The 61,602-nt window shown below is 53.4% G+C and overlaps 1 protein-coding gene across 12 annotated transcripts; it reads right to left on the bottom strand.

Moving 5' to 3' along the window:
- Nucleotides 1-12,317: 12,317 nt before the first annotated feature.
- FCHO1 (FCH and mu domain containing endocytic adaptor 1) lies at nt 12,318-53,610 on the bottom strand. Of its 12 annotated transcripts, none has more exons than XM_034944486.4 (29): nt 53,496-53,598; nt 46,816-46,965; nt 46,523-46,689; nt 46,090-46,163; nt 38,414-38,505; nt 36,838-36,912; nt 34,501-34,642; nt 30,377-30,529; nt 30,059-30,163; nt 28,403-28,501; nt 28,217-28,313; nt 26,670-26,714; nt 26,475-26,559; nt 25,870-25,894; nt 25,437-25,494; nt 24,790-24,968; nt 24,680-24,704; nt 24,265-24,316; nt 22,735-22,826; nt 22,079-22,354; nt 19,517-19,629; nt 19,321-19,408; nt 19,040-19,148; nt 17,703-17,858; nt 16,647-16,779; nt 15,954-16,153; nt 14,247-14,302; nt 13,040-13,204; nt 12,318-12,602 (listed from the first exon to the last, which is right to left on the bottom strand). In XM_034944486.4, the coding sequence occupies exons 4-29, from the start codon at nt 46,114-46,116 to the stop codon at nt 12,580-12,582; spliced, it is 2,670 nt and encodes an 889-aa protein (XP_034800377.2). In that variant the 5' UTR covers nt 46,117-46,163; nt 46,523-46,689; nt 46,816-46,965; nt 53,496-53,598; the 3' UTR covers nt 12,318-12,579. The 12 variants fall into 12 exon arrangements, with proteins under 12 accessions (XP_034800377.2, XP_034800376.2, XP_054960397.2 ...); XM_034944485.3 differs by having other exon boundaries at nt 46,921-46,965; XM_055104422.2 differs by having other exon boundaries at nt 46,090-46,159; nt 46,596-46,689; nt 46,921-46,965.
- Between the last annotated feature and the right edge of the window lie 7,992 nt (nt 53,611-61,602).

The following is a 61,602-nucleotide window of genomic DNA, read 5'->3' as shown; positions in this document are numbered from 1 at the left end:
GGAGGTTGCACCCTCCTGGGTTCAAGTGATTCTCCTGCCTCAGCCTCCTGAGTAGCAGGGATTACAGGCATGTACCACCACACCCGGCTAATTTTTGTATTTTTAGTAGAGACAGAGTTTCACCATGTTGGCCAGGCTGGTCTCAAACTCCTAATCTCAGGTGATCCACCCACCTCAGCCTCCCAAAGTGCTGGGATTACAGGCATGAGCCACCTCGCCCAGCCTAATAGTATCATGAGGAATATTAACAAGCCACAAACAGTCTTCAGATACCAAATATTCATGGTCACTGAATATTCATGCTTCAATGCACAGGTGATACTAAGTATTAATGACTCATTGAAAATTAATGACCACTAAATATGCAGAAGGGTTGTCTGCTCAGCAGAATCGTAGGCATTGGCAGCTGCACCCTGGCCCCATGTCCTCTGCCACTCCCAGGGGGCAGTCAAGGCTGGGCCCTTGCCCCAGGTGCAAGTGGCTCCAGGCACCTCTGTCGCCCTCAGCCCTGTTTTTTTGGTTTTATTCTGGAGACAGAGTCTCGCTCGCTGTGTCCCCCAGGCTGAAGTGCAGTGGTGTGATCTTGGCTCACTGCAACTTCCGCCTCCTGGTTTCAAGCAATCCTCCTGCCTCAGCCCCCCAGGTAGCCGAGATTACAAGTGTGCGCCACCACACCCAGCTAATTTTTGTATATTTAGTAGAGACGGGGTTTCACCACGTTGGCCAGGCTGGTCTCAAACTCCTGACCTCAAGTGATCTGCCCGCCTCGGCCTCCCAAAGTTCTGGGATTACAGGAGTGAGCCACTGCGCCCAGTCTCAACCCTGTTCTTGTCACTGTCTGCAAGAGATGTGGGGCATGTGAAAGTCATCAAGGACCCTGCTGGCACCACCTGGGGCTAGATCTGCCCCCCTCACTCCCAGGACTATTTGGAGACCACAGGTGATGGGGAGTGGCACAGGGGGTGGGGGATGTCCTGACTGACACTGACTCAGAGGTCTCCATAGCATTAAGGTAATTCTCCCTGTGAAACTCCCACTTTCCAGATGAGGAAACTGAGGCCCAGATAGGGCTACTTCTGGATGGCTCTTCAGGGACTCCCAGGCCTGGATACCCCTAACCAGCCTGGTCACTGGCTCTCAGTCTCTGCCTTGCCTGCAGCTGGGAGGACTGGTCTGTGAGCTGATGCCTTTGAAGCAGCCATGGGGACCCCCGACAGCCGTTGAGGAAGGGCCTTCTGACCCAGCTACTGACCTTCCATGGGACCTGGGCCAAGTAGCTGGGGCCACCCAGACCTTAGCATCCTCCTCTGCAAAGCTGGGATGGTCAGCTGGGCTCGGTGGCTCACACCTGTAATCCCAGCACTTTGGGAGGCAGAGGCGGGCGAATCATGAGGTCAGGAGTTCGAGACCAGCCTGGCCAACATGGTGAAACCCCATTTCTACTAAAAATACAAAAAATTAGCTAGGTATAGTGGAGGGCGCCTGTAATCCCAGCTACTCAGGAGCCTGAGGCAGGAGAATCGCTTGAACCCAGGAGGCGGAGGTTGCAGTGAGCCGAGATTGTGCCACTGCACTCCAGCCCGGGTAAATGAGACTCCATCTCAAAAAAAAAAAAAAAAAAAAAAAAAGCTGGAATGGTGGCAGAACCACCAACTGACTATCAGCATTGTTGTGGCCGCTGTTTCTCCAATTCTCACCCATCCTAAATTGGGATTTGGATGGAGGTGTGGAACATTCTGAGGCCGCCAAAAGGCAAGGCAAGAGGTGGAGGGTGAGAGAAGCTTCTGGAAGAATCCTGTTTGACTACATACGGATTTGAGTCCTGGGAAAGGCTAGAGGGTCAAGTGGTAGCTCCAAGCAGTGGCCTTTTCTCCAAGTGGCACATATGTGAAGCACCAACAATGAAATTTTTTTTTCTTTTCTTGAGACAGGATCTTGCTCTGTCACCCAGGCTGGAGTGGTGCAGTGGCACGATCATAGCTCACTGCAGCCTCCAACTCCAGGGCTCAACTGATCCTCTTGCCTCAGCCTCCTGAGTAGCTGGGACCACAGGCATGCATCACCACCCCTGGCTAATTTCATTTTTGTAGAGATGGGTCTCGCTATGTTGCCCAGGCTGGTCTCCAACTCCTGGGCTCAAGTGATCCTCCCACCTCAGCCTCCCAAAGTGCAGGGATTACAGTTGTGAGCCACTGCACCCAGCCACAATTAGATTTTTTTTTTTTTTTTTTGAGACAGAGTCGCACTCTGTTGCCCAGACTGGAGTGTAGTGGTGCTATCTTGGCTCACTGCAACCTCTGCCTCCAGGGTTCAAGTGATTCTCCTGTCTCAGCCTCCAGAGAAGCTGGGATTACAGGTGTGCGTTACCATGCCCAGCTAATTTTTGTATTTTTAGTAGAGATGGGGTTTCACCACGTCACCTAGGCTGGTCTCAAACTCCTGACCTCAGGTGATCCGCCCGCCTCGGTCTCCCAAAGTGCTGGGAATACAGGTGTTAGCCACCACGCCCAGCCACAATGAGATTTAATAGCAGCTGCCACCACCCTTATCACCTGCAGAGTTGTGACTGCTCTGAGCAAGTGCTGAGCACCTAGCGTATGCCACATCTGGGTCTAGGTTCCGAGGACACAGCCAAGATGATGGAGAGAAACACTCGTGTGCCCAGGACGCTGATACACCACTAACAGGGGACAGAGAAGTGGCAAACAGGACAATTTTCCAGAGGAGTGCAACCTCTAGGGGTGAAGAAACTCCAGGGTGGAAGTTGGGGACGCTTACAGGAGAGGGTGTGAGCCCCTGGCCTGTGGAGGAACCCGAGGAGTCTCACTGAGCCTTCCAGAGGGGAGCCTAGGGTCCAGGTGGACGATCTGTGCAGAGAGGGCGCAACTCTGTCCAAGGTCACACAGCCGACTGAGGCCAGGGCGGGTTGGTGGGATTTGAACCCTGATCTGCCAGCCCCTGTGGGTGGTTCCTCACCAGTTCTTACCAGTTTGGGTTTCCCAGTAATGATAGGCTGGTCCCTTTTTACAAGGAGCAGGAGTTGCTTTTGCAAACAGAAGGGGAAGAAAAGAAGAAGAAATAGCCCAGTAAATCCTTTAAGTTCACAATGGCCGGACCCTGCTTTAGTGAAACCATGTGTACTAGTGAGTTCTCTGTCAATATATACTCAATATCTGCACCAGGGAGTGCCTGGGTATTGAAAAAGGGGTGGGGTTGGGCACGGTGACACATGCACTTTAGACCTTGGTGTCCCGGGTTTCTAGGTCCCGAGGCTGTGACATGGATGACTAATTGTATGTCATCCATGCCAGCCCTACCCCATTGCAGGAACTGCCTGGGGCACCTATGTGAGACTGGAAAGGGGCCCCTGCATAACACCAGCCCTGGCCCAGCGGAGTCTCAAAGGGCATCTTTGGGCTCACTCCATAGATGGGGAAACAGGCTGGGAAGCCAGGCCGTGCATCGCAGTTCAACCTCAGACCCTTCCCACAATCCAGGAGTGATGGGGGAACTGAGGTCTCCTGGGCCCCTCCTCTGGGGACTTCCTGGACCCCCACACCTTCAGGCTGGTCAGAGCTCTTCTCCAAGTCTTGTACTTAGAGCTCAGAAATATTCATGATATTATTTCTGTGTGCAAAGATACATGTTATAAATGAGAACATAATGAGCTGCATAATTAGGACTAGGATCAATATGCCAGGTCCTGTGTGCAGCCTGGCCACCGTCTGTCCATCTAAACTCTATATCTGTGCTGAGAAGTAGGGCTGCATTAGCTCCATTTTTATGGATAGGAAAATTGAGGCACAGAGAGGCCTAGAAATCCACCTAAGAAAGGTTGGGTGGGAGCCTAGTTCCTGTCTTTAACTCCCAGCTGATGAGATTTCCTTTAGTTTGCCACGTTGGTAGTGACCTCACCATCATGAGGAGCAATCAAGGCAAGCCAGATTCCCACCAGGAAGAGGGTCCACAATAGGCATCCTCCCTGGCTCATGGGGTTGGGGGAGTGAGCAAATTCCTGCTTGCTCTGGGCCTCAGAGGCTGGTGGCAGGAGGAAATGTCACTCAGTGAGCCCTTACTTGCTCCTCCTGGGCTGACCTGGCTTGTCTGGATTCCTGAACTCTGGCCTGGAACAGAGAAGCACCAAGGCCCCCTTTTGGTTCTCCCACACCCAGAGCACCTGCCAGGAACTGCCACACCCTAGGGGTGAGAGTGAGGGAGGGTGTCCAGGCTGGACTGAACAAACACCCAACTGCTCACCTAGGCCATGTGGGGGCCCAGCTGCCTGACCTGGGGGCCACACCTCTTCCTCCTGACACCAGCCCTGCCTGGTGTCACCTTGAGAACAGGCCAGTGGGAGGAAGTGATGGCCCCCAGGGCTGGCCCCAGACCTAGACAGCCAGGTGGCTTCCCCTGGGCCCTGAATCCCAGATCTGGACTGCAGGAGTCCCTGGCCCAAGTTGAGGGGGGACCTCAGTTTCCTCTTGAGAAGTGTCCATTTAAAAAAATCAGAGCTGGGCATGGTGGCTCATGCCTGAAATCCCAGCACTTTCGGATGCCAAGGCAGGAGGATTGCTTGGGCCCAGGAGTTTGAGACCAGCCTGGACAACATAGTGAGACCCCGTCTCCACACACACAAAAATTTTAAAATTAGCTGCCTGTAGTGTGCACCTGTAGTCCCAGCTACTCGGGAGGCTGAGGTGGGAGGATCACTTGAGCCCAGGAGGTTGAGGCTGCAGTGAGTACAGTGCATGGAGCCACTGTACTCCAGCCTGGGTGACAAAGTGAGACCCCCACCTCTACAAATAAAACAAACAAACAAAAAGTTTAAATCTGACCCAGAGGAAAAGATGGTCAGGATTCTTGGAACAGGAATGAATCTGAACAGTGGCTACAGACATAATTAATATAATTATGATGACAGCTGACTGTCCCTGGGCACCCACTGAGTGGCCACAGCTCTGATCCACTCAACTCATCCTCGCCAAGGTCCCATGCCATGAGACCCCCCCTTAACACACAGGGAAACTGAGGCTTAGAGACCTAACGCCAGTCACGCAAGGGCCCCCAGTGGCCAGCAGTACACCTCATCACAAAAATTTCCTTTGACTAAAGGCTTCGGGCATCCTCATCCCAGCTGGTTCATTGTTCCACCTCACGGAGGGGAAACTGAGGCCGGTTCAGAGACCAACAGCAATGTGTCCATGCCACGCAGCCAGGGCCCCTGGAATGCCGCCCAGCCACCTGGCAGGGCCTGCAGCACCAGAACCGCAGGGAGAGACTGGGGGTCACCTGCAGTTCCCAAACCCAACCGGGGACCTCAGCGCTGGCTTGCCCAGATACTCCCAACCAAGGGGCCAATAATCTCAACAACACAGGTAACAGTAACAGCCAAGGCTGACTAAGCGGCATCCGCCTCGGGGGTCTGATCCCGCCCAATCTGGGAGGGGCGCCGGGGTCCCGGGTCGCCAGCTGTGGGGGAGGCTTCCTCCCCGACCCAGGTCCGAGCTGGCCTTGGGAACGCCAGAGACAATTACGGATGGGTGAGGGCAACCGGGTTCTCGAGACTCGGGGCTCCCGAATGTTCCCACATCTGCAGGGTATGCGCGGTGGAGACCGGCAGGGGCTTCTCCAGAGCCCCAACTTCCTCACCCCCAAACCCCCACCACTGGGGTCCGCCAGATCCTCCGGGGGCTGCCGACACTCACCCCCAGACGACAGTCCCGCCTCTGCCCCTCTACCTGCTCCTCTCCGCTCGCGAGCCGAAGAAAGAGTTTTTACCTGAGCCAGAGCTCCCGCCCCTCTCCCGCTTCCTCCCTCCCACCCGGCCTCACGCCTTCCTGCCTCCCTCCGCCTTGGCCGCTTGCCAGTCCCCCTCTTCCCAGCTCGGCTGAGTTTCCTGGTGGCCCAGACGAAGTTCTCTGCCGGCTCCTCCCTCCCCGGCCATGCCTCTTCCCCTCTCTGGTCCCGGCTGCCACCTCTGCCATCCCGCTCTTGCCACCCTCGCCCCTCTCGGGGCTCACGACCCCACCCTGGGTCTGGCCCGCTGCTAGGGAATGAGCTCCCCGTGGCTGGAGATGAACAAGCAGCGCCTTGCGGGTTCCTGGCACAGAGCCCGGTCAGCGTTGGCCCACGTGTGTTCCGTGAAGAAATGATTGGATAAGGCCATGGCGATAAGGAGGGAGGGAGACAGGTTAAACCTTGCGGCACCTCTGCTCTCTGCGGGGAGTTCAAAGATTCCTGAAGCTGGGGTCGGCGCAGTGGCTCACACCTGTACTTCCAGAGGCCGAGGGGGGCGGATCGCTGGAACCCAGGAGTTTGAGACCAGCCTGGGCAACATAGTGAGATTCCATCTCTATATTTAAAATAATTCCAGGACCCGAAAACCTACGATGTGCCCCCAGACATCCAGATGCCACCTGCTGGCATTTGGAAGGGTTCTGGAAGTCAACAATCAGACAGATTTGTAGTCTTTTCTTTTTCTTTTTTTCTTGTTTTGAGAGACAGGATCTCGCTTTGTCACCCAGGCTAGAGTACAGTGGTGTGATCTCGGCTCGCTACAATGTCGACCTCCCCAGTTCAAGCAATCCTCCCACCTCAGCCTCCCGAGTAGCTGGGACTACAGGCACCTGCCAGCATGCCTGGCTAATTTTTGTCATTTTTCTAGATATGGGGTTTTGATATGTTGCCCAGGTTGGTCTTAACTGTGGGCCTCAAGTGACCTGCCTGCCTCAGATCCCCAAGGTGCTGGATTATAGATGTGAGCCACTGCACCTGGCCTCAGATTTGTAGATTTTTAGGGTTGGGGTTGGCTAGGATTCGAACCCTGCCCCGTGCTGCCTCTGAATCTCTAGGAGATTCTAGCCTGGACCCAGCGTTGGGAGCTCTGGGGTTGGGGAAGTCCAGGTGTGTGAGCTGGGCTATGGTTTCAGGAAACCCCTCCTTCCTCCTTCATCCCTGTTTCTTCCCGAGGAGGAAGTCGAGGTGTATACGTGGCCTGGCTGTGCCTCAGTTTCCTCACCTGTAAAATGTAAGAAATAGCTCCTGGGTCCTCTGGATGGGAGAGGTCTGGGGAGTGAACCCTCAGAGCAAATGCATGATTAAAACTATATGGAGGGCAATTACCGGAAATGTCATAGTGTCAAATGTGGCACTACTGGCCTCGGTTCCGGATGCACACACTTTCTTACTGTGGTACATCCTTGGACTTTGATTCAGAGTCTATGCTCACCCTGTTGGGTCCCTGGGTTCACCAAGTCATGGCCCCAGGAAGGGATTTGTCGGCCGGGAAGGAGCCGGAACCAAAAGTCCCATCCTGGGCGGGCGGGGTGGCTCACCCCTATAATCTCAGCATTTTGGAAGGCCGAGGTGTGCAGATCATGCCGGTAATCCCAGCACCTTCCAAAGGCCAAAGTGAGGGGATCACCTGAGGTCAGGACTTTGCGACCAGCCTGGCCAACATGACGAAACCCCGTCTCCACTAAAACGTACAAAAATTAGCTAGGCATACTGGCGGGTGCCTGTAATCCCACCTACTCGGGAGGCTGAGGCAGGAGAATCACTCGAACCCAGGAGGTGGAGGTTGCAGTGAGCAGAGATCATGCCACTGCACTCCAGTCTGGGAGATAGAGTGAGACTCCATCTCAAAAAAAAAACAAAAAACAAAAAAATTAGCCAGGTGTGGTGGCGGGCGCCTGTAATCCCAGCTACTCAGGAGGCTGAGGCAGGAGAATCGCTTGAACCTGGGAGGCACAGGTTGCAGTGAGCCAAGATCGCACCACTGCACTCCAGCCTGGGCGACAGAGTGAGACTCCATCTCAAAAAAAAAAAAAAAAAAAAAAAGTACCATCCTGTGACAGGGTCCCCGCCCATCCCCTCCTCCACCAGGTACTGGCCCTCCAGAATTCAGGCTGCTGGGAGGATGTGAGCTCTAGCCCTGCCCCACTCACCCAGGGAAACTGAACCCTCCCACCCTTTTCCCATGTGTAAGACATACAGACACCCTGAGCCCCCAGTCCTTTTAAACCGGGTGCTTCCGGGATTCACTGGACGCAATAGAGTGAATTCTGGTGCTGGAGGGCCCGGGTTGAAATCCAGACTAGAATGACCCTATGATCCTGCCATTGCCCTCGTAGGTATCTACCCAAAGGAGTTGAAAACAGGTGTTGAGACAAATGCTTGCATAGGGAAGTTCATAGCAGCATGATTCACAGTGTTCTTTTCAGCTGCTTGGGTGGTGATAACCCACCCAAGTGTCCAATGGATGAATGAATAAACAACATGTGGTCCGTCAGTGGAGTCTTGAGTCTTTTTTTTTTTTTTTTTTTTTTGAGACAGAGTCTCGCTCTGTCGCCCAGGCTGGAGTGCAGTGGCAGGATCTTGGCTCACTGCAACCTCCACCTCCCAGGTTCAAGCAACTCTCTTGTCTCAGCCTCCCGAGTAGCTGGGATTATAGGCACCTGCCACCACGCCCGGCTACTTTTTGTATTTTCAGTAGAGACGGGGGTTTCGCCATGTTGCCCAGGTTGGTCTTGAACCCCTGACCTCAAGCAATCCACCCGCCTCAGCCTCCCAAAGTGCTGGGGTTACAGGTGTGAGCCACTGTGCCCTGCCTGGAGTCTTTTTCAGCCATCAGAGACTGAAGTCCTGGCCAGTAGCTCACGCCTGTAATCCCAGCACTTTGGGAGGCTGAGGCAGTCAGATCACTTGAGGTCAAGAGTTCGAGACCAGCCTGGCCAACATGGCAAAATCCCTCTCTATTAAAAATACAAAAATTAGTTGGGCATGGTGGCGCATGCTTGTAATCCCAGCTACTCGGGGAGCTGAGGCAGGAGAACTGCTCAAATCCAGGAGGCAGAGGTTGCAGTGAGCTGAGATCATGTCACTGCACTCCAGCCTGGATGACAGAGCGAGACTCTGTCTCAAAAAAAAAAAAAAAAGAGAGAGAGATTGAAGTCCTGATAAAAGATTGAAGTCCTGATCCCTGCTACAACAGGGATGAAATAAAAAACACGATGCTGAGTGAAAGAAGCCAGACACAAAAGGCCACATGTCGTATGATTCCATTTATATGAAATGCCCAGAACAGGCAAATCCACAGAGACAGGAAGCTAATTAGTGGTTGCCAGGGGCTGTGGGAGGGGAAATGGGGCATGACTGCTGAAGGGGACGGGGTTTCCTTTCGGAGGGGATGAAAATGTGCACAAATTAGGTAAAGGGTGTGCTTGCACAATATTATGAATATACTGAAACTCACTGAATTGTTCATTTTAAAGTGGTTCATTTTTTGTTTTGTGAATTTCAGCTCAAAAGAAAATCCAATTAGGCCACTTATCAGCTGGGGGTGGCCTCTGACACGTGGCCCAGTTGATGGTGCTGTGCCAATGGATCACTCTGTACCACAGCTGAGGTTTTAAGGCCACCCGGGTGGAAGAGACCAGGGCATGTAAACTGCATAATGGCATCACGCCTGCCCAGGGTTGGCAGGTTTAACAGGTTCCGCGCCCTCTCTCTTGGAATTCACTCTTCTGAGATAGGTCACGTCACACCTGCTCTGGAAGGCTGGGCAGTTAGGAGGCCACACCTGGGAAAAGTGCCTTCTGCGCTTTTTTGTTTGCTTGTGTTTTGTTGTTGTTTTTGTTTGTTTAAGACGGAGTCTTGCTCTGTCACCAAGGCTGGAGTGCAGTGGTGCCATCTTGGCTCACTGAAACCTCTGCCTGCCGGGTTCAAGCAATTCTCTTGCCTCAGCCTCCCGAGTAGCTGAGATTACAGGCACCTGCCACCACGCCCAGCTAATTTTTGTTTTCTTAGTAGGGATGGGGTTTCACCATGTTGGCCAGGCTAGTCTCGAACTCCTGGCCTCAAGTGATCCACCGGCCTGGGCCTCCCAAAGTGCTGGGATTACAGGCGTGAGCCAATGCGCCCAGCCCTGTTTGGTTTCTTTTTTGAGATGGAGTCTCTGTCTCCCAGGCTGGAGTGCAGTGGCATGTTCTCAGCTCACTGCAACCTCCTCATCCTGGGCTCCAGAGATTCTCCTGCCTCAACCTCCCGAATAGCTGGGATTACAGGCGCCCACCACCACGCCTGGCTTATTTTTGTATTTTTAGTAGAGATGGGGTTTTATCATGTTGGCCAGGCTGGTCTCGAATTCCTGACCTCAAGTGATCCACCTGCCTTGGCCTCCCAGAGTGCTGGAATTACAGGCATGAGTCACCATGCCCAGATGCCTTCTTCATTTTAAAAGGTGCCCAGCCTCATTTGTGTCCCCAGGAAGGCAAATAAAAGCTACTAGGAGGTGCCATGTACCCGCCACTTATCAGACAGGGAAGAACCCATGCCTAGATTAGGCTACATTATGAGGAGGTGGTGGCAAACAGATTTTGATTTTGTCACCTCTATAAAGCTCAGCTCTGACACCCAGGGCCCCATGGATGTCTGACACCCAGTGGCCCCATGGATGCCACTACTCTCTGACACCCAGGGCCCCACTGGGCAGGTGTGGTCTCTGAATTTACAGCCTAGGTGCTAAGACCTGCAAGGGAGAAGACATGAAGGGCTGGGAAGTCCCTGGGCTGTTTGTAGCCAGACAGGGCAGGTGCTGCAGCCACCTCTGCCCCTATTTGATGCCCCAACTCCTATAATCATCCTTCCTTCCTACAGCTGACGTTTTTGTTGTTTTTGTTTTGTTTTGTTTTGATACAGGGTCTCACTCTGTCACCCAGACTGGAGTGCAGTGGTACAATCTGGGCTCATCACAACCTCGGCCTCCCAGGCTCAAGCGAGTCTCCTGCCTCAGCCTCCCAAGTAGCAGGGATTACACGTGCACACCACTACCGCCTGGCTAATTTTTGTATTTTTAGTGGAGACGGGGTTTCACCATGTTGGCCAGGCTGGTCTTGAACTCCTGACCTCAAATGATCCACCTGCCTCGGCCTCCCAAAGTGCTGGGATTATAGGCATGAGCCACCCTACCCGGCCTATTTAAGAGACAGTATCTCACTCTGTGGCTGCCCAGAGCCTTGGAGAGCACCAGTGTGATCTTAGCTCACTGTAGCCTCAACCTCCTGGGTTCAATTGATCCTCCTGCCTCAGCCTCCCAAGTAGCTGGGACCATAGGCGTGTGCCACCATGCTTGGTCAATTTTCCTATTTTTGTAGAAACAGGGGGTCTTGCTATGTTGCCCAGGCTGGTCTTGAACTCCTGCTCTCAAGTGATCCTCCTGCCTCGGCCTCCCAAAGTGTTGGGATTACAGGCGTGAGCCACGGTGCCCGACTCTCAGCCAATGTTAATTATGCACTTGCTTTGTGCCAAGAATGCTCCCTGAACCTCTCCCAACTACAGGATTCCTCCCATCTTACAGACAAGGAAACTGACACACAGCCAGAGGCACTCTCTCTTTGGAGGACAGGGTGGGATGATCAGAGACAGCGCACAGCAAGTCTCAGGCCAAATCCTGCCTCCTACTTCCTTCCTTTTGAGCTTCGTCCAGTCTGGGCTTGCTCCCTGGGGTCTGTACAGCCTCAAGGTCAGGAACACGGGCCCTGGTTCCCTGAATGTCCATCGGGACCCAAGACTGTCCACTGGGCTCGGACCTGCTCCCCACTGCAGTCTGCTGTTACTGCTTCTGTCCTGCCCTCCCCAGTGGGCCACTCTTGCACACCTGCACCAAGGTCCACCCTCCTCCTGGGGCTCCCAAAGCTGCCTGGTACTACTGGGGGTTTTGCCCTGTAGTTGGCACTCTTCTAAGTATGTGACCTCCCACAGATATCCAGTGAGGTGAGTTGCAGATGAGCTAACTGAGGCTCATGTCCCGTGCTCAAAGTCACACAGCCAGTAGCGGCCAAGCAGGCTCCTCACTCAGGCTTCCTATCTCCACTTCCTGGGTTCCAAGAACTTTGTCCTGCTCATAGCTCTCTCTCTGCTACATGGTATACAGTAGATACTCAATTAATATTTGTAGGTTGACTAATTGCTTCCTCATTGAACTGACAACCTTCCATCACTTTGCTTGGGATGCCCATTCCTATCTTGCAAACTCCTACTCATACCTCAAAACCTCATTTATAATGCCCCCTCCTTAGAAAGTCTTCCTGACTGCTTGGGAAGACTCCTGACACCCCTTTCTGGGCTTCTGTAGTCCTCCTCCCTCCCTATAGCCCACCTCTGAGCCCATGGGGCTGGGGTGTCTGTGTCGTTCTTTCTCTCCCAGAATGGCCCTGTACAGGTTGAGCGCAGTGCAGGGAGGGAGGTGCATTAGGTCTCTCGTATCCATCCACCTTCTCTTCCTCCCCTCTCTGGCAACGCAAAGGATACTTCCTGGAGCAGGAAAAGGTTTCCTTTTTTATTTTATTAGAAAATAAAGTGTTTATTCAAAGAACGTTAAAAGGCCAGGACCTGTGTGGGGTTGGCATGAGGCGGAGGAGCGAATCTCGGGCTCAGCCAGGCTGGGCATGGGGCTCCTCTCCGTGGAGTATGGGCCTCAGGGAGGCTGGGGTGGGAGGCCCCAGGGTCCGGCAGGAGGGCAGGGAGTGGTCAGCCGGCACCAGGGCGCAGTGTAGAGCTGGGGCAGCAGCATTTGCGGGTTCAGCAGCTCACCAGGTACATCCCTGTGGGGGCGCAGCTGTGAGGGGGAGGGGTGGGGAGGAGGGGTACGGGAGGGGTTCCCCGGCTCTGACCCTGGGATGCTTCAATCATCCTTGTCCTCTTCAAAACACCCCCGTAACTCATAGTCCCTGTTGCCACTGGGCCCCAGGAGCCCCCTGTTGGGGGCAGGAGAACAGGGTGGGGCTGGAGGAGGGGGTGGCAGGGGGAACTTCGGGCTCCCTGGCTGGGGTCCTTTCAAGGACGTCCTCCAGGGGCCAGCCCCAGATACACAGGGCCCTGACTCCTTGCCCACCTGTGCCCCCCATCTGGGGTCTCCTGGCCCCAACACCCACCTATCCTTCCCAAGGATCCCCACACCCCAATCCCTCCCCACACCCTGGGGCTTGCCCCCATAAGGTCCCGGCTCCTGAGGTCACCCAGCAGCAGGGTTGGGGAGTACCTGTAGCAAACCTCCTCTTCACCAGCGACATGCGGTAACCGCTGCCCACCAGTTCCAAGTCCACGCCCGACAGAGTGGTCCCCTCGCTGGTGAACTGTGCAGCCACGGGGCTGGGTGTGCTGGGCCCTGAGAGCGGCTCCCAGCTGGCAGAGAGGCGGCCAGAACCTGGGGAGACCTGCAGTCAGCTGCGCCCTGGCACCAGCCCCCGTCCCAGCTGTGAACCAGGCTCATCTTTGGCCCACACCTGAAGCCCTCTGTTCTGTGGCCTTTATGTGCCCCATCAGACCTCCCTTTGATCCCCTGCATCTGTCTCTCCTGGCATCACTGGGCTTTGTGTGGCTGACAAGGGAGTCCTGCCTCAGGGCCTTTGCACCTGCTGTGTCTGGCCATCTGGCCCTGGGACGCCCTCTCCTTCAGCTTTTTTTTTTTTTTAGAGACAGGGTCTGGCTCTGTTGCCCAGGCTGGAGTATAGTGGTGCAATCATAGGTCACTGCAGCCTCCAACTCCTGGGCTCAAGTGATCCTCCCACCTGGGCCTCCCAAAGCACTGGGATTACAGACCTATGCCACTGTCCTTGGCCCTCCTCCAGCTTTTTTTTTTTTTTTTTTTTTTGAGACAGAGTCTCGCTCTGTCACCCTGGCTGGAGTGCAGTGGCACGATCTCAGCTCACTACAACCTTCACCTACTGGGTTCAAGCGATTCTCCTGCCTCAGCCTCCCAGGTAGCTGGGATCACAGGTGCGTGCCACCACACCCTGCTAATTTTTATATTTTTAGTAGAGACAGGGTTTCACCATGATGGCCAGGTTGGTCTTGAACTCCTGACCTCAAGTGATCTACCCACCTCGGCCTCCCAAAGTGCTGGGATTACAGGCGTGAGCCACCACACCTGGCCTTGTTTGTTTGTTTGTTTGTTTTTGAGTCAGAGTCTGGCTCTATTGCCCAGGCTAGAGTGCAGTGGTACGATCACGAGTCACTGCAGCCTCCAACTGCTGGACTCAAGTGATCCTGCAGCCTGGGCCTCCCAAAGCACTGGGATTACAGACCTATGCCACCCAGCCCGGCCCTCCTCCAGCTTTTTAAAGACTTCCTCAATGCCCATACTTGCCCGCCCTCAGTATGTCCCCAATTCTTCCCCAACATAAATAAGTGCCTCCCACCTGACCCCAGTCCCTCCCACCCAGCCCACATGCACAACCACAGCTCACCGCCTGCCTCGGACACATCTGGAAGCCTCCAAGTGAGCCGCTTCTCCTCCAGGTTCCTGGCAGAGAAAGAATCTTAATCAGGGCTTCCCCAGAGAGGATGCTGAGAGCCCAGGGTCCCGCCTCAGCTGCCTCCTGGCTGTGTGACCCCAACAAACCTTCCCCCCCACTTCACCTCAATTTCCCCATCTGTGAAATGAGGGTGAGATATGGAACAGCCGTGGAGCCACACAGCCTTGCAACACTTGTGTGTGTGTGTGTGTGTGTGTGTGTTTGTTTTGTGTTTTTTTGTGTTTTTTTTTTGAGATGGTGTCTCCCTCTGTCGCCCAGGCTGGTGTGCATTGGTGCGATCTCTGCTCACTGCAGCCTATGCCTCCTGGGTTCAAGCGATTCTCCTCCCTCAGCCTCCTGAGTAGCTGGGATTACAGGCACCCGCCACCATTCCTGGCTAATTTTTGTAATTTAGTAGAGACGGGGTTTCACCATATTGGCCAGGCTGGTCTCGAACTGCTGACCTCAGGTGATCCACCTGCCTTGGCCTTCCAAAGTGTTGGGATTACAGACATAAACCACCATGCCCGGCTTCCTTGCAGCACTTTTAGATGACGCATTCTGTCCTATAAGTCTGGCTTCTTCACAACTGATTTTTTTTTTTTTTTAATTTTTGTTTTTTAAGAGACAGTTGTCACCCAGGGTAACTCCCTGAAGCCTCAACTCCTGGGCTCAAGTGATCCTTCTGTCTCAGCCTCCCGAGTAGCTGGGACTACAAGAGCACACTACCACGACTATTTTTTTTTTTTTTTTTGAGACAGAGTCTCACTCTGTCGCCCAGGCTGGAGTGCAGTGTCATGATCTCAGCTCACTGCAACCTCCACCTCCCGGGTTCACGCCATTCTCCCACCTCAGCCTCCCAAGTAGCTGGGACTACAGGCGCCCGCCACCACGCCCGGATAATTTTTTTGTATTTTTAGTAGAGACGGGGTTTCACCGTGTTAACCAGGATGGTCTCGATCTCCAGACCTCGTGATCTGTCCATCTCGGCCTCCCAAAGTGCTGGGATTGCAGGTGTGAGCCACCGCACCTGGCCTGACTACTTTTTAAAATATTTTTTTGTAAGGCTGGGTGCAGTGGTTCATGCCTATAATCGCAGTCCTTTGGGAGGCCGAGGCGGGTGGATCACCTGAGGTCAGGAGTTCGAGACAAGCCTGACCAACATGGTGAAACCTCATGTCTACTAAAAAAACACAAAAATCAGCTGGGTGTGGTAGCAGGCACCCGTAATCCCAGCTACCCAGGAGGCTGAGGCAGAGAAAATCGCTTGAACCCGGGAGGCGGAGATTGCAGTGAGCTGAGATCGTGTCACTGCACTCCAACCTGCACGACAGAGCAAGACTTCATCTCAAAATAAATAAATTAAATAAATAAATAAATAAAATATTTTTTGTAGAGATGAGATCTCACCATATTGCCCAGGCTGGTCTCAAACTCCTGGCCTTAAGTGATCCTCCCACCTCAGCCTCCCAAAGCACTGCAATTACAGGCATGAGCCACTGCACCTGGCACTCATAATATCACCCTTAGTGCTAAGCAGGGTGGGCTCACAGTTAACAGTCAGGCTGAGGGTGCACCCTTTAATTGTTGCATCAGGGAGAAGGTCTGGGGTTATGGGGGAAACTGCTGAGTTTTCCTTGGCCTCCCGCACGCCCTCACCAGGTGGCAGCCGGCTGCAGGCGGACGTTGGTCACAAGCTCCCCCACAGGCAGCAGGATCTGGACGTTCGTGAGTGGTGTGGGCACAGCCGTGGCACCGGGCCGGTAGCCGTACTCCACTGAGACCTGGGTGAGGGTGGCTCCACACTGCCAGTGGGCACTGAGCTGCAGAGGCACAGACTGGGGACCCGGGCGGGAGAACTAGAAAGAATGAGAATGAGAAAGAGAGAGGACACAGCTTGGGCCATCCTGTCTTGCCACACCATGCGCTACTCAACCACTTTGACCCTGCGATGCAGGCACCGCCCCAAGGGGGTCCAATCACAGGGAGATTTGATGGATGAGAGGCTGTATTACACCAGGTTTCCAGCAGGGGGCAGGAGAGCGCTTCATTCTAACAAAGTCTCCCAGGGAAGTTCAAGTGTAAGGTTCCGGGGCTGGGCTGCTTCTAGTTCATATAAACATACTATCTGCAACAGGGGATGCATGCTCTCCCACACTGCCTACTCCTCCACCGTTCATTCCCGACCCCCACTGCCTACTCCCTGCAGCTCATCGGCTCTCACAGATTGGATCTCTTGAGGTCAGGAATTCGAGACCAGCCTGGCCAACATGCAGGCACCTCCATGTCTGCTGCCGGCTCACCGTGTCCCCCACTCCACCACCTCCTCCCGGCCCCATGCGGGTGGCGCACCTGGTATCGCAGCAGCACCACGTTGTAGTAGGAGGCGGTGGGGTTCTGCTCTGCCTGGCGCTGCAGGGCTTCGGTCAGAGCTGCCATGTTGAGCCAGAAGTCTTTGGTCTCAGGGTCACTCTGGGAGGGGTCACTGCAGAGACCCGGACTGATCACCCCAATCCTCGGGACATGCCCTCCCAGGGCTCCCAGCATTCAATCTACCCCTTCCTAAAGATGCAATTTCCTGGCCCACCCTAGGCCCAGCAAAGCCCTACCTGGGTGGTTGTGGTGCGGGCAGTAAAGGAGGGATGTAAAACAAGGGTCAGAGAGGGCAAGTTACTTGCCCCACGCCACACAGCAAATCCCAGGAGGTGGCTGGGTGTGGTGGCTCATGCTTGTAATCCCAGCACTTTGGGAGGCTGAGACAGGTGGATCACCTGAGGTCAGGAGTTTAAGACCAGCTTGACCAACATGGTGAAACCCCATCTCTACTAAAAATACAAAAATCAGCCAGGCATGGTGGCACATGCCTGTAAACCCAGCTACTCAGGTGGCTGAGGCAAGAGAATCGCTTGAATCCAGAAGGCGGAGCTTGCAGTGAGCCGAGATCACGCCACTGCACTCCAGCCTGGGCAACAAGAGCAAAACTCCATCTCAAAAAAATAATAATTTAAAAAAATCAAGCCGGGTGTAGTAGCTCACGCCTGTAATCCTAGCACTTTGGGAGGCCAAGGCGGGCAGACTGCCTGAGCTCAGGAGTTCGAGACCAGCCTGGGCAACATGGTGAAACCCTGTCTCTACTAAAATACGAAAGAAATTAGCTGGGTGTAGTGGCACGTGCCTGTAATCCCAGCTACTTGGGAGGCTGAGGCAGGAGAATTGCTTGAACCCGGGAGGCGGAGTTGCAGTGAGCCGAGATGACGCCATTGCACTCCAGCCTGGGCGACAGAGCAAGACTCCGTCTCTACAAAAAAAAGAAAAAAAAAATCCCAGGAAGCAGAGAGGGAACTCAGAGTCCGGAAGCCTGATCCCCAGCAGCCTCCGAGGCCCTCTCCCACTGCCCCTCCATAATACCTGAACAGCAGATCGGCATTGGGCTGGAAGTGCTCAATAGGAGTTGTGTGTACAAGCCGGAAGCTGAGGACAGGTGGTGGTGGGGTCCCGCTGAACACACGCACGATGCCAGCAGGGAAGGTCATGGTCAGCTCCCCAGTTACTCGAGCCAGGCAGCTGGGGAGGATGAGGGGACTGGGTGTTGGCTTAGGGCTCTGCCTGGTGCCTCATCCTCTCCCTTCTCCTGGTTTCACTGGTGCCTGTGGCTCCCCAGACTCCTCGGATCTAGGAGGATGGCCCTGATGATCCCCCGTATCCTTTCCCCCAACCTCCTCTTTCGTTCCTGCCTGGACAGGAAGAATCCACCCTGGGCTGAAGGAGGCAGGAACATCTCCATCCCTAGTTCTCTTTTCTCCTAGGCCACCAGGAAGCTCAAATTAAAATGTTCAGTTTTTTAGCTATCCTTTGCTTGGGTTTTTGATCTGACACTCTCCTCTTGTTCATGGTTTGACTTTCAGATCTTTTCTGCTGAAGGCCACCCCAATATATATCCCTGCACTCCGCTTGTCCCTAACCCACGCCCTTACCCACTTACTGGGCCTAACTTCTAGTATTACTCCCTTCATCTCAACGCCCACGGCAGCCTTGGCGTCTACAGCAATGCATAGCCCTGCTTAAATGCTCTCCTATGGCTGGGCACGGTGGCTCATGTCTATAATCCCAGCACCTTGGGAGGTGGATTACTTGAGGCCAGGAGTTCAAGACCAGCCTGGCCAACATGGTGAAACCCCGTCTCTACTAAAAACACAAAATCAGCAGGGTGTGGTGGCATGTGCCTGTAATCCCAGAATTCACTCGAGAGGCTGAGGCAGGAGAATCTCTTGAACCCAGGAGGCAGAGGTGGCAGTGAGCTGAGATCACGCCACTACACTCCAGCCTGGGCAACAGAGTGAGACCCTGTCTCAAAACAAACAAACAAACAAACAAACAAAAAAGTACAATAATTTAGTCGGGTGCAGTGGCACGCATCTGTAGTTCCAGCTACTCGGGAGGCTGAGACAGGAGAATTGCTTGAACCCGGGAGGCAGAGGTTACAGTGAGCTGAGATTGTGAGATTGCACCACTGCACACTCCAGCCTGGGCAGCAAGAGCGAAACTCCGTCTCTAAAAAAAAAAAAAAGAAAAAAAAAAGGCCCTCCTATGGCTCCACTGCCCTCAGGACAGGGGCCTGGTCACTTGGCTCAGTGTTCAAGGCCCTTTCACCATAAGACAGACCATGAAGCACATCTGAAAGCTGTCCCTGCTGGACTCCCCCAACACAGACTTCCCACGGGCCCTGTCTGCCCATCACTGGGTACCTGGGGCTGTGGCCACGGAAGTAGGCGTGGACGTACTCCGTGAAGGCTGTGGCTATGGGCAGGGCATCCTGGGAGCCCAGGACCACGGGGCTCGGACCCCGGGAGACTCCTGGGGGTGGTGGGGAGGGAATGGGGAACAACGGATAGACAGCGTGAATATAGGCTCCAGGCTCGAGACTCCCCCCGCCCAACCACACCTCTGCCAACAGAGAAGCCACCCACCCAGACCAGAGAAGGTGACACTGAGGCCCAAAGCCAGGCCCAGGACCGCCCTCGCGTACCGTGTCCTGTCTGGGATAAGAAGCTGGGCCGTTCCAAGGCAGTGCTGGCGGCTGAAGAGCCCAGTGGGGAGGGGCTCAGGGAACGAGACTGGAAGGGAAAGAGACAGTCTTGGCTGTGAGTGCCCCAGGACCAGTGCCCAAAAGCGGACCCCAGAGGCGACCCCCAGTCCAGCTCCTGCCATGCCCCCTCACCTACCAGGTCCCCATTGCTACGTGTGAGAGGGCAGGACACCTTCCTAGAGCGAAGTCTCCTGGGTGGGGCTGCCAGGCCCTCCCTGGCTGTGGGGTCAGCAGGTGCAGGCATCAGGTCTAGGAGCGAGTACAAAGAGGCACTGCTGAGATGCTGCCCGGGGCCTCTGGGGCCTTCCCAGGGGCACAAACTCAGCCAAAATCTTAGGAGGTGGGCTTTTCTGCAGAGACCCCCAATGGGTCTGAAGTCCTGGTGTTGCAGAAAAGGTGCCAGACAGGACTGCAGATACTGTCCACACCCCCAACCCTCCCAGACACCAGAATGGAGGCCCAATAAGGAGTGAGCTCCCCATCACTGGGAGTATGCAAGCAAGCACTGAAGGCTTAAGACGCAGGCATGCTGTAAGGGGGATTCAGCAGAGGATTTTTAGCCAACATTCAGCCATTTTGTGACCTCTACCCTTTCCGAGAACGTGACTGCAGCCACCTACTGTGGTCTGTGTCTGAGTCTCATGCCTTTAACACCCAAGCTCCCCTCCCTCTCCTGCTTCCTCAGGGTCCTGGTTCTGTTCCATCTATGAACGTGCTCCCTTGCTTGCCCGCCTCCCCTCCCACCTACCTCCCCTCTCACCTGTACCCCAGGCTGTGCTCCCTGCTCTACCCCACTTTCTCAGCCTCAGCACTGCGGATATTTGGGGGCTGGACCATTCTCGGGGGTGGGGCCTGCCCTGTGCACTGTAGGGTGCTGAGCAGCAACCCAGGCCTCCACCCACTGAATGCCAGGAGCACCACTCCTGCCTGGTGGTGACAACCAAAAATGTCTCCAGACACTGACAATGTCCCCTGGGGGGGCAGAATTTGCAAGGTTGGATAAGAGCCTCTACTCAGGCCAGGTGCGGTGGCTCACGCCTGTAATCTCAACACTTTGGGAGGCCGAGGCAGGCAGATCACCTGAGGTCAGGAGTTCGAGACCAGCCTGTCCAACATGGTGAAACCCCATCTCTACTAAAAATACAAAAATTAGCCACGTGTGGCGGTACGCACCTGTAGTCCCAGCTACTTGGGAGGCTGAGGCAGAGAATTGTTTGAACCTGGGAGGCAGAGGTTGCAATGAGCCAAGATCACACCACTGCACTCCAGCCTGGGCAACAAGAGCAAAACTCCCTCTCAAAAAAAAAAAAAAAAAAAAAAGAGCTTCTTCTGCCCCCACTCTGTGGTCTCCACCCACTCAGCTCTCCCTTGAACGGGCTCCAGCCTGGCCCTTTCCTATGGAGGGTGCCAGGAGCCCTTGTTGACACTACTGGGGACCTCGGGTGGTCACAGCCCACAGTCCCTCTGACTCGGGGACTTCCCATTCTCCTCAGGCAGCCCCCAGGAGCCCATCCCGCCGCTCTCCCCCCATCTCCTGCTGTCCTCCTGTCTCCAACCCCTCTGGGCTCCCCGGCTGTCCTCTCCTCTGCTCTCCCTGGGCGGCTGCTCTTCCTGTTTTGATGACGTCTTCAAGGAGGGGGTGCTCTGACCTGACCTTCCCCACACTCAGGGTCCACTGTGCACCTGACACCTAAAGGCCCAGCCACGACGTCCCCCACCCCTCCCTGACTCCACCCCTTCCCCATCCTCCTCCCTCCCTTGTCTCCGCCCCTTCCCCATCCTCCTCCCTCCCTCGACTCCGCCCCTTCCCCATCCTCCTTCCTCCCTTGACTCCGCCCCTTCCCCATCCTCCTCCCTCCCTTGACTCCGCCCCTTTCCCATCCTCCTCCTTCCCTTGACTCCGCTCCTTCCCCATCCTCCTCCCTCCCTTGACTCTGCCCCTTCCCCATCCTCCTCCCCTTGACTCCGCTCCTTCCCCATCCTCCTCCTTCCCTTGACTCCGCTCCTTCCCCATCCTCCTCCCTCCCTTGACTCCGCCCCTTCCCCATCCTTACTCCTCCGAACTCTCCCCTGCAGCGATCTGTCCACCTGCTTCTCCCACTGCCACCCTTACCCCCATCGCCTACTTGCCTCCCTGGTTGCCTCCCCAGTCTCTGGTTTCTGCCGTCACTCCCGAAGCTGCCAGAGGGAGCCTGTGACCCCTGAGTCAGGTCCCGCCCCTCCCCTGCTCATGGCCCTCAGCGTTACTCAGGGTAACATTCACAAGCCCTCCCTGGGCCCATCAGGCCCTTCCTGGTCCCTGCCTTCTCTTCCTCCTCCTTCCGTCATCACCCCGTTCCAGCAGGCAGACCTCCTTGCTGTTCTTCAGACAGGCCTAGCGCGTTCCTGCCCCAGGACCTTTGCAGGGGCTGTGCCCTCTGCCCAGCACGCCTTTCCCCTCATGTCCACGTGGTTCTGTCCTCACCTCCCTCAAATCTCAGCTCAGATGTCTCTTCCTCAGGGAGAGCCCCCACCTGGCACCCGCTACCGCCTGCCTTGCTAAATGTCCATCTCATTGTTGTCCCTGCAACGGTGGGAGGTTCTGCCTGCCTGGTCCTGGCTGTGTCTCCAGCAGCCTGATCAGGCCCTACCCAAAGCAGGCGCTCAATCCCCCGCCCAGGGTTCCAGCAACTCTCAGGCCCAGGCCCGCTGGACTCACCTCCTCCGGCCAAGGCCTCCAGCCCCCAGGGGCCTGGAGACGAGGCGAGGGGCTGCGGCGAGTCTGGCAGAGGCGGTGCCCGGATACCCCTGGCCTCTGGGGGTGGCGCCCTACAGCTGGGCGGGCTCTGCGGGGTGCCTGGGCGGGGGACCCAGGAATGTGGGGAGGGGCCAGGTGCCGCGTGGGACGGAGAGTCCAGGCCGGAATCCTCCACGTTTTCGGGCGACGAGGAGGAGAAAGGGGAGGGGCTGGAGGTGAAGCCCAGGCTGCTAGAGCCTTGGGGAGGGAAGCGGGCGGTCAGCTCCGACCCTCGCCCACTCAGAGTCCCTGCCCATCCTCCTGCAGGCCACGGCCACGTCGAGGGAAGGTCAGGGGGGCCCCCATTCAAAGTCCTTGTGCACGCCCCCAAGGCTACGCCTTCTGGTGACTTCCCTCTCCACAAATGTCCGGCCCATCCACCCAGTCACCGCCCACTGGCCAAGGCCCCACCCTATCTATGGCCCCTCCCACGCGCACTCTGGCCCCGCCCACCCCTACACGGACTAGTCCTCCCTCCAGCCTGGCTTCCAGGGGACCTCATTGGCCTAACTTTGCAATGGCCCCACCCAACCTCCCTCCGGCCACACCCATGCCCTCCAATCCCTTATCCCCATCACCTGTAAAATCTTCGTGGTCAAAGGCTGACTCCAGGGGCGGCCCAAAGAGGTTCTTGGACAGCTGCTCCTCTGACTGCAATCTCTCTGCACAGCTAGAGAGGGTGAGGCCAAGAGGGCTGCTTCTATTTTTCCCAAGCCTCATCCCACCCTTTGCACATGCTGTTCCCAGTCTTTTTTTTTTTTTAGACGGAGTCTTGCTCTGTCGGCCAGGCTGCAGTGCAGTGGCACGATCTCAGCTTGCTGCAACCTCCCTTTCCTGCGTTCAAGCAATTCTCCTGCCTCAGCCTCCAGAGTAGCTGGGATTACAGGCACCTGCCACCATGCCCGGCTAATTTTTGTATTTTTAGCAGAGACGGGGTTTTACCATGCTGGCCAGGCTGATCCCAAACTCCTGACCTCAAGTGATCTGGCTGCTTTGGCCAGTGCTGGGATTACAGGTGTGAGCCACTGTGCGCAGCCTGTTCCCAGTCTGGAGTTCCATTTCCCCAGCTCTCTTCATAGTCACCTCCTAGCTCCTCTCTGGGGCTTAGCTGCAAGTCACCCCCTCAGGGAGGTTCCCAACCCCACCTCAAGGGAAGTCACCTCCTCCTGTCTTCGCGTCATCGGCTTTAGTTTCTTCGTAGCACTTAGAAGTATCGAATATGCTCTAACTTATTTGCTTTTTTTTTTTTTTTTTTTTGAGACGGAGTTTCCTCTTGCTGCCCAGGCTGGAATGCAATGGCGCAACAGTGGCTTACTGCAAGCTCCGCCTCCCAGGTTCAAGCGATTCTCCTGCCTCAGCCTCTCGAATAGCTGGGATTACAGGCATGCGCCACCATGCCTGGCTAATGCTGTATTTTTAGTAGAGACGGGGTTTTTTTATGTTGGTCAGGCTGGTCTCGAACTCTCGACCTCAGGTGATCCGCCTGCCTTGGCCTCCCAAAGTGCTGGAATTACAGGCGTGAGCCGCCACGCCTGGCCCTATTTGCTATTCTTAAAATCTGAGTCACTAGAATGTGACTCTGAGAAGGGAGACCTGTCTCAGAAGCCAGGCCCTAGAACAGCACAGGTACACAGCAGGCACTCAATAAATGTTCATCAAATGAATGACTAAATGGTCCCTCAAAAGCCAGCATGGGCCAGGCACAAGGGCTCATGCCTGTAATCCCAGTACTTTGGCAAGCCGAGGTGGGCAGATCACTTGAGGTCAGGAGTTCGAGACCAGCCGGGCCAACATGGTGAAACCCTGTCTCTACTAAAAATACAAAAGTTAGCTGGGTGTGGTGGTGGGTGCCTGTAATCTCAGCTACTTAGGAGGCTGAGGCATGAAAATCGCTTGAACTCAGGAGGTGGAGGTTGCAGTGAGCTGAAATCGCGCCACTGCACTCCAGCCTGGGTGACAGAGTGAGACTCTTGTCTCAAAACAAAAACAAAAAAACCCCAGCATGACATCAACTCCCAGCCGGGACAAGAGAACACCAGGCGGAGACATGGGGAGGTGGAGGGAGGAGGTGGGGACAGCCCCCACCTGCCCACTCGTGTGGAACCCACCTGCTGGTTCTGGGGGCAGACCGAGGTCTCTGGGGTTTCCCAGCAGCGTCCCCTACAAGAGATGCACCTCCTTCAGCCTTCTTGTCACCCTGCCTGCAATGCTCCCCACTCCACAGACCAAGGGACCGAGGCTCGGGGGTGTCCAGCCAGTTGCCCAAGGTGATCAGCAAATCAGGCAGACATGGATTCAAGCCTAAGCGAGCCTGTCTCCAGATGCTGGCTTCTCCTGGCCCCAGCTACCCCTTTCAGCTCTCACTTAATTTCATAATGACCTCATTTTACAGAAAAGGAGACTGAAGGTCAGTGTGGTTAAGCAGCCTGCCCAAAGTTACAAAACGGAGCTATGATTCAAGCCCAAACCCATAGCCTCCCTTCCTTAGGATCCTCCCCACTCTGAAGACCAAAGGCTACTCACGTGAAGAATGGCGTTTCATGGTGCCCTGTGGACAAAGTGGGCAACATCACACACGAGTGCATCCAGCCAGCCTCTCTAGCAACACCCAGGGCACCCCTCCCACGCCTCACCCCTGGGCCAGGAGGAAGGATGAGGCTGCCCGCGGTGGCCCTGAGCTGTGCCGCTGCTGCCTCGGGGCTGCAGGCTGGAGCCCGGGCCGGGGCGGGCTTGATGTGCACGTAGAACTTGCGGGGCTCTTCATCGTCGAAGTCGGAGTCGCTGGATGAGAAACGGGAGGGCTCGGCCGTGCGTGGGCTGCAGTCAAGGTCCAAGCCAATCCCAACACAAGCTTTCCCCCAGTCAGCTCTCCAATCCAGCCTCGTCTCTCCCTGCTCAAACCCTTCAAGGTCCTGCCCAATCCCATCGCTCACCACGCGCCACCTTCAGTCCTGACACCGTGTCCCACCAGCACTCCCACCCCCCAGCGAAGCCTTTGCACAAGCATGCCCAGAACTAACTGGCAAACTCCTATTCAGCTGCAAAACCCCAACACTGGTGCCCCCTCCTCCAGGAAGCCCTGCTAGCTCTCCTTTTCTCTCTCCCTCTTGCCCAGTGCTGACCCCATAGAGTGGGTGTTTACATTTAGGTTGGCTTCATCCACAAAAGAGACTCTCTCCAGGATGTACACAGAGAGGACTGCTGAAGGTGGACTGGTTATTGTGGAAAATTTTGTCCTTGCTGTGCCAACAACTGCCCCCAGGGGGTGCCAGAAGGATATTGTTCTGGGTCACATCAGGCCGGACAGTGAAACCTTCTTCATCCACCTCTGGACATGTCTAGGGGAGTCGGGGGGCAGCAGTGAGTCAGGCGCCCCACTATCGAACCTTCCATCTCACCCTGCCAACCGCCCCCCGCCCCGCCCCCAGGCCTTGACTCAGACCTCAAAACCAACCCTGATGGCAACAACTGTCTTCCCTGGGTGTGTGGGCAGGTTCCTGGGACAAACTGAGCTTCGGCAGGGACATTATTCACACCCACGTAGTCCACGGGACTTTGCAGCTGAGGTGGGATATGAACCCAGCCCCCAGGCTCCAGCCCGCCCCTCAATCTCGGCTCTTTAGTTTCCAGTAGGGATCGGGACTCTAGGAGCCAAGAGTGGGATCAAACTCCTTCCACTTGTAGCCCAGCCTGACCCCTCCCACATCACTCACCCCTGAATCGGGCTCCAGGAAATCTCTGGGGATGGAGGAAGAGATGTTGGTGTCAGCTTCCGCAGCCCATCTGGTGCCCCCTGTCAGCCCCCAACACTGGACATTTCGGAAGCTGGGGCAGCTCCCAGACTGTGATACTGCCCTGAGCTAGCCCTAGAGGCGGTGGGACCATGGGGCTTGCTTGGGGAGGGGGTTGAATCTGAAGTTAGCTGAGTAGAGAGTGTTCTCAAACAGCCTGGGAGGGAAGGAATCCTGGAACTCATTTGAAGGGCTGCCTTGTGAAGATAGGGAAAGTCGGGGCTAGCCTTGGCAAACAGAACAATCCTGGGCCAGCTTGGGCAGGGAAAATGCTACGTTACTCTGGGACAGGCAATTCCTGGCCTAACCTAGCAAAAGGAAGAATTCTGGACTAGCTTGGGCAGCGGTAATATTGAGCTAGCCTGGGACAGAGGTACTCCCGGTCTAGCTCAGGTAGAGGGAATCCTGGTCCAGCCTGGAATATGGATACTCCTGGGCTATCCTAGGAGGGGACTTCTGGGATAGCCTGGGCAGGGGAAGGGATCTCTGGATAGCCTGGGCCAGACCGGGCAGGGGTGCTTCCTCACACAGCTGCAGGTGGCTCCGGCTCCCGCTCCCGCCGGCTTAGTCCTGGAAGGCGAAAGGCCTTGGCTCCCCGCAAACGTTTCATCGCTGAGGATAGATTGGGGGGCACCTGAGCACTGTGAGCCTCCTTTCACATTCAGATCAGCCTCCCTCACCCCCATGGTCCAGCCTGGGCATCCAGGCCCAGACGTACTTGCCTTCCTGCAGGGCAGCCGCACTGTATGCCTCGAAGTCCAGAGGTCCTGAGACAGGAGACGGAAACTCAATTGAGGGGCTGGGCACAGTGGCCCATGCCTGTAATCCCAGCACTTTGGGAGGCCAAGGCGGGCGGATCACCTGAGGTCAGGAGTTCGAGACCAGCCTGGCCACCATGGTGAAACCCTGTCTCTGCTAAAATTACAAAAAAGCCGGACATGGTGGCAGGCGCCTGTAATCCCAGCTACTCGGGAGGCTGAGGCAGGAGAATCGCTTGAACCCAGGAGGCGGAGGTTGCAGTGAGCCGAGACTGCACCACTGCACTCCAGCCGGGGCGACAGAGCAAGACTCTGCCTCAAAAAAATAAAAAATAAAAAATAAAAAAAGAGAGAGAGAGAGAGAAAGAAACTAAATTGAGGGTGGGGAGACTGGGCTTGGAAAGGGTAGTACACTTTTGGCCACAAAAGGGCACCTGGATCTGAACTCAAGGTCCATCAGGTTCCCGGACAAGAACCAGCCCCATATCATCAGAAGTGGGATGGACCAAGGGGCTGGTCTGGTTCCAGCAGGGCAGTGCCACCGCAGGGGGTGACATGAGCTACTTCTACATACTTCCAGCATTTGTGGCTGGAACTTGGGTTGGGTCGGGGAATGGACCATGCGTCTGTGCAGTGGGCTGGGCTTTGAGTGACAGGATAAGGAGTGGGAACTCTCTCCCAAGAACAATGGGGAGCCATGGAAGGTGTGTGAGCAGGAGGAGGACAAAACAGATCTGGGGCCTGTGAAGGGCAAGAGTGGGGCCCCATGCAGGGAGGGGTGACCTGAGCCAGGGCCGAGCCAGAGCGACAGGAGGGAGAAAGAACAGGTTTTGCTAGTTAACAAGACTTGAGGACGTAACTGTATACCAGCATTTAGTGAGTGCCTACTGTGTGCCTGGCACACCCTTTGCCCTTTACCTGCATGAAATCACTGAATGTTACAACATTATTAACATCCTCACTTTACAGATGAGGAAACTGAGGCTCAGAGAAGTCAAAGCACAGGTCCTAGGTCACACAGCAAGCGATGAAGAAAAGACTCAAACCCACGTCTCACTCTAAAACTTTTGCTCTTAACGCCTCCCCAGTCCTGCATCTGCGCATTCGCAAATTGTTCTTTTGCTCAACAACCCTCAATGGCTCCCTTAGGCCCTGGGGGTGAAGTCTGATCAGCCGAGCCTGGGATTCAAGGCTCCTCTGGGATCTGGTTCAAAGACATTTACACATAAGATCAGGCTGGAGAGCTGGACTTGTCAGCAGCCCATTTTTCCCACGAAGAAACCAAGGCCTGGCCATGTGCAGTGGCTCACGCCTGTAATCCCAGCACTTTGGGAGGCCGAGGCAGGTGGATCACCTGAGGTCAAGAGTTTGAGACCAGCCTGGCCAACATGGTGAAACCTCGTCTCTATTAAAAATACAAAAAAAAAAAAAAAATTAGCTGGGCATGGTGGCACATGCCTGTCTGCAGCTGTGGCCCCAAAGCCCGACCCCCAATGGCTGCCCTGACTCACCAGGCTTCTCCCGGCCTGTGCCCTTACTCTCTGCAAACTTCCTGAGTAGCATCTCCACGCTGACGTTCTCGATGTTCTGCTTAAATTCCTCATGCACCTGTGCCGGGTGGGCGGGGTGTGTAACTGGTCAAGGCCCCTTTGCCCAGCAGTGACCCCAGCCTCATTCCTCACACATGCCCAACTCACCTGCCCAATCTGCACGTGTGTGTCCTCCACCGAGTGAGCATAGGAGCCCAGCAGTGCCTTCATGTGCCTCAGGTGTGTCTCTTCCATGGCTTGGAAGCGCTGAAGCAGGAGGGCAGAGGCAGGTGGAAAGGAGGTCAGGGCCAAGAAGGAGTGGCCATGTGACTCAGCCTGACCAATCAGAATACTCTAAGCCCTTGGCTCAGTGATTGATTTGGGGAAGGGCCAATGAGAGTCTGCCCTAGGACTTTCGTTGACTCTATAGGAAAAGGCACTTCCATTCCTGAGCCAATGTGCTGATGGGATGTAAGTGGGGGTTGCTGGTGCCCAGTTTGATGCACACATGTGCATGCTTGCACACACATGCACACACACACACACACAAGGGGATGTCTGCATGGGAGTGATGTCCCCAGAGAGAAAAACAGACTTAAGAAGCAGAAATGGTGGTCAGCTGTGGTGTATCATGCCTGTAATCCCAGCACTTTGGGAGGCCAAGGCAGGCGGATCATCTGAGGTCAGGAGTTCAAGACCAGTCTGGGCAACATGGTGAAACCATTTCTACTAAAAATACAAAAATTAGCTGGGTGTGGTGGCACGTGCCTGTAATCCCAACTACTAGGGAGGCTGAGGCAGGAGAATCACTTGAGCCCAGGAGGCGGAGGTTGCAGTGAGCCGAGATCACGCCACTGCACTCCAGCCTGAGTGACAGAGAGATCCCATCTCAAAAAAATAAAAGCAGCAGAAATTCACAATTTCCTGCCAGCACTATTTGAGCACGTGGATTCAGCTATGACTGAAACCTCCACAACTCAAAAATAAAACTTTTCAGTTCCCTGAGCTTGTCAGTTTTTTAAAATTTTATTTTTTATTATTATTTTTTATTTTTTTGAGAAGGAGTCTCGCTCTGTCGCCCAGGCTGGAGTGCAGTGGCGCAATCTCGGCTCACTGCAAGCTCCGCCTCCTGGGTTCTCGCCATTCTCCGGCCTCAGCCTCCTGAGCAGCTGGGACTACAGGCGCACACCACCACGCCTGGCTAATTTTTTTGTATTTTTAGTAGAGAGGGGATTTCACCGTGTTAGCCAGGATGGTCTCGATCTCCTGACCTCATGATCCGCTTGCCTCAGCCTCCCAAAGTGCTGGGATTACAGGCATGAGCCACCACGCCCAGCCTTTTTCTTTTCTTTTTTTTTTTTTATATACACCTGTCGGTTTGAATGAAGGCTTCTATCACTTGTAACTTGAAAAAAGTTCTGATTCCTAATCCTGAGATTCCAATCTGCTTGAATTTATTTTATTTTTTCGAGACAGGGTTCCACTCTATCACCTAACCTGGAGTACAATGGCTCGATCTTGGCTCACTGCAACCTCCACCTTCCGGTTCAAGTGATTCTCCCGCCTCAGCCTCCTGAGTAGCTGGGATTACAGGCATCTGCCACTACGCCCAGCTAATTTTGTATTTTTAGTAGAGACAGGCTTTCGCCATGTTGGCCAGGCTGGTCTCAAACTCCTAACCTCAGGTGATCCTCCCACCTCGGCCTCCCAAAGTGCTGGGATTACAGGTGTGAGCCACCACACCCTGCCTGGGATTTCTGCAGTCCATAACCTCCAGGGCAAAGGCATGTGTGGGTCTTAAAGGTACAGATGCCTGGTTCTTACCAGGGCTGAGTCCAGCATCTTCTGCTCAAAGTCAGCTCGGGCTGAGTTGTATTTTTCCACTGAGCGCCGCAGGCTCTCTGCCGCCTTCTTGGTTTTAGTCTCCGCCTACAAAGCACAGGGAGGAAACGGGGATGGGAGGGCGATACTCAGGGGGCCTCCCCCAGGCCCCATCATCTGGCAGGTGAACTCCTTGGGGTACCTAGGGTGTGATCACCCACAGGTTCCAGGACCGTCGCTCTGGGACGTGTTTCCACTCTCTGATCAGGCAGCCCCTCTGCCCCGTGGCAAATTCCTCGGAACCCCCCACTGTGAGCCCACCTTGTCCATCTCCTTCTGGCTGGTACTCTCCCTCCGCAGCCGCTCCTGGTCCATGCAACGGTTCAGGTAGTTCTCGCGGGACTTGGGCAGGAGCTGGCTGACGCCCGAGAGTACCTGCACAGCATCCAAGGTGCCCACCACTTCCTCCTTGCACTGCGGGGTAGGAGGGGATTTCACGGGTAGACTGTGAAATTCCTGACCTCCCAAACACTCCATGTGATGTCAGCTCCACAGTCTTTTTCTATGTGTGTGTGTGTGTGTGTGTGTGTGTATGTGTGTGTGTGTTTTGTTTTGGTTTTTTTTAGACAGAGTTTCGCTCTTGTTGTCCAGGCTGGAGTGCAGTGGCACAATCTCGGCTCACTGCAATCTCTGCCTCCCGGTTTCAAGCAATTCTCCTGCCTCAGCCTCCCAAGTGGCTGAGATTACAGGTGCTCACCATCACACCCAGATAATTTTTTGTATTTTTAGTGGAGACGGGGTTTCACCATGTTGGCCAGGCTGGTCTCTAACTCCTGACCTCAGGTGATCTGTCCACCTTGGCCTCCCAAAGTGCTGGCATTACAGGTGTGAGCCACCACGCCCGGCCTGTGTGTGTGTTTTTAATAGCAATGGGGTCTTACTATGTTGCCCAGGCTGGTCTCAAACTCCTAGACTCAAGCAATCCACCTGCCTCAGCCTCCCAACTGTTGGGATTACAGGTGTGAGCCACCATGCCCGGCCTGTACATTTTTCATTTCAAAACATTTTTAACTTTAAAAAAAAAAGTACTATTTACACATGGTTCGTATTTCAGAAAGTTGTAAGAGGTAAGCCAGGAAAAAGCCTCCCATATATGGGCCCTCCAGCCTAGAAGTCCCCAATTATTACTGTGATACTTCTCTAGAAATAATCCGCATATGGATAAAGATGCTTGTTCTAACCCATGTTTTATGACAAACAGTGGCAGACTGTGTTGCTTAACTCACCGTTTTGTGTGTGTGTGTGTGTGTGTGTGTGTGTGTGTGTGTGTGTGTTTTGAGACGGAGTCTCGCTCTGTCACCCAGGCTGGAGTGCAGTGGCGCGATCTTGGCTCACTGCAAGCTCCGCCTCCTGGGTTCACGCCATTCTCCTGCTTCAGCCTCCTGAGTAGCTGGGACTACAGGTGCCGCCACCACGCCCGGCTAATTTTTTTTTTGTATTTTTAGTAGAGACGGGGTTTCACCGTGTTAGCCAGGATGGTCTTGATCTCCTGACCTCGTGATCTGCCTGCCTCAGCCTCCCAAAGTGCTGGGATTACAGGCTTGAGCCACCATGCCAGGCCTTTTTTTTTTTTTTTTTTTTTTGAGGCGGAGTCTTGCTCTTTCACCCAGGCTGGAGTGCAGTGGCACGATCTCAGCTCCCTGCAACCTCCGCCTCCCGGGTTTAAGCGATTCTCCTGCCTCAGCCTCCCAAGTAGCTGGGATTACAAGCATGCACCACCGTGCCCGGCTAATTTTGTATTTTTAGTAGAGACAGGGTTTCACCATTTTGGCCAGGCTGGTCTTGAACTCCCGACTTCAGGTGATCTGCCCACCTCAGCCTCCCAAAGTGCTGGGATTACAGACATGAGTCACTGTGCCCAGCTTTTTTTTTTAAGAGATGGGGTCTCACTGTGTTGCCCAAACTGGTCTCTAACTCTTAGGCTCAAGCAATTCTCACACCTCAGCTCAGCCTCCCAAGTAGCTGGGACTACAGGCATGCACACCACGCCTGGCCTGCTTTTACCACTTAAAAATTCACTCCTGGCCAGGCACAATGACCCATGCCTGTAATGCCAACATTTTGGAAGGCTGAGGCAGACATGTTAGATGTTTGACCAGCCTGGGCAACACAGCAGGACCCCTTCTCTCTCTCTCTCTTTTTTTTTTTTTGCCTTGTTTTGTTTTTGAGACAGAGTCTCACTCTGTCGCCCGGGCTGGGGTGCTGTGTCACGATCTCAACTCACTGCAACCTCCAACTCCCGGGCTCAAGTCATTCTCCTGTCTCAGCCTCCTGAGCAGCTGGGATTACAGGTGTGTGTGCCACCACGTCTGGCTAATTTTTGTGTTTTTAGTATAGACAGGGTTTCACCATGTTGGCCAGGCTGGTCTGGAACTCCTGACTTCAAGGGATATGCCCGCCTCAACTTCCCAAAGTGCTGGGATTACAGGCATGAGCCATCACTCCTGGCTAGCAAGATCCCTTCTATACAAAAAATTTAAAAATTGGCCGGGCGCGGTGGCTCACGCCTGTAATCCCAGCACTTTGGGAGGCCGAGGCGGGCGGATCACGAGGTCAGGAGATCGAGACCATCCTGGCTAACACGGTGAAACCCCGTCTCTACTAAAAATACAAAAAATTAGCCGGGCGTGGTAGCGGGCGCCTGTAGTCCCAGCTACTCGGGAGGCTGAGGCAGGAGAATGGCGTGAACCCGGGAGGCGGAGCTTGCAGTGAGCCGAGATCGCGCCACTGCACTCCAGCCTGGGCGACAGAGCGAGACTCCGTCTCAAAAAAAAAAAAAAAAAAAAAAAAAAAAAAAAAAAAAAAAAAAAAAAAAAAAATTTAAAAATCAGCAAAGCTAGGTGCGGTGGCTCACACCTGTAATCCCAACACTTTGGAAGGCTGAGGCGGGCAGATCACCTGAGGTCAGGAGTTCAAGACCAGCCTGGCCAACATGGTGAAACACTGTCTCTACTAAAAATACAAAAAATTAGCCAGGCGTGCACCAGCACACCTGTAATCCCAACTACCTGGGAGGCTGAGGCAGGAGAATTGCTTGAACCCAAGAGATGGAGGTTGCAGTGAGCTGAGATTGTGCACACTGCACTCCAGCCTGGGCAACAGAGCAAGTCTCCATCTCAACAAAACAAAAACAAAGTATTACCAACTCCCTTTTTAAACAAGACTTAAAAACATGCAGATTTTGGAACTCTGTAAAGACAATGCATCTATGATTCTACAATTATAAGCTTTGGATATTGTGGAATTCTAAGAGTCTAAGATGGTTCTTCTGATTCTAGGTTTATAAGAGTGTAAAAATAGTAAATATGAATATCTGTATCTTCCAATGCTTTAGAACAGCTGTTGGCAAATGTTTTCTGTAAAGGGACAGATAGCAAATGTGTTTGGCTTGATACAAACACTTGAATCTGTCGCTGCAGTGCCAAACAGCCACAGATGACAGGCACATCAATGGGCATGGCTGTGTGCCAATAAAACTTTATTTACTGGCACTGATATGTGACTGTCATACAATTTTCACATGTGGTGAAATTTTATTTTTCTTTAGATTTTTTTCTAACACTTTAATAATGTAAAAACCAGTGATAACCCATCTCTCTCTCTTTTTTTTTTTTTTTTTTTTTTTTGAGACAGAGTCTTTCTCTGTTGCCTAGGCTGGAGTGCAGTGGCATGATCATGGCTCACTGCAGCCTCGACCTCCCATGCTCAAGTGATCCTCCCACCTCAGCCTCCTGAGTAGCTGGGACTACCGGCATGTGCCACCATGCCTGGGTACTTTTGGGTGGTGGTTTTTTTTTTTTTTTTGGTAAAGACGGGGTTTCCCTATGTTGCCCAGGCTGGTCTCAAACTCCTGTAGGATCCTGGGCTCCAGCCATCCTCCTGCCTCAGCCTCCCAAAGTGCTGGGATTATAGGCATGAGTCACTGCGCCAGGCTCAAACATTTTTTAAAAATTAGCCAGGCATGGTGGCGTGCAACGTAGTCCCAGCTATTCTGTGGGGGCTGAGGCAGGAGGTTCGCTTGAGCCCAAGTGTTTGAGGCTGCAGGGAGCTCTGATCACGCCACTGCACGTGGGTGACAGAGTGAGACCCTGTCTCTTAAAAACAAACAAGCAGAAAAAAAACCCTTCTTAGCTGTACAAACATTGGTGGGGGGTGGGCGGGATGTGGCCCGTGGGCCACAGTGTGCTAACTCCTGGTCTGGAATTTTGCAAGTTTGAAATTCAACAATGCTCAGGTCCGTAAGACCCTGGGCTTGACGTTGTGGAATTAACGGAATTCTCGGAGGCGGACATCCGCAGGTTATAAAGCCCCAGAAGATCTGGGGTCCTGTGAGCTGCTGGTGTTCCACACCCACCCAGCCGCTGGGCGGCGCCCACGACACACACCTTCTTGTGGGTCTTGAGCTGTTCCTCGCCGTAACGGAGAACGTCCTTGATGAGATCCTGTAACTTCCGTGTCAGTTCCAGGTGGCACAGCGCCAGCTTGTCCGAGGAGACGCGGAAGACCTCCCAGAGCGGGGCGAAGGTCCTGGGGGCGGGCAAGGTCACACCCAGGGTTCATCAGGCTCACCCCACCCCGGGACAGCGCTGGCACTGGCTCAGGTATGTGCTGCACGCTGAGCCCTGCTAAACATGAATGAATACTAATTCATTTAATCTCCATGGCAGCTGTAAGAGGCAGGCCTGTGAAAGATGGGGAAACTGAGGCATAGGGAGCTCTACAGCTCCTCCCAAGGCCCCTCAACAAATCAACATTAGAGCTGGAATTTAAACCCAGGCCCTGGTAATCCCAGCACTTTGGGAGGCCGAGTCGAGCAGGTCACTTGAGGTCAGGAGTTCCAGACCAGCCTGAGCAACATAGTGAAACCCCCGTCTGTACTTAAAATACAAAAATTAGCTGGGTGTGGCAGAAGAATCGCTTGAACCCGGGAGGTGGAGCTTGCAGCGAGCCGAGATCGCACCACTGCACTCCAGCCTGGGTGACTCCATCTTAAAAAAAAAAAATGGTTCACGCCTGTAATCCCAGCACTTTGGGAGGCTGAGGCGGGCAGATCACAAGGTCAGGAGATTGAGAGCATCCTGGCTAACACAGTGAAACCCTGTCTCTACTAAAAATACAAAAAATTAGCCGGGCGTGGTGGTGGGCACCTGTAGTCCCAGCTACTTGGGAGGCTGAGGCAGGAGAATGGCGTGAACCCGGGAGGCGGAGCTTGCAGTGAGCCAAGATCGCGCCACTGCACTCCAGCCTGGGCGACAGAGTGAGACTCTGTCTCAAAAAAAAAAAAAAAAAAAAAAGAGTGGCTAAGACACCACATGCCCCAATCAAGTCAATTTGGCCTGCCCCACTCAGCAGAAGCCCCATCCAGCCTCCCTCCACCTTCTCCTCCTGCTGCCTCCACTTCTGCCCTCCCCACAGAACTTTTGCCTCATAGCAGCCACAAAGAAAATTGCAAATGCCATCGGGGGACCACATTATGTGTTTTGTTTTTATTTTTGTTTTTTTTTGAGGCAGGGTCTGGCTCTGTCACCCAGGCTGAAGTGCAGTGGTACAATCATGGCTCACTGCAGCCTCCATCTCCTGGGTTCAAGCCATCCTCCTGCCTCAGCCTCCTAAATAGCTGGGACTGCAGGCACATGCCACCATGCCCGGCTAATTTTTGCATTTTTAGTAGAGACAGGGGTTTCTCCATGTTGCCCAGGCTGGTCTCGAACTTTTGGCCTCAAGTGATCCTCCCACCTCAGCTTCCCAAAATGCTGGGATTAAAGGCTTGAGCCACCGCGCCCGGGCACAAGGTTCATGCAGAGTCATTTGTGTGTCAGGCCCCTGAGGCCTCACCCTGCCATCTCCCCTCCTACTTCCTTTCCACGTTGCCCAAGCCCTGCAGCCAGGCCAGCCTCCTCACTCTTCCGTAAACATGCCACGCCTGTCAACTCAGGGCCTTCGCACTGGCTGAGCCACTTGCCCGGGGCCTCTGTCCCTCAGACATCCCCATGGCCTGCCCCTTTCTATTAAGGTCTCAGCTCAGGGAGGTCGGGCCCCCCCAGAGAAAGTGCCCGATCTCTCACACTCCTATCTCATTCCCTTCCCAGCACCTTTTTTTTTTTTCGAAACGGAGTTTTCGCTCTTGTTGCCCAGGCTGGAGTGCAGTGGCACAATCTCGGCTCACTGCAACCTCCGCCTCCTGGGTTGAAGCGATTCTCCTGACTCAGCCTCCTGAGTAGCTGGGATTACAGGCACCCGCCACCACACAGGACTAATTTTGTATTTTTAGTAGAGAGGGGTTTCACCATGTTGCCCAGGCTGGTCTCGAACTCCTGACCTCCGGTGATCCGCCCACTTCAGCCTCCCAAAGTGCTGGGAGTACAGGCATGAGCCACCGCACCTGGCCCCCTTCCCAGCACTTTTCACCTCAGAAAAAAAATGTTTTTGTTTGTATTTAACATCTCTCTTGTCACACAACCCAGATGTACATTGCATGAAGGTGGCTGGGGTTTTATCTGTCTGGGTTGCTGCTGGTGCTTGGCACACAGAAGGCACTCAAAAAATATTTGTGGAATGAATGAATGAGCTAGTGGGTGAATGAATGATATACATCCCTCTATCCAAATAGCCCCATAATCGAGGTGGATGACACTCTATTCTACATGCACCGAGTGTGAAGAGATGTCCACCAAGGAGGAGGCTCCCAATGTCCCCATGTTGGTGACCCCTACCCCACTCACCCCATGGGGGTCCCGTTGCTGGCCAGCTTGGAGAGTTTCGCCATCGCCTTCGAGTAGGTCTCCTCGATGGTGGCCCTGGGGAGGAGAATGAGGTAAAGATGGAGAAACTGCCCAGGCGCAGTGGTTCACGCCTGTAATCCCAGCACTCTGGGAGGCCGAGGCGGACGGATCACCTGAGGTTAGGAGTTCAAGACCAGCCTGGCCAACTTGGTGAAACCCTGTCTCTACTAAAAATACAAAAATTAGCCAGGTGTGGTGGTGCATGCCTGTAATTCCCAGCTACTGGGGAAGTTGAGGCATGAAAATCGCTTGAACCTAGGAGGTGGAGGTTGCGGTGAGCTGAGATCGTGCCACTGCACTCCAGCTTGGGTGACAAAGCAAGACTCCATCGCAAAAAAAAAAAAAAAAAGATGAAGAAGCTTTCAGATACCCTTGAGAGAGGCACTGCTCCTCTGGGCCTCAGTTTCCCCATCTCAAACACCTTAGCAGTGGCTTTCCATAATGGGGGGATGACACAACACTCTGAGGGATGTTTTGAAAATTCATAGAAGATTTTTTCTTACGTAATATATTTTATTAACAACAGTAGTAGGCTGGGCATGGTGACTCATGCCTGTAATCCCAGCACTTTGGGAGGCCGAGGCAGGAGGATCACTGGAACCCAGGGGTTCGAGACCACCCTGGGCAATATAATGAGACTCCTTCTCTACAAAAAAAAATTTTTTTAACTTAGATAGGTGTGGTGGTGCATGCCTGTAGTCCCAGCTACTCAGGATCCTGAGGTGGGAGGATCGCTTGGGCCCGGTAGGTCGAGGCTGCAGTGAGCTATGATCAGATCACCCTGGGCAACAAAGTGAGACTCTGTCTCCAAAAAAAAAAAAAAAAAGGCAGGGTGCAGTGGCTTACGCCTGTAATTCCACCACTTTTGGAGGCTGAGGTCAGGAGTTTGAGACCCGCCTGGCCAACATAGTGAAACCTCGTCTCTACTAAAAATAAAAAAATTAGCCAGACGTGGTGGCAGGCACCTGTAGTCTCAGCTACTTGGGAGGCTGAGGCAGGAGAATCGCTGGAACCCGGGAGGCAGAGGTTACAGTGAGCCGAGATTGCGCCATTGCACTCTAGCCTGGGCAACAAGAGCGAAACTGTTTAAAAAAAAAAAAAAAAAAAAAGCCAGATGTGGTGGTACATGCCTATAGTCCCAGCTACTCGGGAGCTGAGGTAGGAGGATCTCTTGAACTCAGGAGTTCGAGGCTGCAGTGAGCTATGATTGGGTCACTGCACTCTAGCCTGGGCAACAAAGCAAGATCTTGTCTCCAAAAAAAAAAAATTCCAACCATGAGTAGGTTATATCATCCTCTTTTGAGGAGGGGAGCTTTCGAAATCAGGTGATTGTTGTTTAAAAGGAGATATGGGCCTGACCGGGTTGAGAATCGGTCATTTCCAGGATTTTCGAGCCCCTCTGGTTCCTGGAATCCCCAGGGTTCTAGCCCCTGACCATGCAGGGCGTAGCCATTAGGTGGGCGTGACTACAGGATGGTGGGCGTGGCCTCTGGTGGATGGGGCTTGGGGACCTCACCTCTCCCGGATGAAGTCCGCCAGCTCCTTGGTGGAGATGGGCCCCTGCTTCACGCTGTGGTTCAGGACCTCAAAGCCATGATTTTTCTCACCCTGCAGGGGATGGGAATAGAGATTGAGAAAGGATGGAGAGAACGTCATAGTTGCTTAGCAACGGGGGCGTGGCCAAGGAGCAGAAGTCCATCCCCTTGGCTGTAGGGACTCGTTCAGGCCTGAGCGAATCAGCTTGCTGCATTTCCCCTGGGCCATAGGGATTGTCTATGGACCTTAAATTTGTCCAATCAGAGAGAAGCCTGGGATTTTCTTTTTGTCCTATAGTTGCTGGGGAGGAATCTCATTTGTTCTGTGTCTTTGTCTCCTTCTGTCTTTGTGTCTCTTTCTCTCCGTTTTTCTGAGTCTCTCTGCCTGTTTCTGTCTCAGTCTCCTCCCCTTTTCTCTTTGTGTCTTTCCATAAATGAGGAATTATGTGGCCACAGGGGATACTGGAAGTCAAATGGAAACCGCGAACCTTAGAAAGAAGCTGAACCAGAGGGCTTTTATATTAAAAAAAAAAAAAAAAAGTGTGTTGAGCTGGGCACGGTGGCTCACGCCCGTAATCCCAACACTTTGAGAAGCCAAGGTGGGTGGTTCACTTGAGGTCAGGAGTTCAAGACCAGCCTGGCCAACATGGCAAAACCCCGTCTCTACTAAAAATACAAAAATTAGCCAGGCGTGGTGGCGCGTGCCTGTAATCCCAGCTACTTGGGAGACTGAGGCAGGAGGATTGCTTGAGCCCAGGAGGCAGAGGTTGCAGTGAGCTGAGATCCTACCACTGCACTCCAGCCTGGGTATCAGAGCAAGACTGTCTCAAAATGAATGAACGAATGAATGAATGAAATAAAAATAAAAATAAATTGGAGTGGGTCACGCCTGTAATCCTAGCACCTTGGGAGGCTGAGGCGGGCGGACCATGAGGTCAGGAGTTTGGGATCAGCCTGGCCAGCATGGAGAAACCCTGTCTCTACTAAAAATACAAAAATTAGCCAGGCATGGTGGCGCACCCCTGTAATCCCAGCTACTTGGGAGGCCGAGGCAGGAGAATTGCTTGAATGTGGGAGGCAGAGGTTGCAGTGAGCCGAGATCATGCCATTGCACTCCAGCTCTGGGCGACAGAGGAAGACTCCGTCTCGGGGCGGGGGGGAAGTGTATATATATATATATATATATATATATATATATATATATACACATACATGAAAAGAAGTCAAATTGTCTCTCTTTGCAACATGAACTTATGTATAGGAAGGCCTAAACACACCACCAAAAAACTCCTAGAACTGATAAACAAATTCAGTTAAATTGCAAAATACAAATATCAACATGAAAATCAGTAGCGTTTCTATACACCATTAATAAAATATAGCTGAAAAGAAATCAAGAAAGTGATCCCATTTATACTAGCTACAAAAAAAAAAAAGTGTGTTAAATTGAGTTGCTGGATCAAACCAACCCTGAAAGCCACATTCCCCCATAATCATTTGATCTTATAAGCCAATACAGTCCCCGTTGCTTAAGTCACTGTAGTTGTGTTTTCTGTTCTTGTCAACATGGAAATTCCCCCTATGAGAACCCAAATTAGGGTCCAGGTTTGAGTTCTCTCCCAGGACCCACCAAAGCCCAGCACAGAATGAGAGACAGAAAGGGCATTTGAGTTTGTTGAATAAATAAACAAATGATTCTGCTGTTACCTGTTAGTGCCACTGGGAACTGAGTATTTCTACCCTGGTGCCTGCGAATGCCTTGCACAAAATCTCCTTACTCCAATTTCTGGGGTTGTCATGGTGGGGGAGGCCAGGGCTGCACTGTGTGACCCAGGCAAGTCACTGCCCCCTCTGAGCTTTTAGCAGCTCCTCATTAAGATGGGGCAGGGAGGTTAGGCGCGGTGGCTCACGCCTGTAATCCCAGCACTTTGGAAGGCTGAGGCAGGCAGATCACTTGAGGTCTTGAGTTCGAGACCAGCCTGGCCAAAATGGTGAAACCCCGTGTTTACTAAAAATGCAAAATTAGCCAAGCACGGTGGCAGGTGCCTGTAATCCCAGCTACTCAGGAGGCTGAGGCAGGAGAATCACTTGAACCCAGGAGGCGGAGGTTACAATGAGCCAAAATCATGTCACTGCACTACAGCCTGGGAGACATCTGCCTCTTACATGGAGATGATACAAGCAGCAAGATAATCCATGTCAATGCTCTCCAAAGCCCCAAAGGCCACTCTAGTTTTTGCTAATTCGTAACATTAGTTATTAATAGTTAGCATTTGTTTTAAATTTGCTTATGCTTCTTCCCCAAAGACATTTATGTTAAAGGGCAACTTTTTCTGCCAGTCTCAATGGAAAATTGGGACCCTCTGCTGCATGAAAGGAGTAGGAAAAAATGAGGCAACAACTATATCTTAACGCCGGCCAGATTCTGTCACCTGGGAAGGGCATCATGCCTGAACACTACTAAGCTGTCCATTAAAAATGGTAATCAGGCCGGGCGCGGTGCCTCACACCTGTAGTCCCAGCACTTTGGGAAGCCGAGGCAGGCAGATTATCTGAGGTCAGGAGTTCGAGACCAGACTAGCCAACATGGTGAAACCCCGTCTCTACTAAAAATACAAAAATTAGCCAGGCGTGGTGGCACATGCCTATAACCCCAGCTATTCGGAGGCTGAGGCAGGAGAATCGCTTGAACCCAGGAGGCAGAGGTTGTAGTGAGCTGAGATCGTGCCATTGCACTCCAGCCTGGGTGACATAGCAAGACTCTGTCCCCCAATGCAAAAAAAAAAAAGATGGCAAAACAGGAGACACAACGTATTTCAGGATGAGGCAGGAATGCCTCAAATCATGGCTAATATTTAATGCTGATGTAGAGGTGTTGGCAAATGCAGTAAGGTAAGAAAAATAATTGAGACCAGATTATATGACCATCTACAGAAAACAAAAAATAATAAACAATATGAATAGAACTGAGGAAAAGGCTAAAAGCAAGACCAATATAGATTAAACATGAGGATTTTTTTTTTTAACAGGTGTGTGCCACCACACCTGGCTGATTTTTGTATTTTTAGTATAGACAGGGTTTCACTATGTTGGTCAAGCTGGTCATGAACTCCTGACCTCAATTGATCTGCCTGCCTCGGCCTCCCAAAGTGCTAGGATTACAGGCGTGAACCACCACGCCCGGCCTCATACACACCTTCTGATCCCGCTTCTCTCCACCCCTTGGAGACCTGGTCCTCTGTGCCTGCTGTTGGAATTGGACACCTTTAGATTTGGACTTAAAACTCACCATTACAACTTTAAAATCAATGACTAGATGGGTGTGGTGTCTCACGCCTGTAATCCCAGCACTTCAGGAGGCTGAGGCGGGCAGATCACTCGAGGTCAAGAGTTCAAGACCAGACTGGCCAACATGGTGAAACCCCGTCTCTACTAAAGATACAAAAATTAGCCAGACGTGGCAGTGGGCGCCTGTAGTCCCAAGTACTCGGGAGGCTGAGGCGGGAGAATTGCTTGAAGCAGGGAGGCAGAGGTTGCAGTGAGCTGAGAACCCGCCACTGCACTCCAGCCTGGCTGACAGAGCAAGACTCTGTCTCAAGAAAAAAAAAAAAAAAAAAAAAAGGTAATCAGCTGGGGTCTGAGGGAACTGGGGACATTTTAGCACCAAATCAGGTCTTACAATAACACTGGAAGAGAAGGCTTGTGGAGGGATCTGATGCCATTTAAGTCCCAACACACATCAGTGAAGCCATCCCTCTGGCAGCATTTGGCGGGTTTTCCATAAATGGTAGTTTCCTGTGCCCTCCTCCAACCTACCAGGTTCACCCTCCCAGGTACCTGGAAGCTTGAATGTTATACATATTTTTCTATGTTTGAGACAGGGTCTTGCTCTGTCTCCCCAGCTGGAGCGCAGCGGCACAATCATGGCTCACTGCAGCCTCAAGTTCCTGGGCTCAAGAGATACTCCCACCCCAGCCTCCCAAGTAGCTGGGACCACAGCCATGTGACACCATGCCTGGCTAGTTTTTTTTATTTTTAGTAGAGATAGGGCCTTACTATGTTACCAAGGTTGGTCTCAAACTCCTGGACTCAAGCAATCCTCCCGTCTCAGCCTCCCAAAGGGCTGCGATTACAGGCGTGAGTCACCACACTTGGCCAGAAGCTTGAAAGTTAAAGCCAGAAGTCACTGCTAGATAACGTTTCCTGCTGCACCAATGGAGACACCGAAGCCAAGACTGGGGCAGACCCAGGTCAGCCTCAAGCCCAAATCTCCCAATGGTCACACTTCATTCTAGAATCATCAGTGGGTCCCTATTGCCCACCAGATGCTGAAGTCCAAGTCCATGGCCTGGAATTGCTGCTCCAGCCTCATCTCCTAGCTTCTTCCTAGCCTCACCCACAAAACAGCAAATAGCAAAGACAGGCAGTGCCTTTCCACCACCACATTTTGCCCAGGCTATTCCCGCCATCAGCTCTCCAGCTTGCATCTCCTTCCACCCATCCACATCCTTCCACTTCCCAAGGATCATTGCCACCTGCTCTAGAAACTTCCCTAACCCTGCTCAACCCCCTCCCCCACTTCACTGTTGCTCCCTCCAGCTCACCAGGAATACGTTTTCTCTTTTTTTTTTTTTTGAGACGGAGTCTCACTCTGTCACCCAGGTTGGAGTGCAGTGATGCGATCTTGGCTCACTGCAAGCTCCGCCTCCTGGGTTCACGCCATTCTCCTGCCTCAGCCTCCTCAATAGCTGGGACTACAGGTGCCCGCCACCACACCCGGCTAATTTTTTGTATTTTTAGTAGAGACGGGGTTTCACCGTGTTAGCCAGGATGGTCTCGATCTCCTGACCTTGTGATCCGCCTGCCTCGGCCTCCCAAATGCTGGGATTACAGGTGTGAGCCACCGCACCCGGCTTTTTTTTTTTTTTTTTTGAGACAGGGTCTTGCTCTGTCGCCCAGGCTGGAGTCCAGTGGTATGATCTTGGCTCACTGAAACCTCTGCCTCCCAGGCTCAAGCGATCCTCCCACCTCAGCCTCCCAAGTAGCTGGGACCACAGGTGCGCGCCACCACACCCAGCTAATTTTTTGTATTTTTAGTAGAGACGGGGTCTTGCTATGTTGCCCAGGCTGGTCTCAAAGTCCTGGGCTCAGGCGATCCGCCATCTCAGCTTCTCAAAGTGTTTGGATTACAGACGTGAGCTACCACGCTCCACCTATATTTTCTCTCTTCTTGTGTTTGGAATTATATTTTCAAAGTTCAAGTGTCCAATCTCCTTATACGTGCAGGGTCACTTTGGGTTGGTGACTTCGTCTCTCTGGCCTCAGTTTCCTTCCTTGTGTGACAAATGGGGACAACAACAGCACCCAACTCCCAAGGGTCTTGCTGGGATGAGGCTGGCACAGTGCTGGCCCCAGGAGATCCTCGGGTGAGGCTGCACCAGGCACCACCGCCCAGACCAGCATCTGGGTCTGACTCAGAGCCAACTGCTGGCCCGTTTCCCAGACCTGGCAAACCCCCAGCGGCGTCTGCCTCCCTTGGACTGGGCTGGCAGCCGAGGGTCCTAGGAGGGGCTGTCTCAGGTCTGTCTCTCCCACCAGAACTTCTAGACTTCAGACTTGCCTCTGTGCCAGCCAAAATGTGGTCTTTTTTTTTTTTTTTTTTTTTTAGACGGAGTCTCACTCCATCACCCAGGCTGGAGTGCAGTGGCGCGATCTCACTGCAACTTCCACCTCCTGGGTTCAAGCAATTCTCCTGCCTTAGCCTCTCGAGTAGCTGGGACTACAGGCTCATGCTACTATGCCCGGCTAATTTTTGTATTTTTAGTAGAGATGGGGTTTTGCCATGTTGGCCAGGCTGGTCTCCAATTCCTGACCTCAGGTGATCCGCCTCCCTCGGCCTCCCAAAGTGCTGGGATTACAGGCATGAGCCACTGCGCCCAGCCAAGAGTGTGGTCTTTGTAACAGAGCTTGTTTATGTCCCTCTCCTGCTCACACTTCCCCCATGGCTCCCTAGTACACTTCATGCTTCGGCCCTGCCCTGGCGCAATGAGACTGGGGCATCCCTGTCTGGCTTAATCTCCCCAGCACCACCCAGCAAAGAACCAAGCTTCTATGGCGGCTTCAATACTAGCAACTGATGACAGATGTCACAGGAGGCCTCCCTGAGTCTGGGGGTGTGTGGGGTGCATGGGGTGGGAGTGGCGGTGCAGGAATTTCATCCCTTTTTCCCAGATGGGGAAACAGAGGTTCGGGCAGGCAAAGTTATTTGCTCAAGGGCTTCCAGCAGAGTCAATTCGAATCCTGAACTCAAAGCTCTTAACCATTCTCTACCAGGATATCTTTGGGTGGGGTGGGGAAGTCGGGGGCGGTTTCTATTTTCTCTTTGCTGATCTGAATTTTCTGCAGCGAGCCTGCACGCCTCACACAATTAAAAAGGATTTAAAATAAATGTAGGTGCCACTGTCGGGGTTCCAAAATGCAGGTGACTTTTGATCCTCAAATGGTCACCTCCATTACACAGCAGTACTAAAAGGAGCTCAGAAAGGCGTAGCCCCTCACTGGGGTCACACAGCCTTTCAGGGGCAAATCGGGGAGTCTGACCTTTGGAGAGAGGGCGGAGGTCACACCCCTGCAGGTGGCAAGGGAGTGCGGCCCCTTTAAGAAAGCAAGTGCTTTCAAGAGGAGCCCCAGCTGGGGAGGGAGCAAGGGCAGGAGTGGGGCTTGTTGCCAGGGGCAACCAGTCGCCTAGCAACAGGCTTCCTCACTGCAAGCTCAGGGCTTGCAACTGGGGAAGGGGCTTTCTGACCTGGTCCTTCCCTGACTCCTGGGCCCTCCCCTGTTCACCCATCCTCTGTGGCACCCTGTTAGCCTGGCTCTGCAGGAGGAGTCCCTGTTCCCTGAACTTGCCACTCAATGTCACATCTCTGGTCTTTTGCCCAGGCTTTCTCACAGCAAACACGATTCTGTGTCCTGGTTCCTACTCTAGGACCCCCAAGGCTGGGTTCAGCCCTGGTCCTGCAGGGCTGAAGGTGTCTAAGCTGGCTCTGGGTCCCCCAGACTGGGGACTCCTCCCTTGGGGCTGGGGCTGGGATGGATTCTCTTGGAGACCCCAGCATCTCCTAGGGCTGGCTGGGGATGAGGTCACAGTGGCAGGGAGAGAGGAAATGAATGAATGAAAACAACTCTGTCTCACTCAGCAGCCCTTGGGCTACAGGAGGTGATCTCCAGCCTGGACAGTGGAGGGGTGCACAGGCCATGAGACGCCAGGTCAGGAAAACCCCCCAGTTCTCCAGGATGGGAAGGGGGTGGAAATTCCCTGGCTGGAATGACCCTGGGTCCTGGAAGTTCAGTTTGGCCCTGGGTTTGAGCACTGACTCTGCACTTTTTCATGGGGCAACTTCAGGTTGCCTAGACGTTCCCACTCTGGGCCTTGGTCTCCCTATGACACAAGCTATGACTTGCCCAAGGTTGTAAGGCCTGTGAGGTCTGGGGTGGGTGTGGATTCAAACCCAGCCTGACTCTTCCCACTTTAACTTCCATCCCTTGCAGATCCTCTACCTGTCCAAGGCTGTAACCGCAACTCACCCAGTCCCCCCATCTCCATAAAAGTCCCCACAGCCCTGCCAGCATCCCCCGCCTAAATAAGAGTGGGTCTTACCCAAAAATGCTCCCCAAAATACGACATCCTGATGGTCTCTGTGGAGACCCCTGCAGGCCCCGTCCAGTGCCTGTCTGAAGAGAGAGGCAAGTTTGAGCTACAGAGTCATTGCCAGTGTGGGCTTGGTGGGGGGAAAGTCCCTCCCTGTAGAGGAAGGAGAGAAAGGATGAAGGAGGAACTGAAAGCTCCAATGCTAAGAGCATGCCAGGACCCCTGAGATAATTCAGCCCCAGTGCTGGTCCCAAGTAGCTCCAGTAGAGGGGGACAGAACAAGACACAGATGCCCCCAATTCCACAGAGTCAGAACTGGACTAGGTGGAGGGACAAGAGCTGAGGGAGTCTAGATTGGAGGAGGGGGCATGGAATGTGGGGTTTTTAGGCATGTATAAGAGTTCATAGCAGTGGGTAGGAGCAGTGCTGGATGACCCCTAACCTTGACAGGAAAGCTCTGATCCACTTCACAGATGGGAAAACTGAGCCCTCCCCTCCCCCAGAGGGGAAGTCACTTGCCAAGATCACACAGCTAGGAAGGGACAGTAGATTTGCACTCTGGACTGGCTGAGCCCAGACCTGAGCTCTCAGCTCCACTCCAGGCAGCTCCTGCAGGAAAAGCGTTTGAAGAGAAATAGATGCAGGGGCTGTGATCAGCCACATGGGGGTTGGGGTCCCTGAAGTATCCCTGAGGGTCCCCTGGGGTCTTCTGAATTCCTCTAGGACAGTCCTCACCTTATGTACCCTCCTGGGAGTCAGAGCTCACTCCTCACTGTGATGACCCAGCTGGCATTGCTGCCCCCACGAGTCCCAACCCTGCCCTCAAAAGCCAGTGTTCACCTGGTGTCTGAGTCACTGTCCAGCTCCGTGCCTCAGTTTCCCCATCTGCAAAATAAGAAGGAATGCTTAGAAGGGATCTTGCCGGGGAGCCCCAGGTGTCTCTGCACAAGAGGCTGGGTCAGGCCGCCCGGCAGGGGACGGACAGGCAGTGTCTTTGGCATGTTCTAGAGGCCAGGCTTGTCACTGGAGCCTGCAGGCCTCATGCATAATTCATGACCCCACAGGCAGCTCAGTAGCAGCTGGGAGCCTGGTAGGAACAGTGGCAGGAGTGACAGGGACCCGTGACCACAGGATGGGGAAGCTCCCGGGGCCTCCCCAGGAAAGGACTGAGCAAGACCTTGGGCAAGGCTGCCCCGCTCTGTGCCTCAGTTTACCTAATCTTGAAAGTTAGTTTAGGCTAGAAGTGGTGGCTCACGCCTGTAATCCCAGCACTTTGGGGGACCGAGGCGGGCAGATCACTTGAGGTCAGGAGTTTGAGACCAGCCTGGCCAAAGTGGTGAAACCCTGTCTCTATTAAAAATACAAAAATTAGCCAGGTGTGGTGGCGGGCACCTGTAATCCCAGCTACTTGGGAGGCTGAGACAGGAGAATTGCTTGAACCTGGGAGGCGGAGGTTGCAGTGAGCTGAGATGGCACCACTGCACTCCAGCCTGGGCGACAGAGTAAGACCCTGTCTCAAAAAGAAAGAAAGAAAGTTAGTTTAATTGGACCCATTATCATTGAGCCTCCAATCCCGGGACTTCTGTGAGTCACCCAAGACCTCCTACTTGCTCACCCAGACTAGAACAATGTCAGGGTCCCTGAGTTGATTCAGCCCCGGGCCTGGCCCTGCAGGAGTCCCCAGTCTAGAGAGACAGAGCTGGACACAGATATCCCCGTCCTGCATGGTCAGGGCTGGGCCAGATGGAGGGACAAGGTCCAAAAGAACCTAGACTAAAGGAGGGCTCATGGGAGTTGGGGTTTTAAAGCATGAATAGGAGTTCACTGGGCAAGGAATTATTTGTTTCAACAAACATTCCCAACCCTGCACTGGTTAATGACAGGGCCCCTGAAAAACTTCAGTCCCCACCACAGCCCCTTAGGAAACCTAGTTTGGTGGCAGGGGTAGGGTGGTGAGCATGCTACACTGACATCCCTAGGGGAAAAGCCCTAAATTTCCATATCATTTCGTAGCTTCCGTCCATGACCAGGACCCTAAGCATCTCCAAATCTCTTAGAGCTGTGCTGACTGGCATGGGAACCACTAGCCCCATGTGGTGACTTAATTTTTTTTTTTTTTTGGAGACAGGGTCTCGCTCTGTTGCCCAGGCTGGAGTGCAGTGGTGAGATCATAGCTCACTGCAGCCTCCACCTCCCAGGCTCAAGGGAGCCTTGAATAGTAGCCTCCCGAGTAGCTGAGACTACAGGCTCACGCCTGAATAATTTTTGTATTAAGTTTTTTTTATTTTTTTATTTTTTCTGGAGACAGGGTCTTGCTCTGTCACCCAGGCTGGAGTGTGCAGTGGCATGATCACAGCTCACGGCAGCCTCGACTTCCCAGGCTCAAGTGATCCTCCCATCTCAGCCACCCGAGTAGCTGGGACTACATGTCTAACTAATTAAAAATAAAAATTTTTTTTTTTTTTTTGGTAGAGACTAGGTCTCACTAGTGTGGCCCAGGCCAGTCTCGAACTCCTGAGCTCAAGCCATCCTCCTGCCTGGGACCCCCAAAGTGCTGGGATTACAGCCATGAGCCACAACCCCTGGCCTTAATTTTTGTATTAATTTTTGTATTAATGTTAAACCAAGTAAAATTAAATACAATTGGCTGGGCGCAGTGGCTCACGCCTGTAATCCCAGCACTTTGGGAGGCTGAGGTGGGTGGATCACTTAAGGTCAGGAGTTCGAGACCTGCCTGGCCAACATGGTGAAACCCCATCTCTACCAAAAAATATAAAAATCAGCAGGGCGTGGTGGCACACACCTGTAGTCCCAGCTACTTGGGAGGATGAGGCAGGAGAATCGCTTGAACCTGGGAGGCGGAGGTTGTAGTGAGCCAAGATTGCCCCACTGCACTCCAACCTGGTTGAAAGAGTGAGATTCTGTCTTAAAAAAATAATAATTAAATACATACATACATACATACATACATACATACAATTATATGCCCAGCTCCTCAGCTGTGCCAGCCTCTCTTCCAAGGCTCAGTAGCTACATGGGGCTGATGGCTGCTGTATTGGATGGCACAGATGAGAAAGTCCTACGGCCAACATTGTTCTAGAAGATCCCAGGAACCAAGGAGCCCAAGTTCCCCAGAAACCAAGAATCTCACTACTGTTTTCACAGTTTCAATTAGATTGCCTCACCCCACCTCTGGCAGACAGATACACATGGAGCACCAGTATGTGTGCGACCCTGTACCCAACTATTCACACGCATCTGCTCATCCAATCTTCATGCCATGCCCTCAGAGGCAACCCCAACTTTATGAAGGAAACCGAGACACAGAGAGATCAATCATTGGTCCCGGCTGACTGTGATTTTGCCCCTGGTCTGTCTGCCAATGACCTCCTGTTTGAAACCATCACGCGTGGCTCTCTGGGTTTCCAAGCTCCCCTTGCCGCCCCCCTAACCCAAACCACCACTCACAGCTGGAATGGGGGACGGGGGGCAGGGCAACGGGTGGCCCCATGCAGGCTTTGGCCAGCCCAGGAAGTGACACCTGCTACTTCTCCTGAAACCCAGGCTCCGGGCAGGGGGGCCTCCCCTCTGTTCCTGAGGGGGGCCAAGGCGAGATGATGGGTATCTACTGGCCAGGGCTCAAACTCACCGGACAGGGTAGCGAGTGGGATGGGGCCCCTGTCTGACGGGGCAGGCGCCAGGAGACAGCCACGAGGCCACTTCCGTCAGCACCAAGTTGGAGGCTTGTGTGCATGGGTTGGGGGGGGGACAGGAAGCTCACCCCGCCCCGCCTACCATCCAACCGCCACCTTTCCTCCCCCGCCCGATCAGCACCCGTGGGACCTCCCTGGAACCACACAGGCCATGGGTGAGTAAACAAGAGGCGCTTGAACCTGGAGCCCCCCGGCCTGAACCTGGAGCTGTTCTTACCGAACAAATATTAATCATGGCAATTGGGAAATAACTGAGCACCAACCCTGGCCCAGGCATTCAACATCTTGCCATCCTGAGGTAGGCCGATACCCACTTCACAGACTGGGCAAACTGAGGCTCAGAGAGGGAAATGCGCTCAGAAAGGGGAAGACATGGCCAGGCGCGGTGGCTCACGCCTGTAATCCCAGCACTTTGAGAGGCCAAGGTGGGTGGATCACGAGGTCAAGAGGTTGAGACTATCCTGGCCAACACAGTGAAACCCCGTCTCTACTAAAAATACAAAAATTAGCTGGGCGTGGTGGCCCATGCCTGTAGTCCCAGCTACTCAGGAGGCTGAGGCAGGAGAATCACTTGAACCCGGGAGGTGGAGGTTGCAGTGAGCCAGAGGTTGCAGTGAGCCGAGATCGCGCCACTGCACTCCAGCCTGGCGACAGAGTGAGACTCCATCTCAAAAAAAAAAAAAAAAAGAAAGGGGAAGACATTTTTGCATTCATGAGCGCTTTCCTTCATTACAAAAGAAATTTAAAATTATATTTTAGGTGGTGGCTGATGCCTGGAATCCCAGCACTTTGGGAGGCCGAGGCAGGTGGATTGCTTGAGCCCAGGAGCTCGAGAACAGCCTGGGCAACATGGTAAAACCCCATCTCTACTAAAAATACAAAAGTTAGCTGGGTGGGGTGGCATATGTCTGTAATCCCAGCTACTCGGGAGGCTGAGGCAGGAGAATCGCCTGAACCCAGGAGATGGAGGTTGCAGTGAGCGGAGATCGAGACACTGCACTCCAGCCTGGGCGACAGAGAGAGACTCTGTCTCAAAAACAAAACAAAACAAAACAAAACTGTATTTTACAACTACATTGACATAAAGACAAATATATTAATATTATACACAAAAATGTTTCCTTCAACCCAAGAGTTCATTTTTTTCCCTTCGGATTTTAAAAGAAGTGAAAACATCAACCTAGGGACCCCTAAAAGCACTGTGAGCCTGAGACATTGGGCATTTTGGGTCTGATGGAGAAGTCAGCCCTGCTAGAACCCAAGTCTCCCAGCCTGTACAGCACCAGCACAAAGCCCAGAGATGGCCGGAGACTTGCCCAAGGTTACACAGCACATTGCCAGCTGACTCAGAGGTCCCCATCCTGCCTTCCCGGCACCAAGTCTTGCAAACCTGGGGTTGAGACATGTGAGCAGCCCCAGAACAGATAAAACAAAGCAGGAACCACATCAGCAACAAAGGCAAGACCCGAGCTCCCATCCTGGGAATCGAGTGGTGCCTGGCTGGGTATCCGGAGCCGCTGACGTCTTGCCTGATGACCTTGGGCCACTCCTGACCTTCCAGGATCTGGCTTCCAGGATCCTGGGAAACAGGATCTCACATTTCCCTCTCTCTTGGACCCCAGTGTATGTACAGTAGGGCCAGTAGCAAGGGTTTTCTCATCCTTCCCACGGACCAGTCACTTGGTTCAAGCAGGTACCATGCTGTTTCAATGACCCACTATGTCATGTCTCCCCTCTTGGCCTTGCCACCTGGGCTGCGATCACTTAGACAATCTGGCTTGATTCTCGTCACCACACCTCAAGGCAGTATCTTATCTCAACCAGCACCACGATGGGGAAACTGAGACACGTGCCCCAGGTCACACAGTGACTCGGGCCACCAAGTGGGAATCTGAGCCAGGGATTCTCAGAAATTTTCTGTCCTCCCCATGGGTCCCCTCCCTCTTCCTCACTTCATTTGGCAAACATCTATTGAATGCCTACTGTGTACCTAACTTTCCCAGGTGCTGGAGTCTCCTCAGGCAATGCCTTTGGTAGACTCCCCCTTCCCCTCCCTCCTCCTGGTCAGCTGTGACCCGATTTAAAGAGCACTAATACTGTCATTAATATTCTAATAATCACGTCTGTATTTACAGAGCTTCCTCCTCCCACAGACTCCTCCCATCTTCCCAGAGGAATTCAGCCCATTTCACAGAAGAACAAACAAAGGCACCGAGGGAAAAACACACACACAGGTAGAGGCAAATTCAAACCTGGGGGTGTCAGACTCCCAGCCCCGTGCCCACCGCTGGGAGGGCGCTCCAAGGGACAGGGAATGAGCTGGCCTGGCAACTCCCACCCCCTCCTGCCCAGGACCTCGCCCGAGAACAGGTTCACCCCTGGCGTGGGTGATGGTATGTGGGTCAGGGTGTGCCCTAAGTGGCCGCAATGGTGAGACCAGGGTGGCGATGCCCCATCCCAGCCATTGCAGCTTGGTCCTATGTTTTACTCCCTGTCCCCATGCCCTCAGCCCCAATATCAGAGTGTCATCATCAACCCATTTTGCAGTGCAGTAAACTGAGGCTGAGAGGATAGCAAGGCACTGTGGGAGGGTCTCCAAACCCAATGCTGTCTTGACCCCAATCCACCCACATGTTAAGCAAAAGAGTGAATCACCATTGGACAAAATGTGGGCTGGGTGAGTTCAGAATCTGTAAAATGCAGGGTCCGAAGCTCCCAATCTCAATTTTCAAAAGAGGAAACCGAGGTTCAGAAAGGTGCTGTCACCTGCCCAAGGTCACCAGTGAAGCAGGTCCATTCGACACTGCCTCCTGGTCCCCAGTGCAGCTGGGGCAGGTGACTCGGGGGATCCAAGGCAGATGGAGGGGTCCCCCACCCCCCAAGCCTCCTCCGCACCCCACTCACAGCCAGCCTCTGGCAAGATCCTAATTTACCTCGATTTATTTTAATCCCCAGGAACAGATGCTAGCTGTACACCCCGCCCCTCAGTAAAAGAGGGACCCCCCCCCCAAGTCCAGGCTCCAGGCCCTTCAAGGCCTGGCCTGGATAAACCGTGCCAGGCAGGGGACCCCACAGTGACCTCCTCCCCAAAATTCCAACCTTGGGGTCCCCACAGAAGATGCCAGTGAAACGCCCCCCACCCCATCCTTAAGGTGGGGGACTGGGATGGGGCAGATTAGAGGAGGGGCCAGGTGACACCTCAGCTCCTCCAGCCACCAGGCCTGGATAGGGGTTCACAGTGGAGGAAAAGGGAAGGGGTCCTTCGTCTCGGTCCCCGGTGGTCTGCAGGCCGGAGCTGGGAAGAGGGAATTTGCGGGTGGTCCCCATCTCAGCCACCGCCCAGGGTTCCAGGCTGGAAGGGGAGCGGCGCCCCCATCTTTGCAGCCCCAGAACCCAGACCTAGGCTTAGAATAAAAGAATTTGGGGAGGGGTCTCGCGTCGTCGCCGCCTCCGTGCACGCTCGGTTCTAGGCCAGGACACGGGGGATTTGGGGAGCGGTCCCCATTTCCGCCTGCGGACCCCCAATTACCACTTGGGGGGGGAAGCCGGGGCGCCCACCGCGTAGCCCCAACCCCCTGCTCTCCATCCCTCGCGTCCCGCCGCGCCTTTGCCCTCCGCAGCCGCCGGGGCTGCAGGGCACGGAGCGCGTGGGAGGCTGCGCGGGCCAGGGTATCCCAGGGGGTTCCGGGGGGCAACACTCACCTCCTGAGCTCGGGCCGAGCCCCGCGCTCGCCGCCACCTGCGGCTTGGTCGCTGACACCCGAGCCCGCCCCGCCCCTCCCTCCGCGGCTGCGGCGCGGCTGCCGGCGGGCTCCGCCCCCGGGGCGTGGCCTAGAAAGTCCCCACCCCCGCGACGGCGCCAGGAGGCAGGGCGGGCTCTGATCCCGCGCGGTCCCCCATTGGGCCATTTAGGCGTCCAGCTCCGCCAGCTCAGCGCGCTGATTGGTCCAGCCGAAGACTAGGCTCCTTTTTATGTTCCCCCCGCTTACGCCACCCGTAGTCTATTTGCATAATTTAAAGAGACAGGCGCCACTCGTTCGCCCTGAGACTCAGTGGTAAGGAGTAAGGAGCGACCAACGTTTATTGAGCGAACAGGCAGGGCTCAGTTGATGACCCCCCACAAGCCTGTAACCTGGACATTATTGGTCTTTATTTTACAAATGGGAAATCTGAGGCTCAGAGAGGGCAAGATCTTGCTTGGAGGCCACAGAGCAAGTCTGCAGCCGGCCTAGGGCAGCCCCGGGATCCGGCACCTTGCAGAGGAGGTCATCCCCTCATATGCCATGTGATAGTTCTTTTTTGGAGTTCGAACTCGATCGCTTGAGGTTAGGAGTTCGAGACCAGCCTGACCAACATGGTGAAACCCTGTCTCTACTAAAAATACAAAAATTAGCTGGGCATGGTGGCAGGCGCCTGTAATCTCAGCTACTTGGGAGGCCGAGGCAGGAGAATCACTTGAATCCGAGAGGCGGAGGTTGCAGTGAGCCGAGATCACATCACTGCACTCCAGCCTGGGCGACAAGAGTGAGACTTCGTCTTAAAAAACAAACAAACAAACAAAAACAAAGAAAAAGAAAATATAAACTTACACAACCCCTGCCAGTCCCCCATCCTACCCTCTGCTTAAGGTCAGGGCACCCGGCTGATTTTCTTGCCCCTCCACCAGCCTCCCAGGCTCAATCAGGGCAGCCCAGGAGCACAGACCAGAAGCTTGGGAGGCCCTAAGGATCTTCTCTTCCCTTCATTACCAGCATTTCATCCCGTGGATTCAGTGTCTCTGAAACAGTTCCAAATTGTCCATTTTCCTACACCCCATAGTGGTCCCAGCGAAGACCCAATTATCTTCAGCCTGGATGCCAACTCGGTTTCTTATTTGTGTTTCTTGTTCCCTCCATCCCAGCCCTAGACAATCCCTATTCTCCAAGGCAACTGTAGTTGTTCTTTCTTTTCTTTCTTTCTTTGTTTAGAGACAAGGTCTTGCTCAGTTGCCCAGGCTGGAGTGCAATGGTGTGATCATAGCTCACTGCAGCCTCAAACTCCCAGGCTGAAGCGATCCCCCTACCTCAGCCTTCCAAAATGCTGGGACAACAGGCGTGAAGCACTGAAACTGGCCAGTTCCTTTTATTTCCAAATAAACCTTTTATTTTAGAGCAGTTTTAGAATTATTGTGAAGAGAGTACAGAGAGTTCCTGTATACCCAACACCCAGCTTCTCCTATTATTTTTTTCTTTAATTTTTTTTTTTTTTAATAGAGACAGGGTGTCCCTATGTTGCCCAGGCTGGTATCAAACCCCCGGGCTAAAGCAATCCTCCCACCTCAGCCACCCAAAGTGCTGGGATTAACAGTCATGAGCCACTGTGCCTGGTCTATTATTATTATTATTATTATTATTATTATTATTATTTGAGACAGAGTCTCGCTCTGTCACCCAGGCTGGAGTGCAGTGGCATGATCTTGGCTCACTGCAAGCTCTGCCTCCCAGGTTCACGCCATTCTCAGCCTCCCAAGTAGCTGGGACTACAGGCACCCGCCACCACACCCGGCTAATTTTTTGTATTTTTAGTAGAGACGGGGTTTCACCGTGTTAGCCAGGATGGTCTTGATCTCCTGACCTCATGATCCGCCCACCTCGGCCTCCCAAAGTGTTGGGATTACAGGTGTAAGCCACTGCACCCGGCCTATTATTATTATTATTATTATTAATTTATTTATTTGGTGAGACGGGGTCTTGCTCTTGTCACCTAGGCTGAAGTGCAGTAGTGCCATCTCAGCTCACTGCAACCTCTGCCTCCCGGGCTCAAGCAATCCTCCCACCTCAGTGTCCCAAGTAGCCGGGATTACAGGCACGCACCACCACGTCCAGCTAATTTTTGTATTTTTTTGTACAGACAGAGTTTCACCATGTTGCCTAGGCTGGTCTTGAACTCCTGAGCTCACTCCATCCTCCCCGCTCATCCTCCCAAAGTGCTGGGATTATAGGCGTGAGCCACTGTACCTGGCCTGCTTCCCCCGTGATTAACGCCTTCCATTGGTATGTCCATTTGTTACAGTGTCTTTTTCCTTTTTCTTTTTCTTTTTTTTTGAGACAGATTCTCACTCTGTTGGCCAGGCTGGAGTGCAATGGCACTATCTCGGCTCACTGCAACCTCCGCCTCCCAGGTTCAAGCAATTCTCCTGCCTCGGCCTTCCGAGTAGCTGGGATTACAGGCACACACCACCACACCCAGCTAATTTTTGTATTTTTAGTAGAAATGGGGTTTCGTCATGTTGGCCAGGCTGGTCTCAAACTCCTGACCTCAGGTGATCTGCCTGCCTCGGCCTTCCGAGGTGCTGGGATTACAGGAGTGGGCCAGTGCGCCCGGCCCGCCTCCCACATGATTATCACCTTCCACTGGTATGGCCATTGGTTGCAATGTCTTTTTTCTGTCCTAGAATCTTACATGACACTTACTCCTCATGTCTCCTTAGGCTGTTCTGGGGTGTGACGGTTTGTCAAACTGTCTTGTTTTCGGGGACAGTTTTGAGGAATGGTGGTCAGGTGTTCTACAGAATGTCCCTCCATTGAGGTTTCTCTGATGTCTTTCTCACAGTTAAATGAGGGTAATGGATTTGGGGAAGGAAGACCACAGAGGTGAAGCACCCATCTCATCACACCATATCAAAGGTACAAACTGTCAACATGACTTACTCTGCTGGTGTTGACCTTGATTTCCCGGCCGAATGGCATCTGTCAGGTTTGGGGGCTTTTTGTAGTTTTTGTTTTGTTTGTTTGTTTTTTGTTTCTTTGTTTTCTTGAGACAGAGTCTCGCTCTGTTGCCAGGCTGGAGTGCAGTGGCGTGATCTCGGCTCACTGCAACAACCTCCACTTCCCAGGTTCAAGCAATTCTCCTGCCTCAGCCTCCTTAGTAGCTGGGATTACAGGCGCCCACGACCACACCCAGCTAAGTTTTATATTTTTAGCAGAGACGGGGTTTCGCCATATTGGCCAGGCTGGTCGTGAACTCATGACCTCAGGTTATCCTCCTGCCTCGGCCTCCCAATGTACTGGGATCACAGGCATAAACCACCACACCCGGCCAATGTGTACTTGTTACTGGGGTGACGTGTCTTGGAGGCCCTGTCTGCAGACAGAGCAGGGAGCTGTATGTGTGTATATATGTATATACACATATCTGTACATATTTTGCTGTAACTATCTATATTGGGTTGAACATGAGCTCAGCCTCCTCCCCTTGCCTGTCTGTGATCTTCTACTTTATCCCTGAGAAACCTGGCTCCCACTGTCAGCCCTCCAAAGTAGGAGGCAGGACTCAACTCCAGAGGTGGGGTTGCGACATTGGACCAAATTGAGGACTAGCTATTATAAAACAGACCCCCAGGGAAGGGGCTTTCCTTAAGACATGCCCACTGGTGTGCCATGTCAGTTTACCATTGCCATGACAACATGCAGAAGTTACCACCCTTTTCCATGGCAACAACCCTGATGACTCAGAAGTTGTCACCCTTTTCCTGGAAGTTTCTGCATAAACTGCCCCTTAATTTGCATATATATACATATATATATATATATATTTTTTTTTTTTTGAGATGGTGTCTTGCTCTGTTGCCCAGGCTGGAGTGCAGTGGCATAATCTCAGCGCACTGCAACCTCTGCCTCCTGGGTTCAAGCGATTCTCCTGTCTCAGCCTCCTGAGTAGCTGGGATTACAGGCGCACACCACCATGCCTGGCTAATTTTTGTATTTTTAGTAGACACGGGGTTTCACCATGTTGGCCAGGCTGGTCTCAAACTCCTGACCTTAGGTGACCCACCCGCCTCAGCCTCTCAAAGCGCTGGGATTACAGACTTGAGCCACCACGCCTGGCCTTCATTTGCATATAATTAAAAGTGGGTATACGTATGAGTGCAGCTGTGCCTGTGAGCTACTATTCTGGGTGGACTGCCTATGCACAGTGGTCTTGCTCAGCAAGGAACAGCACCTCTGATGCTGCTCTACACGGCCATTTCAGTAAATGCCGCCGTTTAGGGCCAGGCGCGGTGTAATCCCAGCACTTTGGGAGGCCGAAATGGGTGGATCACCTGAGGTCAAGAGTTCGAGACCAGCCTGGCCAACATGGAGAAACCCTGTCTGTACTAAAAATACAGAAATTAGCTGGGCATGGTGGCTCATGCCTATAATCCCAGCTATTCGGGAGGCTGAGGCTGGAGGATTGCTTGGGTCAGGGAGTTGGAGGCTGCAGTGAGCTATCATCACACCACTGCACTCCAGCCTGGGCAACAGCAAGACTCTGTCTCAAAAAAAAAAAAAAAAATAGCCAGACCAGACCTGGTGGTGGGCACCTGTAGTCCCAGCTACTGGAGAGGCTGAGGCACGAGATTTACTTGATACTGGGAGGTGGAGGTTGTAATGAGCCGAGATGGTGCCACTGCACTCCAGTCTGGGTGACAGGGCGAGACCCTGTCTAAAAAAAAAAAAAAGAAAGAAAGAAAAGGCCAGGCATGGTGGCTCACACCTATAATCCCAGCACTTTGGGAGGTTGAGATGGGCGGATCACCTGAGGTCAGGAGTTCAAGACCATTCTGGCCAATATGATGAAGCCCCATCTCTACTAAGAACAAAAAAATTAGCTGGGTGTGGTGGCAGGCACCTGTAATCCCAGCTACTTGGAAGGATGAGGCAGGAGAATTGCTTGAACCCAGGAGGCAGAGGTTGCAGTGAGCCAAGATCATGCCATCGCACTCCAAGAGCTAAACTCCATCTCAAAAAAAAAGAAGAAGAAGAAGAAAATATTGCTGTTTACCAGCCTGGGCAACACGGCCGAACCCCATCTCTACCAAAAAAAAAAAAAAAAAAAAAAAAACAAAAATTAGGCCAGGTGCGGTGGCTCAAACCTGTAATCCTGGCACTTTGTGAGGCCCAGGTGGGAAGATCACGTGCGCTCAGGAGTTTGAGACCAGCCTGGGCAAAATGGTGAAACCCTGCCTGTGCCAAAAATACAAAAAATTAGCTGGGCTCCATGGCTTGTGCCTGTAGACCCAGCTACTTGGGAGGCTGAGGTGGGAGGATCCCTTGAGCCCAGGAGGCAGAGGGAGCAGTGAGCGGAGATCACGCCACTGCACTCCAGCCTGGGTGACAGAGCAAGACGACCCCATCTCAAAAAAAAAATTAGGTGGGCATGGTGGACTGTGCCTGTGGTCCAAGCTTCTCAGGAGGCTGAGGTGGGAGGACTCCTGGAGGCTGCAATGAGCCAAGATCATGGCACTGCACTCCAACATGGGCATGAGAGTGAGACCCTATCTTAAAAAAAAAAAAAAAGGAAAAAAGAAAAAAGTTGCTGTTTAACACAATTGACTTGCCCTCAAATTCCTTCCTGGGTGAAGCCAAGAACCCTCTCAGACTAAGCCCCAATTTTGAGGCTTGCCTGTCCTTATCACCTTCACGTGCTCAGCTGTTCCATTGAAGTGCATGTGTGTAGCAATTCCAGAATGTTTAACTGGGACCCACAGTGGGGTTTCAAACAGAAACTGCTCACCTTTTTCTCCAGCTTGAAACACTCCCCAGACTCCCCAGCACTCTTGGTAAAAACTGCAAACCTGTCTCAGCAGCCCATCATGCTTATGGGGTCCGGCCCTCCCTACATTCCTGTCCTCACCTCTGTCTACCCACCTCAATGCAGGGGGCACAAAAGCCGTTCCACCTCAGGGTGCATCTGACTGGTAACTTTCCTACCTTGAGCTCTTAGTTCCTGTTTGGTCCCCTCCTCCAGGAAGCCCTCCATCTGGCCTCCCAGGCTCCTTTCCCACCTTTAGCTCTTGTGGTCCCCTCCTCCAGGAAGCCCTCCTTCTGGCCTCCCAGGCTCCCGTCCCACCTTTAGCTCTTAGTTCCTATGTGGTCCCCTCCTCCAGGAAGTCCTCCTGGCATCCCAGATTTCCTTCCCACCTTTAGCTCTTAGTTCCTATGTGGTCCTCTCCTTCAAGAAGCCCTCCAGCTAGCTTCCCAGGCTCCTGAAAACCCATCTGGTTTTCCTTCCAAGCCAGTGCTGATCCCCCAGGACTGGGATGTTATGTTAGGCATTGCCCCCTCCCCTTCCAGCCTGGGAGCTTCTTGGGGGCCCTGGTACTATCCACACCTGTCAGGTGAGGTCTGAACTGCATCCACACTCCCCCAGACACTCCACTCCCAAGCCTGGGCCAGGGGAAACAGAGCTCAGAGAAAGCAAGCTACTCTTGGAAGTCACACAGTAAACACACGTCAGAGGCAGGACTTGACATGGGTGTGCTGGTACCACAGCTCACACCTGCCCTGGGCCCAGATCCCAAAGGATGCTGTAGGGGGTGGGGAGGACAGGATGACATAGGTCAGGCCTGTCTGGAGTGCCTGGGGCTGAACAGGCCAGGGAAGAAAACTCAGGGGTCCAGTTGCCAAAACAGCCCAAGGCTCCCTGCTCTTCCTGGAGGTTCAGGCCAACTTTCTTATTTCTGAGACTGGGGAAAAGGAGAAGCCCAGAGAGGTTAAGGAACATTCCCGAGGTCACCCAGCAGTGCTGCCAAGCTGGGGCACAACCAACATTTCCCAAGAACCTGCTGTGTGGGTACAGGTACTGGGTCCTGTCCTGGGCAGCGGGGACCCAGAAACAACCAAGATGGAGAGGGTGCAGCTCTCATGGGCTCACAGTGGGGGGAATCAATATAAACATATTGACATATAAACATATAAACAAGTAAGAGTCTGCTAGGGCTATGGACTAAAAGGAAATACAACAGGGAGATGTGCTGGTGGACAGGACGACACTTTATTTATTTATTTATTTATTTAATTTATTTATTTTGAGATGAAGTCTCGCTTTTGTCCCCCAGCCTGGAGTGCAATGGTGTGATCTCGGCTCACTGCAACCTCCATCTCCCGAGTTCAAGTGATTCTCCTGCCTCAGTTCCCTGAGTAGCTGGCATTACAAGCACCCGCCACCAGGCCCAGCTAGTTTTTGTATTTTTAGTAGAGACGAGGTTTCACCATGTTGGCCAGGATGGTCTCAAACTCCTGACCTCAGGTGATCCCAAAGTGCTGGGATTATAGGCGTTGAGCCGCTGCGCCCGGCCTTATTTATTTATTTTGAGACAGTCTCACTCTGTTGCCCAGGCCATCTCAGCTCACTGCAACCTTCACCTCCCAGGTTCAAGCGATTCTCCTGCCTTATCCTCTCGAGTAGCTGGGATTACAGGCACCCACCACCACGCCCGAATAATTTTTTTTTTTTTTTTTTTGAGACGGAGTTTTGCTTTTGTCGCCTAGGCTGGAGTGCAGTGACGCGATCTCGGGTAACTGCAACCTCTGCCTCCCGGGTTCAAGTGATTCTCCTGCCTCAGGCTCCAGAGTAGCTGGGATTACAGGCGTGTGCCACCACGCCCCGCTAACCAGGTTGGTCAGGCTGGTCTTGAACTCCTGACCTCAGGTGAGCCACCCACCTCACCCTCCCAAAGTGCTAGGATGACAGGAGTGAGACACTGCATCCGGCCCTAATTTTTGTATTTTTAGTAGAGATGGGGTATGACTATGTTGGCCAGGCTGTTCTCAAACTCCCGACTTCTGGTGATCCGCCTGCCTCAGCTTCCCAAAGTGCTGGGATGACAGGCGTAAGCCACCATGCCTGGCCAGGACACTTTTAAGAGAGGGAGTCAGGAAGGGTCCAGGCAGTGGACTAAGAGGTAGCAAGGAGGGCTACCTGGAGGAGGTACCATACCAGGCAGGGCTCCACCACGCCCTGCCCCATCACTGCCTCTCTCTGGGAAGAGCTGACATCTTCCCAGAAA

The sequence above is a fragment of the Pan paniscus genome, chromosome 20 (genome assembly GCF_029289425.2).
Source record: "Pan paniscus chromosome 20, NHGRI_mPanPan1-v2.0_pri, whole genome shotgun sequence".
NCBI classification, from domain to species: Eukaryota; Metazoa; Chordata; class Mammalia; order Primates; family Hominidae; genus Pan; species Pan paniscus.
The sequence above is the reverse complement of the archived record's forward strand: the minus strand, read 5'-3'. Positions and strand labels throughout refer to the sequence as shown.

Excerpts from the sequence above, each read along its gene's own strand:
- FCHO1 (XM_034944486.4), bottom strand. The coding sequence starts at position 46,116 with ATGTCGTATTTTGGGGAGCATTTTTGG. Across the intron at positions 26,715-28,216 it reads CACAGGCCGGGAGAAGCCTG|GACCTCTGGACTTCGAGGCA; the intron begins GTGAGTCAGGGC and ends CTCCTGTCTCAG. Across the intron at positions 13,205-14,246 it reads AGATGTGTCCGAGGCAGGCG|GTTCTGGCCGCCTCTCTGCC; the intron begins GTGAGCTGTGGT and ends AGGTCTCCCCAG.